General features: G+C 36.8%; 3 protein-coding genes across 8 annotated transcripts in view; 2 read left to right on the plus strand and 1 right to left on the minus strand.

Annotated features, from left to right (window-relative positions):
* Positions 1-11,779: 11,779 nt before the first annotated feature.
* LOC105033966 (protein ALTERED PHOSPHATE STARVATION RESPONSE 1-like) lies at positions 11,780-42,302 on the minus strand. The gene is made up of 4 exons (XM_010908958.4): positions 41,155-42,302; positions 23,613-23,788; positions 17,334-17,557; positions 11,780-12,775 (listed from the first exon to the last, which is right to left on the minus strand). The coding sequence occupies exons 1-4, from the start codon at positions 42,188-42,190 to the stop codon at positions 11,983-11,985; spliced, it is 2,229 nt and encodes a 742-aa protein (XP_010907260.3). The 5' UTR covers positions 42,191-42,302; the 3' UTR covers positions 11,780-11,982.
* A 3,933-nt stretch (positions 42,303-46,235) lies between these two features.
* Positions 46,236-57,965, plus strand: LOC105033957 (chloroplast stem-loop binding protein of 41 kDa a, chloroplastic). Its single transcript, XM_010908946.4, has 6 exons — positions 46,236-46,723; positions 46,839-46,960; positions 48,592-48,694; positions 54,294-54,435; positions 57,258-57,535; positions 57,621-57,965. The coding sequence occupies exons 1-6, from the start codon at positions 46,334-46,336 to the stop codon at positions 57,801-57,803; spliced, it is 1,218 nt and encodes a 405-aa protein (XP_010907248.1). The 5' UTR covers positions 46,236-46,333; the 3' UTR covers positions 57,804-57,965.
* Positions 57,966-66,747: 8,782 nt separating this feature from the next.
* LOC105033937 (formin-like protein 10) overlaps positions 66,748-72,089 on the plus strand; it is a 6,689-nt gene continuing 1,347 nt past the window's right edge. Inside the window, exons 1-7 of one of the 6 annotated variants that reach the window (XM_073258089.1) lie at positions 66,749-66,960; positions 67,034-67,123; positions 67,191-67,273; positions 68,963-69,698; positions 69,778-70,414; positions 70,511-70,713; positions 71,121-71,360. In XM_073258089.1, coding sequence (XP_073114190.1) covers positions 68,963-69,698; positions 69,778-70,414; positions 70,511-70,713; positions 71,121-71,360 — 1,816 coding nt within the window. In that variant the 5' untranslated portion in view covers positions 66,749-66,960; positions 67,034-67,123; positions 67,191-67,273. Of the gene's footprint in view, positions 66,961-67,033; positions 67,274-68,962; positions 69,699-69,777; positions 70,415-70,510; positions 70,714-71,120; positions 71,361-72,089 lie in introns of those variants that run through there. The other 5 variants (XM_073258091.1, XM_073258090.1, XM_073258087.1 and 2 more) reach the window with 5 other exon arrangements.

Here is a 72,089-nt window from a genome sequence, read left to right on the forward strand (position 1 = left end):
GAGTTAATTAGAAGATGAAAACTTATGATGAAAATATCAAAAATATATTTTATTTATTAATAAATCAATTACAATACAAAGTTGCTCAACCATCAATAGATTGATGATTGACTTTCAAGACATATTTTCCAACAGCATGGGGAGGAAGAGTCCAATCTTCTATGGACTCTTTTGTTTCCTTATTCGAATCCAAACTAAATCACATCTAATTTAGCCCAAATAAAATATATGAAATCCAATCTAATTAGGCTCATAAATTTTTAATCAAATTCTAATCAAATTAAGAATTGATTGAACCAAAGTCCTGATCAAATCAGAGATAATTCTTCTTTAGTGATTAGATCATCTCATAACCTAATCAGGTCAAACCTAATTGAATCTAATTCAATTAGATTTTATTTAATCCTCTTTGCTCAATCAAATTGAGTTTATCAATATTTTAATTACTAATTAATTTTTCATTAATTTACTAACACTTGGTGAATAAATTTATTGCTACTTTTGCATAAGATTAATCATCAATCGAATTGATGATTAAGCCCTTGAATGATTCTCAATCTTTGATCAGCTATATGATCAATCAGAAACTTCTTTTGAGTGTGACCCTATAGGTTCGAATCTAAGTCAGTAGCATAGAAATAAATTTTTAAACCAATCAATGTAACCATCTAGCAATGGTGACCCAACATCCGGATAGATTGAATGATGGCAAAGTAACATTCAAGAACCTATTGGCGTATGGTTATTGTATAATTCATCCCTTTGACCTTAATGCTTGAGGACGATATAGGATTTAACTATCAATCCTGGATAAGTCATCCATATTGTATTTCAATCTTTTAAATCCATCACATGGATTATTCGGACCCAGATTTTGCTAAATTGAAATACATTGATACATTAACTCCTACTACTTCGGAGGGGTCAATTCCATCTTGACTCATGCACCGACTTGACAAGTACTTGACTGCACTCAAAAATCTTTCGTCACTGAATTAGAAACTTAGTTAGTTCGGCATCAAAATACAATGATTTGCTTGCAAGTCATCGTGGTGATCTCAGATCGGAGAGACACTTATACTCATACCCTTTGTGAGCTACCTTTGATAGCAAAGTGCTCCGCAGTTGGTCACGTTCAATGACGATGTACTCCTACATCTCACCTGCATGCCATACCAGTGTTTTCATACTATTTAGTTATGAGGACAATCAATGCATATGGCACACAACGATCTATACTTGATATCGCTATCGTCCTAGTAATAGTGTATCATTTGATCACAAACTAATTTAAGAACTACGCAATAAATCCTCCTTTATCGATCAAAGTAGTCCTAAAGACTTCATCACAACATAGGAGTTCGTTAGAAGATGTCATCTTGTGATGAAAAAAGATCAAATAATTTTTATTATGGATTAATTTATATATTTTTATAATTAGCATAATCATCAAATGATTGGCTTTAGGACATATTTTCCAACAACTCTTATTTGGACTAAAGACAATCAGTATAGTATCATATACCCATCTTCAATTTATAATCTCAGAACTCCTAGATATCGAGGCTTTAGTAAATGGATTGGTCAGTTCTCTTTTCCATCAATTTTCTAAAGATTGATGTCACCTTAACAGATTTTTTAAATAAGGTGGTAGTGATACAAAATGCTTGACAAGCTGATGGGACTTCAGCTTCTTGGCCTGAGTTATGGCTCCGATGCTATACAATACAGTAGGACCATCATCGGAGGATGCCACTCCTAGCTTGTCAGTGAACCTGTACAATCACATAGCTTTCTTGCAAGCATCGAATGCTACAATGCATTTTGCCTTGCAATTTGAATTTGGCTATATTGCTCTGCTTGAAATCTTTCCAGCAGATTGCTCCATTATTTAAGATAAAGACGTATTCCGATATATTTTTACTATTATTATGTCCAACTAAAAACTGAAGTCATACTCTATAAGTTTTAAGTTAGATTCTCTATAACCGAATCATCGATCCTTAGTATTTCTCGAATACCTAAGGATGACCTTTCAGTGATTCTCATCCGAATCTTGTAGAAATCCACTCACTATCCTAGTGAGTTTACCATTTTTGATCTCATACATAGTGTACATGATAGAATAAATTCTACTCATAAACACCCTATGTATGCTGGACTGAGAAAATCCAAGCAGCCTCTTAGATCTATCTCTATAGATCTTCATCCCTAGGATGAGGGATGCTTTTTCCAAGTTCTTTGTGGAGAACAAAAATAACAATGAAACCATTTATTCTCTGTAATGTAAAGAATGTTATTTTTGATTAAGAAAATTTTATTCTCATACAAAACAAAAAATACACTCATAGAACTATTAACCTATTTGTATTTGCAGGATTCTTCTTCATTCTCAATGAAGCTATGCATTTTGATCACTTATCAAAATGCACGTTCTAACTCCGAAATATTTAGCATTGCCATAGGAGAAAATATCTCGCTATGATCAATACCATAATATTGATAATATCTTTAGGCAACCAAATGGACTTTGTAGGTCTCCACCTTCTCGTCTGTGCTCTCTGATTCTATTGAAATCCACTTACACCCATGGGCTTTACCTTTTCGAGTGAATCAATTAGTGTCCATACATTGTTGACCATTATGGACTTCCTTTCAGACTTTATGGCTCCAAGCCAGAGTTGGACCTCTGCATGGCATCTATGTAGGTGATCAGATCTTTGTTGTTCTCATCAAGTTTAACAGGATCACATCTCATATTAAGATACCGAAGTATCTATCTGACAGATGTGGTACTCTACAGAATCTCTTTAATGGTGCCTCTACAATAGGTTCTGGATTTGATCTAATCAAATCTGGTTCTATAGGTTTACGAGATTGTATTGATTCTTTTACCTATTGAACTTCATAAGTTTCACATTAGAGGCATTAGTTCCTTCACCAAGATACTCTTTTTTCAAAAAAGAATGCCGAACAACTCTTATTCTTTAGCATGGTAGAAGTTATATCCCCTAGATTCTTTGGGGTTACCCTACAAAATAATACATATAAAATCAGGATCCAAGCTAATCGATCTGTAAATGCTTAACATAAAATAAACACTCCCAAATCTTAAAGTAAGAAAGTATCGGCTTATACCTAGTCCATATGTCATATGAAGTCTTTGCAACTGATAAATTCAGAATCCAGCTCAGAACATAACAAGTAGTCTCAAGAACATAATCTTAAAAGGAGACTGACAGACTTATAAATTCCATCATGGATCAAACTATGTCTAACAAAGTCGATTCCAATAAGAAAAAAATTTATTCTCTTCTAGATATGTCAAAAACTTACCAAAAAGGTATTCTCCTCTTTAGTCTGATCGAAAAATTTTAATGCTCTTTCTGATTTATTTCTCTACCATATTAAAGAATTATTTGAATATTTTAAATAATTCAAATTTATGGCAAATATGTTCGTAGATCCAATACATCAATATGTATCAGATTCAGAATATTATTGGCTCGTTTACCTTTTCTAGCAAAAGGTGATTCGATCATCTTACTAAAAAGATAGGATTGACAGGTTGACAATGATTCACAATCATTGACTTCGAGAATTATCTCCTGTTGATCTTATTCTTGTTTATATGACTGAGCCTAAATTACCAAATATAGGCTTTCATGACATTATCTACTCTAAGGACTTTGTTTGATTGTTGTGTACGATACACTAACAGGCTGTGTAAATATCATTTCTTAGTTATCCACATGATTTTGATATCATTCATAATGATATTATAAAATCATTAGATAATAGTAACAATTACTAAAATGATATTGTTAGAATTGAAAATAGGCTTGACAATTTTTAAAACCAAAATTGGAACATAACTTCCATCTCTAATGTTCAGGAATCTTTTGCTTATTTCAAACTTTCTACTAATCTAAAGTCATTGCAATAATTTGCATAGACTTCTGATATCCAATATTCAGGTAGTAGTATCACAGATAAAGAAATCATAAGGTGTTATCATATAAGTACCTTGTCCAGTAACCTTTGCTGATTTCTCTTCTTTTGCTTGTTCGAATTAAGGGACTATGCCAGACTAGGTTAATCTTAGACTCTTTTCTCAATTCGAACTCCTCAGCCCAAGCATAACTCTTTAACACCTTCTTTTTCTTTCTCAAAAGACTGTTATCCAATTGAAGACACATCTTTAGAGGTGTAAAAGAACTCCTTCAACATTTGAAGGATTTCCTCCTACTGAGCATCATCAAATTTACAACTAAATTCGTGTTCTTCATTGCTCTCAAAAAACAGCACATGGTGATATGATCATTTGGCCACTTTTGATAAGTGGCTTTGATTGCATCATATATGTTGGATGTGAGAATTTCAGATGCTGGATCCATAATCATATTTAGAATCTATTCGTGCTCTAGAACTATTTGTAACTCTCGATACCATCTATCAAAGTTGAGTCCTATAAATAAGTCACTATCAAACAGTGAATGGAGTAACGGATATCTAGCCATAACTGAAAGAAAAATACAAAATCTCAATATTAATGAATTGATTAAGTCTAAAGACTTGAATTTTAGTGTAAAGATTCTCTCACTATTTTATACAAATTGATAGCCTCTGCCTCAAATTCAAGGAATTACTTTAATCGCTTAGCGAATATTAGAATCCACACAGACTGCATACAGGTCCGAGGATGGCTCGGTCAACCCATATGCACCTACGGGTAGATTTTCAATCAATTATTTCTCTAAATAATTTTTAATAGTTAATTTAGTCCTAGATTTCATTTCAGCAGGTGATGGGCCTCCACTGAAAGTTTTAGTTAGGTCAAACCATTAATATGAACATACTCAATGATTCTAACTAATGAATGATCAGGTCCGAAGATGGCTCAGTCAATCCAATCATCATCAAATAGTACAATAAAATTATCATATGATGAATGATAATTTTATCATTCAGAGAGAATACCAGACGAATGGCATCTGCAATGTCAATCAGAAATAATGGACCCATTATCATTCACCTTAATAGGAGCTATGATCTAGTTATACCCATAACTAGCTCATTTTATGAACCTAATAATTTAGAAGATTTAATTAATTTAGAGAAAAGAGAAGAAGAGATCAATCAGTAGATCACAATCCTCCTACAGACTTTATCAAGTCACTTAATCAGATTAGGATCATGTTGATCGAACTGGTACATAGATCAGTCACACTGATCAACTTTAATAGAATGGGTCAACGCGAATCACTTAGCGGTCTAACCAAGACATAATCCATCAAATTGATTAGATAAGTGAGATCAGTGGAAGGATCTACTAAGCTTACTTTAGACACGATCGAAATGGCCAGATAAATCACTTTCAATTAAAAATTATCGATCGAAATGCCAAACTTACCTTAAACACTAATTGATTAATTAGTTTTGATATGACCAACCTAATGATTTGGGTTCAACCACTGAGTCACAATCAAGATCCATTTGGTCTAATCAAAGACATAGACTTGACTATCTACAACAATTGTATTGGTTCTAGAGAAAACTTGATTTAATCTAATTCAATATTTAGTTAGATTTAATCAATTTCTCTATTTAGTTCATTAACTCTTTGATTCTAACCTTAGGTCTAATCTAATTAAGAGGATCTGATTTGAGCTAAACCATGCCCTCATATTTTATATGAATGATATTAGATCTTTAATTCATAATTCTAGATCTAATCGATTCTTCACTTAACTTTCAATTAAGTTTAGCATCAACATAGGTTTAGATTTAGGTTTGAAATAATTTTAATTTTTTATTTTGTAAATAATTTATAACAAATATTATGTAAAGATTTTTTATTTTAAAACTTGTCGACTTAATCAATATTGAGCTGGCTACACAAGGGGACTGGATCAACTTAGTGCAAAACTAGGTCAGCTCAGTAATTTGCGAGCACGTTTCAGATCTGAAAAATCTTGTATAATTTTAAAATAAAATCAATCATAAATATCTTTTTAGATCATATCTAAAATTTTTTATGATTCAAAATTTTATTTTTTTATGATTAAAATAATTTTAATCATATAGATTAGATATTTTATTTTTCATACAACTATATATCACATACAACAAACCTAGAATTTTAAGATCTATGATTTTGCAAAAATATAAGTTCTTTCTTTCGCATTCTTTTTCATGAGATCTAATCACATGGCACCCCTACAGGCTATAAGAACATCCCATCGAATGGGAAGAGAGAGCCTTTAAACCCTTCTTGCTTCTATGACCGGACGGCCTAATGATCAACCCAATCTAAGTACTTGCTAATCGATCATCTAATCTAATCACATATCATATATGTTTGAATTTAGATCTAATCTAAATTACATCAGATCTGATCACAACCTTAGATTGCATTTAAATCAGATCATAAACATCACATGCAACATAAAAAATCAGATTTTATCAAAGATCAGCACAAACTAGGACAACCTATTTACTATAAGGGATAAACTTTACAACAAGACAACCTTATATCAGTTTATGCGATCAATAATTAATTAAATTTAAATCTAAGATATCGTATATTAGATCTAAATAAAATTAATTTTTAGATTTATTAAGCACATATAACATGTCATAATGAACCTGGTTCTAATACCACTGTTGGAAAATGTAGACGATTTCATGTATGTATTTCAAAATTTTTTCGAATAAATTACAGTAGAAGATAATTAGATTAATTAAATTAATCTAACATGTATATAATCTAATCATCAAATCAATCTACTCGAGGATCCATGACATAATATGTTGCATATAAAATCTGAAATAATCCATGATAAAATCTGCATGCATGGATGCAAGCAGTAGATCACATCTACTTCTAATCTAAGTTTAGAACTCACTACCTGATCATAGGTCGATGATAGTCATTGCTGAGAGATATGATAGAGAGGGTCCTCACTAGTTGCTCACAACCGCACATATGTTCGACCTCTATGAAAAGTATAACTCGAAGTCCTGATCTGATCGGTCTTCTCGGGAGTGCTAGCTCAAGCGAAGACCTTTTTCTTGGCTGATCTGGATCCCTTCTTTAAATTTTTAAAATTTTTTCAGAGGTTGAAGATAGACTTTTGGAGGAGATGAAGAGGTAAAAGAAAGATGAAGAAGAAAATAATTTTCTTCTTTTCTTTTTCTCTCTCCCAAGCTCAAAGGAAGAAACCCTAGAAAATAGCCTTTGTGCTAACCCAAAGAGAGAGGACTCTCCTCCTCTTTTTCACACCATGGAACCACACCCCAGGACTTCTCACCATTCCTTTTCTCTAGCCTCTTACATGCACAAAAGAGAAGAACAAACCCCTTTTTATTGGCATGTAATAAGTTGGGTGAACAGTCCAAGAGATCTTGGACTCTTTCAAGAGATGTCGCACCCTCTCTCAATTTCATACCCAAACATACTCAAAAAAATATGGGATGCCCTTCTCAAAATTTTTCATGATAAATTAGTTCTTCAATTGATTTTTCATAAAAAATCTCCTCAAAATATCGCACACATAAGGAGAAAAAAATAAGTTGGCATGGAGAGGTTGTAGATAATGTCAAACATTATCTTTAAGATATCTAATTTCAAATCAAATTTGAACATACCATTTAAAACTAGATCCTATCCAAATTTGGGTGTGAGATAGAGAAGGAAAATGACTCTTTGGCATGAAAAAACTTATGCAAAAACTATTTCAGCATGGAGAAAAATGGTATCAAAGTGGGAGGCACATGGGGAGGAAGAGTCCAATCTTCTATGGACTCTTTTGTTTTCTTATTTGAATCCAAACCAAATCACATCTGATTTAGTCCAAATAAAATATATAAAATTTAATCTAATTATATTTATAAATTTTTAATCAAATTTTAATCAAATTAAAAATTGATTGAGCCAAAGTCCTGATCAAATTAGGGATAATTCTCCTTTAGCGATTAGGTCATTTCATAACCTAATCAGATCAAACCTAATTGAATCTAATTCAATTAGATTTTATTTAATCCTCTTTGCTCAATCAAATTAAGATAATTAATAATCTAATTATTAATTAATTTTTTATTAATTCACTAACACTTGATGAATAAATTTATTACAACTTTTACATAAGGTTAATTATCAATCGAATTGACGATTAAGCCTTTGAATGATTCTCAATCGTTGATCAGCCACATGATCAGTCAGAAACTTCTTTTGAGTATGATCCCATAGGTTCGAATCTAAGTCGGTAACATAGAAATAAATTTTTGAACCAATCGATGTAACCATCTAGCAATAGTGACCCAATATCCAGATAGATCGAATGATGGTGAAGCAACATTGAATCGTTCAAATCCATCACATGGATTATCTGGACCTAGATTTTGCTAAATTGAAATATATTGATACATTAACTCCTACTAATTCGAAGGAATCAATCCCATCTTGACTCATGCACCGACTTGATAAATACTTGACTGCACCTAGAAATCTTTCGTCAGTGAATTAGAAACTCAGTTAGTCCGACACCAAAGTACAATGAGTTGCTTGCAAGTCACCGTGGTAATCTCAGATCGAAGGGACACTTATACCCATACCCTTTGTGAGCTGCTTTTGACAGTAGAGTGCTCCACAGTGGTCACGTTCAGTGATAATGTACTCTTACATCTCACCTGCATGTCATACCAATATCTCCACACCGTTTGATTATGAGGACAATCAACGCATATGGCACACAATGACCTACACTTGATATCGCATCTTAGTAATAGCGTATCGTTTGGTCGTGAACCAATTTAAGAACTATGCGATAAATCCTCCTTTATCGATCAAAGTAGTCCTAAGGACTTCATCACAACATAGGAGTTCGTTAGAAGATATAACCTTGTGTTTATTACTCCGATAGGAGGTTGATCTCCAGAGGGCTCCCTTTGCCACTGTTTTGATGGGTGAGGTGACCTTCGTCGTTCTTCCGACTGCTCCTGTCGATGCCTGATGAACCGATCTAAGCGACTATGTTGAGTAAGCTCCTCAATTTCATCCCAAAGCTAAAGACACTCTTCGATGTTGTGGCCATGATCACGGTGATAGATGCAATACTTGTTGGGATTTCGGTGATCTGGATGGATCCACAACTTTCTTGCCTAAGAGATTCGATCCTTAATCTCCATCAACACTTTGGCTCGAGTAGCGTTCAGTGGCATGTAGTTTGTGAATATCTTAAATAGAGATACACGTCACTCTCCTCTGAAGGAATTCCTTTATTGGAGGTTCCATGGGGGAGTTTAGGACCTCGGATATTTGGGTGGAGAGCGGGAGTGCTACTGAATCCTTAGTGGAGACTTCGCCTCTTCTTCCTTCTTCTCTCCGGTAGGCACATCTATCAGGGGCTCATCTTTAAATGCTTCATCGGCCTACATGTACTTCTCTACTCAAGCCAACATATTGGCTAAGTCACGAGGATAGGTCTTCTCCAGAGAGTATCGAAGATCATTTTTCATAAGTCCACCCTTCAGGGCTATCATGGCGATGGATTGATCTAGATTGTGAACCTCCAATACATCCATATTAAAGCGACTGAGATAGGATCAAATTTTGACTCTCCCTCTTTCTACTTGATATTGACTAGAGAGTTAGATCCTTTCCACTGCCTCCTACTACTGACAAAGTGACCACAAACAAATAACTCATTTGGTCAAATGAGTGGATCGTCCATGACTTCAAACTTGAATACCAGTGCCAAGCTATACCCTTTAAGGTAGATGGGAAAGCTCGACAGAGGGCAGCATCGGTAGCCCCATGAAAGAGCATCAGGGTCTTGAAATTTTTCAGATGATCCATGGAATCAGTAATCCCATGGTAGCTTTCCAATTGCGACATTTTGAAGTTGCAAGAGAGCGATTCTTGCATGATCCGAATATTGAATGACAAGTCCATATGATATCCATCATCCCACATTGGAGCCTGATTGCAGAGTGCTTCACTCTGCTCGTTCATCTCTCAGAGCTTGTAGTTGATGTCCACATCTCGAGCAGTACAATCCTTCATACACTACGGAGGGAATCGCTGACTAGGAGTCGAGTCCTATCTAGAACAGAGACTCGAAGACTGCTGCATTCTTCACTCTGGGCTTTGCGGTCGACTATGGTGAGTTTGTTTCCCCTGCTCAGGGCTCCATAGGGAGATCTGTGATCACTTCTACGGTGGTAGCTTGGATTGCTTTACAGGATTGCTGGTTGCGGCTCTACCATCGATGCAGCATTGGTGGACTGTGTTGCTGCTGTCATCGCTACAGTATGAAACTGCTGCACCGCCACTGCTGTCGGTGCAGCATGGAGTTACTGCATTGCCTAGATGGTGGTGGTCAGGGTATGTACCTACTGAAATAGCAGGTTGAACTACTTCGCACTGATGACCACCACCAGTGACGGAGGTGGTGGAAGAACCTCTTGAAGTTGCACCTGGGCTGGGGGTTGGCCGTGTTCTCCACCACTTGGGAGGTAGCGGCATTGGATCGTCGGGAAGATGTTTTATATAGGGCCATGGTCTCGATCTCCTACTCCTTAAAATCAGATCATGGGCCCTTTTTCTAGCACAAATCATGGGCCCTTTTTCTAGCACCAATCTATTACCGTTGAAATTCAAATTTCGATCGGAGTTGCTAGAGTGGTGGCATGCCCTTCCTCGAAAGTAACTTGCAAAGCAAGTCCTGATCAGAGTTGACTCCGATGGGAATCCTCGAACGCTCAAATCAGATTTTAAAAAATAGAAGAAACAGAGCGTTTTAGAGAGATTGTGCATGCATACCTTTGGGATCCCTTGGAGGCCATTTTATAGGCGAGGGCTGAAAGGCCATTTTGAAAAGTTTGTTTGGCCGATTTGGATACGATACGGCAAAATTTTGGTCAGGATCTTCGAGATTGGGCAGTTACACCTACCTTATCTATTTCGAAGCCAACTGTGGTGCCACAGAAACTTTTGAATTTGAAATGAGAGCACAGATAGAATAGGACTGGCTTCGATTGAGAAGGCTTTGGAGCGGTCCAATGCGTTTAGGCACCGAATGAAGGTAGTCGAGATCAATTGTATTTGCTGGGATAAGGATAGGTAGAGTTTGAAAGTATATCTACCGCCGAAGTCTGAAATCCACCTGTTCAAATGTTAGCTTGCTGTGGAGGTGGGGATCGGTTGGTGGAGTCTTGATTACAGGCTGAAGTCAGGATCAGTCGGAGTTTGATGTTCTGCTTAGAAAGATCGCCAAAAATCAAGGATCGCCAAGGTTCGAAGTTAGAATCGGGAAGACCCAAAGTTATGTACTAAAAGATCTCCTTCGGACAACTCTCTCATGATTCAAGAGAGACATATCTATCTCCAAAATTGGGTACCTTCATCTCCAATAGTGCGGAGTATCGATCCTATACACTTCATCACATGCCTTCTCGCTGATTCATATCTTCAGCCTGGATGATAAATTACCCTCCAACAATGGGCATACAAAGAATAGAGAAACAGCTCAGCGTGGAGATTTCTCCAAAAAAGTGGGAAAGAAAATATTACAGCAGGATCCTTCTCTTTAGCAAAGTAAATTGGCCTCCGCTAATTGGGTTTTTGTTATCTCATGAACAGAATAAACAGTTTTTCTATATGAGAGACAGCTCAGGGAGGAGATTTCTCCGAAAAAGTGGGAAAGAAAAATTACAGCAGGGTCCTGCTCTTTTGCAAAGTAAATTGGCCTCCGCTAATTGGGGTTTTGTTATCTCATAAACAGAATAAACAAAGTTTTTTTTCTATATGAGTCATATTCAGCAATCCATACTTATTTTTTTACATAGAGAGATGGTGAAATCCCTTCTTCAGGTCATTCACAACAAGCAATAAACAACAAATATAAATCAAAGAACCTAAAAATAGGTAACACATACAAATTGAATAACTGTACAAGAAATTTCTTGAACTCGAGCTAGTTAAGCACCATTCTGTGACTGAGTGACAGATCTCAACTTCTTATACATCTCAGAACATGCTAGAGCAAAGTCTGATACAGCCCGAAAGAGCTCTGGCAGATGTGTCTGCAGACTCCCAAGCGACTTCTCTCTCACCTGCTGGCACAGCTTTCCATAGGCTTCCTCCTCATTCTTAAGCCTGCTCTCCAGAGTCTCTATTGCAAGCTTCCTTTCTGCCAGAGTGTCCTGATTAGATGCTCTGCCACCCTCAGGATTGGCCTCCTCACCTGATGCTGCCCTTCTCTCTAAATACTTATAGGACCAATCATCAAAAGCCCGTTTCTTTCGTATAAACTTTTTGCGGAGATCCTCACATTTCTCTTTTGTTTTCAGTTCATCCTGCTGATGCACCACAATTGTGCGTACAACTTCTGAAAAGCTATAAATAGCATTCCTAGCCAGCTCATCTGGGAGCTTCTCGAGCTGGTCGTTCCATGAATGCAGCAGGGCCTGGATAGGAGGTTGAGATGGTTGTGGTGGTGACGACACCTTCTCCTTCAAGCTGCTCTCAATTGGAATGAGGTTCAGCCTTAACCAGCTGTTGAGTGCTTTAATGTACTCTTTCTGACTTTTTGTTAGTTTTTCAAACTGTAAATGCCACTGTCTCACAATTTGCCAAAGCTGGACGGTACGTTCATGGTGCTGTTCACTAGTTTCCTTGGGAGCAAGCGAGATGTCAAATGCTCTGAGGTTCACAACAATCTCATGCTGGGTGCCATGATGTGCATGCACTGTTTCCCACATCTTTGCCATCCTGATCAAAATGCAACATTAAAAATTTAAGTAGATGAACCTCACTGTATTTGGGCACAATAAGGGAGAAAAATCATCAGGACTCGTATATTACACAACAATGATAAGGAGGTAGATGGCGACTTGCTTGCTTTCCATCTCATTAAAAGAGAACTACTGAGTAATACAAGCATTCAAGATATGGAACTCAAGAGACAAACAAATTATTAACATTTGTTCTGTCCTCTTAAGATTTTCCCCACATTCTCTCTCTTTTGTTTTCCGAGAAAAGCAAAAACAAGAAATTGAAAATGCGATGCAAGTTGTTATGGAAATACGAACTACATAATAAGCCCATTGCATGAGAATGCTACTTTCTCAGGGCTGGGGATTGATGTCCATATTATCCTTGAAATCAGAAGTTCGTAAGCTCATCCTCATTATGCCAAATTATGATTAAGACAAGAATTAATCTTGTAGATATGTTACTTGGGCGTGCGACAGAGTGTCAAGCGTTTAGGTATCCAGAAGAAGCTGACATAGGAATCCTTTAAAAATAGCATGTAGGGGCATGTTTCTTGTATTGAACATGGAAATATATCTATGTACATATGGACACACACACACACACACACATATATATATATATATATATGTACGTATGGATACACGCACATATATACATATATATTTATGTATGTATGGACACACACACACATATATAGGGGCAGACTTAGGTAAGATCGATCGAATTTGGACTCAGATCCAGTCAGGTCAAAACTGGACAATGGAGGCCCTACATCAATGATCCAAGCCGTTGGATATAATCTACTACCTCAAAACTACTAGCATACTAAAAATCATATGATTTGGAGACCCCTACCCTATGCATCAAGTGATCAAAAGATACATCTAATTCAATTTTATTTAGGCTGTCCAATTTTTGACTACTTGATGCATAGGCTAGGGGTCTCCAAATCATATGATTTTTTGTATGCAAATAGTTTTAAGGTAGTAGATCATATTCAACGGCTTGGATCATTGATGTAAGACCTCTATTATAGAGTTTTAACCTAACAGGATCTGAGTCCAAATTCGGTCAACTTGATTCTAGCCTGGCTCTATATATACATATAATGTGTGTACGTGGGAATTAATCAAGATTCAGATGCTGCATTATATTGTTCCAATTTGATTTCTCTCAAAAAAACATGACCAATAAAGTTGTTTTCCTCTCAAAATAAATTCCTATGACCATTATGGGCTAAGGAAGCACTAGCATGCAAAGAGTGCTTACATGGACGAATTTGCTTCTAAGTAGATGTTTCGGTATTAAGATTAGCTAGGATATAGGAAAAATTAAATCCGCTTGGATACAAGCCCTAAGGGCACAGGATGTCATGCATAGTAATAATTAATGAAGTCAATGGGAATGTGAAAATCCCACAAGGAAAGAAATCCTTGTATCAGGCTTTATTCTCTTTATGTTCTCAATATGCACCTCTTATCTCCTCCCCTTCCATTTCTTCATCTGCTTTCTCCTGGGGCATGACCACCCACCACTGTTTAACTTAAGCAACCACTGCCCTCCCCCCTCTCAACCACCAGCCATCCAAATACAATCTCACCCTCTCTCTCTCTATACATATATACAGAAACCTTGTTGTAGCTCCAACACGACCACCACCCACCTCAGTTTCACCTTCCCCTCTCCTTCCACCCAACTGCTGCTCCTCCACAATCTACTCTTCCTTTGCCATCTCCACCACCAACCTAGACTCCTACCTCTTTCCCCTTCTTACCACTGCCCCACAATACTTCCTCTTCCCCCGTACCAGATAGCCACCACCATCTAAAACCTCCTTGATCAAAGTAGGAGCTCAGACATGAACAGCCATGACATTTCAACCAAAATGGCAGTCTCCATGCAGCCTAGATGGCATTCAATCAAATGCTTAAGAGGAACCCCTCACATGTCATGCCATAGTCACTAGGCTAACCATATTAGAAACTAGGAAGTGTCATGAAGAGTGTCTTGCTCTTGTATCTGAAGATTCTGAACACTGTATAGAACTGAAATCTGGTAAATTTTCCTCCATGAGATATGAGGTGCAATCCCACAAGATGCAAATCTATATCCCACAAACATTTTATCCTATGGAGCAAAAGTCCTAAATAGATGAACAAGCCTTAATATTTCAAACAGAAGCATGGGCAACATGAATAATCACAACTAAAATTTCTATTAGTCTTAATGCCACCAGGATAAATTGACAAATTCGAAAGAAGATTCTTAAGATAATAAAATCATAGAGATTCCTCTTAGCTATTCAGACAAATAATAATAGAGATCTATAAACTCCTAATGAGCTGTGCAATAAAAAATGTGTCATTTGCTATTGAGATTCTAATGTTGAGCTTCGTGGTTTTACGTGTCAGCTGGAAAACTTTAACTTCAGTAGTTTTGAAAGTAGTTGTTTTCTTGACTACAATAATCATCCAAGAAATCCTAGCTAGCTCGATGTATAATTTCTTCATTTTCTATGCTTTTCTTGTGCATAAATTAATAATAACTGACCTCTCACCATGTAATATTTAGAAAATCCTTAGAAGATCCGACATCATGCGAGGACCATGCAAGCGTGTGCTTAATCCCACATTGGCTATATACTTGGGAGAAAATCCTGAGTTGCCACAAATGATATTAGAGCAAACCCAGCCCATGGCCCATCTAGACTAAGGAACACTGCAACACATGCCCTTTTAGTGCTGACCATAGGTCCTCCATGGTGTTGGTGATTGGATTTGAGCTGTTTAGATCCTTAGCCTAGCGAGGATACCAAGGCTTAAATGGAGTATGCGAGGACCCATGCAAGCACACGTTTGGTCTAATATCGGTTATGCACTAAGGAGATCTTGGATACTTATACAGACCAAGAAACACAAGTAACACCTTCTAACTGACCTTTTCGGATGAGGTCCTCAATTAGTACATATCATCTATAAGAAATAACAGTAAATACATTTTTTAGGACTAATAGAAATATATAAAAAAATGCAATAGGGTGTTAAAAATGTTACATAAGATCAAGCATATAGTTTATGGTAATCTCTATGTTAAGTTAGGTAGTAAAACAAAAATTCTATGTATAAGTTAAGATAAGAGGAAAATAAGAGATATAGATCAAGTTAGGTGGAGTCACCATAGTGAAAGAAAGACTAATTTGATTTTCATTAAAGATGCTAATATTATAGAACGAGGGTGAGCCTTGGTGCAGTGGTAAGGTTACTTCATTATGACCTAGAGGTCACAGGTTCAAAACATAGAAACAGTCTCTCTGCACAATGGGGTTAGGCTACATGCATCTAATCCCATCCAAACCCTGCAATAGTAGAAGCCTCATGCATCGGACTGCCCTCATGCTAAGATTATCAAAAGATGGAGAAAAACCCTCTAGCAAAGATATTTACTCCAACGAATTAAACCAGCATTTAATTAGGAAAATTGAAAAAATATAGGCATTGACAAGGTTGTAGAAGGTTCTGAAGTTGGTATGCAAAACCATGGAAAAGATTAGAAAACTCTGGTTGACTAGCTTATTCAATGGAAAACTACATCAAAGGAAATGCCAAAGAAAAAAAGAATATTATTATATCTACTGTGAAAATAAATGTAATATGAAAAATTGCAAAAACTAAAATCGAATTACACATATATAAGAAGATATGGGCGTCAGAGAAGATATAAAAATTACAAAAGCTACAATGATCTCTAAGAATCAATTTGCCAACATGCCAAGTGCTCAACAATGCAAGCTATACTACTTTAGACATCTAATGAAAAGATTTAGGATAGTGAATGAGAATTAATATATGGTCTTGATCAGCTATGACATAACAAATGTTGGAATAATAAATGTTTTGTAGGAAGGTTAGGCTAGGTGATGTAGGAATTCTAAAAAGGAGTAGTGACAACTGCTGAATAATAGTAACAAGAGAAGCAAGTCCTTGTCATGGGGAGCCTACACCAATGTTGGGCCAAAAGGATCTCTCATCATATCTTTCGTAGATGAATATTCAGAATAAGGTCTGGCATGCTCCATTGAAATTTATTTGTACATAATATTGTAAATTTATGACACAAGCATAGAAGTAAATGCTGAATTAGAACTATAAACAAATCACAAAATGTATCTTAAGTAAAATTATATATAAAGGACCTTGCAGTAAAAATGATAGTCAGTCAACACAAAGCAACTTAAGCAGATCTATTAGGGGCTTTTTGAATCCCTAATCAAGTTATCATGGGATAATTCTCCACATGAACTGAAGTTGTTGAGGTAAAACTCTTGCTTAGAAACTCTGATAAAGGCCAAGACACTGAAATAACTCCAAATGGTACGGTTAAGGCTTGTTAGTCATAATTAAGATTTTACAATTAAATTAGCAGCTGAATAACAGTCTAAAAGGTACAATGACAAAATAACAGAATGCAGTGATACTTTTAAAAAACATTCTACTGCCTAATATACAGTGTAATCAGCAAAAAAGCCCTTTCCTAGAATTACAGAACAACTTACCCATCAACAAGGTCCACCAATGTTGCATATAGCTTATCACCACGTAGACAGTTAATTTCTGAAACTGTAGAATCCACAGATTGCATATGGACTATGTATCTTGTATGCAAATGACTTACGGCTGATTTAGTTTTCTCCAGTGCTTCAGAATGGAGACCATGTTTCTTTTGCTTATTGAGTAAAGCAACCTTCCTTTGATACTCAATCTTTATACCTTCACCTGCCTGTCTCCAATAAATAAAGCCATCATTAGATTCAACATTTGAAGGAGAAGATGAATAAGAAGTTATGTTGCAAGGAAAACATAAGCACAACACGGACATCCAAAAGCATGTGCTCAGAACACTCTTAGATGTTACACCATATCTGTGGCAGTCATTTTTGTAGACTTTCTTTCCCTATATGTTCAAAAATACTCCTACACACATAGACATGTGCAAACACACAAGTCTGGATAACTCAACAAGTAAGATTTGCAATGTGGAATGGCTTTCATGCAACCAAATCAAAAATTTCACAAATAAAAAGCCAGGAAAATCATTTCCGTACCCCATGCAATTAAGCTTGCATGTGTAAACACCAACACAAAAGTCTAATCAACTGCAGGAGAAACATTCGGAATTTAAAATGATGTTCAATGCATCCAAAAGCATATAATTAGAAATTGAAATTCAAGCTAATCACCTCCAAGATCTATCCAAATAAGCACATGGAAATAAGATTACTGAAATTTGAGAATCCACCAAAGCAATTGCATATAAAAAAAGCCACAGCAAAAATATTGTAAACATGACGGGAACCACAGTAATATTGACCATTTTCATCTAGCAAGCACATATCAATCATGCATACAGATCAAAAGTTTATATTAACATAATCCACAAAGCATATATCATGGTTTGATCAGTATCTATACATGTATCAGCACCCTAGAAGTGTCTGTCTGCTTTGGATATCAGGTGCCAAATGGAAGAATGCACCCTGAAAGAGATTAAAAAGGCTCACATGGAAACGAGAAACAACTCAAGTTAATTTAATTCAAAAGAGAACTCCGAATTTTCTTCCCTTTTCTTTTAATGTATGGAGAACATATGCACTAGCATTGTACAAATTCTATAAAAATTACAATTTATACACAGTCAATAACATATTTTAAATGCAATGTTAATTGCCCTTGGGGAACTTAACTAAGATATTGAAAGAACCGTAAAATACAGTTAGAAGTAGTCTATCATACCAACCCAACCACCTAGTGCAGGGTGTACTGAACCGTACCACCCCCAAACAGTGATTCAGCATTTTGGCACAGAACAAGGCCCAAGGTCCCAAACCATGCAATTCCAACCTAAAGCAACTAGAACCAGGCAGTTCTGCTCAGTTCAAGGTGGTTCGGGTCCTGTTCCATCTTAAATGATTGGGAGGGGGGCAAAGAAGGCCATTGTGCCTTCTCTATCTCTATCTATTTTTTCTCCACTCAAAAACAATGAAACAAGAGGTTTTTTTTTTTTTTTTGTGGATTTTCCAACCCAAAATCAGGTAAACAGCCCTCTCCCTTCCCTTTCCTCCCGTTTTTTCTTTTTCGTGCCAAAAATCAGACAAAAAAGAGGAAAATGACGGAAGATCACGGGAAAATTTTGGATTTTGTATGCTGCAGATCTACTTCTACATAAAATCTACATAATGCATAAAAATCATAATTTTTCATTAAATAATTTTTAGATTAAAATTATATTTTTGAATTAAAAAATAATAATAAATTAAATAATGATAAAAAATTGTCTGAAAAATTGGTAGAATGTTTGGGGATGATCACCCCTGATAGGGTTATTTGTTTAAACTTGTTTAAACAAATTTGATAGCAATTTGTTTAAATTTGGGGATGATTACATTGGTAGCAATTTAAGCCCAAACACAAATAAATTTGAAAAATAAGTGATGATTAGTGCTTCCCTATATGTTGAGAAAAATATATGTAACATTCCTGATAGGATGCTTCACTAATCCGAAGAAAATTAATGTTTCATAATTAAATATTGATTTTTAATTAAAAATAAATTAAAATATTTAAATAATTATAAAAATTATAAAACTAGTATTATGTATAAATAATGTCGAAGTATTTCTAAAGTAATAATCTATTTTTTAGTTTTATAAAAAAACTTCACTAATTTTTTAAATAAATAATTAAATAATTATCAATTGAATAAAAACATATGTAGCATCCCCAGTAGGATTCTACATTAACATGATTAATTAATCCTCTAAATATTTATATAAAATTAATTAAAAAATATTTAATCCATATAAAATTATAAAAAATTAGTATTATTTATAGATAACGTAGAATATATCCTAACATAATTTGATGATTTTTTGCATTAAAATATAAATTCACTAATTTTTAAATAATTAGTCAAGAAATTATCAATTGATGACATAACATACTTATTAAACTTGCAAAATTGAATCCAAGAAGGGAAAATAAGAAGCCGAAGTGAATAGAGCTGATCATGAATAACAGACTAGGTATAACATAACAAAAAATAAGACTGACGGAGAGATTCTGATGATTAGGAGGTTGCATATTTTTTGGATCTCATGTACAGCACATTCGATAGATTTGATATTAATGGACATCAAAAATATTCATAGAGTTAAATAGACAGTCGAAACAACACAATCCATTACTAGATTCGTATAGAACCACACAATGACTATATCTTTGATGAGGAAATATATGGTGGATAAGATATTAAGGCCAATAGTCACCCACTTTGCCACAATTTACATTCCACAAATTACATTGTATCATATGTTTGTGAGTGCCAAGTGGAAGGAGAGTAGATTTGCTCAAGCTGACATGGAAGGCAGGCACATGGAGGGATTAGTCATGAGCTAGCAATTTTAACAGCAGAATGAGAGAATTGTTAAGACTATCTCACTATTATATTGAGTGCTGAGAGCTGTAGACAATGAGAGATACCCTTAAATAGGCTTCTTTTATCACATGATGATGGTTGCTAAGGCCGAAATCAGGTAGGCAGATCTAAAGCATACCCAAGAGTACATTGACATCATCGAGGAAAGAGGAGATTATTAGATTGGTAAGGAGTACATTTAGCAGGTAATAATTTATTCATTCTTGTAATTGTTTATTCTTACACAACAAAATCCAATGTGCAATCATTTGATCGTTAACTAAATAATTGCAAAATATTGGCAGCCTATCACCTTAACAAGATGTTCCTATATAGTATCCCAGGAATGGACATGGACGATGAACTTCTGATCGCCTTACACTATGTGATCTATAAGATGAGCCTGATCCGATCGTTGTTGCCCGATGTCTGAAAGAGGTAAGTTATTTTAATGGCATACATGATCATTACTTTGTCAATTAAGCAAATTATTGTCATAATATAATGTGTCTTTCATAGAATAAAGTGTTTAGGGAGGCTCCCATAGCTTTGGTTCGAAGCCGCTATGGCAAGCAAAGAAAGCATGAATCTAGGAATTTTTGGACACCGGCTAGTCTAATTTTTTATGATAAGTTGTGTTTGATATGTGATTTGCTTGATTGTATTTGCAGCTGAACTATAGTTCCATTTTGGACAATCATCAAAAATCCTACAAAGGTTGGCCATCCGGGTCCTCTCAGACAATCTCTAGTGGCAAACAAAGGAACCACCTCATATAGAAGCACTTGAATGAATTGGTATATTATTCATTAAATTTAAGGCTCAGATTGAAGTGTATTGAAGAGGAAATAGAGTTGAAGTATGATTATCCACCACAATCATTTCGTATATGATGAGCAGGATCCGATGATTAGTTGACTTGGGGGCAACAGCCTATGCTTGATAAGCCAGGATCAGCTCCTTGACTGGCTAGTTTCATAGCAAGAAAGGATAGGGTGAATGCGAAACAACCAGCAGAATGATACATACAACGCTTATTGAGTTGAGCAACTATAAGGGTCGAAGGGAGCTGAAAATCATCGTAAGGTTCCATGTCCAAGATATCCTCCAAGAGATTTAAGAGAGAGATGTTAAGATGAGGCCACTAAAGTAGTTGGTCTAGTTAGGCAACTAGGGCCAGTCAGGGTGGTGTGTGCAATCGAACCACCTAGCAAAGCCAGGTTGATATTAGGAGCATCCAGGAAAAGAAAGCAGTCCTTATATCACTAAGAAAGGAAAAAGAAAGGGAACTGCAATTCCATTGGAGAGAGTGGATGAGAAGTCTATTCACTTTGATTTAGAAACTTGTCAGCCCTCATATGACCGGTTGTGAAATCATCTTGCAATAATAGCAATGATGGCAATGACAATTTGAGTGATGATATATCTGGCGGCCAAGGAGGACACAGTGGGCATAACATGGCAAAATATCACTCCGAGGATCGTTGATTCAAATGTGAATCTCAATTCAATCATGCCATACAAGATATGGACCATGGTGGATGACTTGAGAGAGCCCGTGAGGATAGCATTGCATACATGAGATAAGCCTCTCAAGATCTTTTGGGACATGGCACTGCCGGTGCAAATGACCTTGCATATGGAGTAGGATCCCTAGACATACTAGATTGGAGTCATACATTGAATCCTTTCCCACATAGCCAAGCTAGAACCTATGTGGATATTTTTCACCTGAAGCATCATATTCAAGAAGCTACCACCCTCCATAGCCTCAGGCAGCTTATGAATCAGATTTTCATTGCTGCAATCTTCAGATGGCTAGTCCAGTATCAGATAGAGAGATTAGCATTAGGGTGACCATCCAATAGGTGCAGGTTATGGAATGCAAGGATATGGAGAAGATTATTTGAAAAGTTGAACTACTATCCCGGGCTTGAACTATGACCGTAATCCCGACATCTATAAAGGACATAAATATTCCATGAAATTTTAGAGATCAGTACACGTTTTGTACTTTAAGTTCATTTGATATATTTATATGTATATTCAATTATATATACTTATGCATTTACCTATATTACCATTGTATTAATTGTACTTTAAGTCCATTTGATGACAAAATAGGATATGAAAACAACATCAAAATCCTAAATGAAACAGCCATAATGATTAAAACAGTAACTGAAAAAATTAGAAAAGAAATGAAAAATAATAAAAAAATTCCACACTAGTTAGATGATAGATATGCCATACAGTACCATGTGTCAGTACAGTACCAAACCAGTACCATACTGTACCAATCACTAACTGGTTGAAATCAGTATCTATTTGGCACCCGGTACCTGTTTGGCATAACTTGGTTATAGTTGGTGTAAAATAAAATAGCTAGATATGGGGTTAGCCAATACGTTCTCCAAACTGAAATCTTAAACCATGACAAAGCCATGCACACCAGCAAACCCATAGTGTCAGATTTGCAGCATGTTGTGTAAATTATTTTTTCAGCCAAAAATTACAAGTTTTTCCTAGATGTTATAATTAGGTTTTAATGTTCCAAAAGCATTGAGTAGTTGTCGCATGCTAGAAGACTTGATAACAATTTATAGAAAACAACAATAAAGGAAACAACAATCTACATATCTTAAGTCAGGTAAGAAGTTGCAAGAATAGAGTATGAACTCTTAAAAGATGAGGTGGGTGTATGATATAACTAAAAATTTAAAACTATTTAAATTGGTAAAACATGGAGTTGCATAAATCAAAGATGAAGTGATGATTTAATTAATTGACACAGTATTGATATTTTGCAACGAAAATCAAATGAGGCAACCATTAGAAAGGATTCAAATTTGTATGAGAGTTTGGGGAATATTAAAAAGAAACCATGGGTAAATCTACATACAAGTTACAACAATAACCTAAGGAGTTTGTGCTTTGATGGGGATAAAGAAAAATATAAACAACTCATAATGCAATGAAAAATAATGAGGACAAAGCATGTTATCATGGTTATGGCTATACCATGTTAGCTCACTAGATGATTTTGCAGTAAAAATGGTTTCTTTTGGTAATAATAAAACTATGAAATGTTACTAAAGAAAAGCAACAAAAAATAATAAAAAGAAAATGTCCCCTGCTATTACTTGATGCTTTCAAACCTGAAGGAATTTATCTTGGATGCCTTGAGATAGTAAAGTAAGACATCTAAGGACAACCACAGGGAAGGGCTAAGGCTTGTTGCTTATGTCGAAAATCACCAAGTTGGAACCAGTAGAACAAAATCAAAAAAAAAAGAAAAGAAAAGAAAATATGATTAAAGAGCATAAACATTAAACTAAATCAAATATCAAATGCAATGTACCTTCACTTCATCATGTAGTTTCTTTTCCCATGCTAGCATCTTATCTAAAATGGTCGCATGCGTTTCCCATTCATCATTATCAAAATCATCCTTCCCATCATCCGGGTTAGGTATGCCTTTAATTGAGCGATTCCATGTGATAACTCGCATAACTCTTGCAGAATGATCAATGTGTCCTACAAGGAACATATAAAGCATCATCAAGATATTTTTTTTGGAAGAGATGATTCAGTGCCAACTCAAAGAAAACATTGAATCACAATAAATGAAATGGATTATATTAAATGATTAAAGAATGAAGAATAGGTATTTTACACAACACAACATGTTAGCAATTTATCACTATCACATGCTGTTCCATGCTTTCCATATCAAAAGAAGTCATGCATTCTATTTCTTGCTCTACAAGCAAATTAGGAAAGTAAGAGAGGCTAATGAAATATAGGATTATATCATGATGAATGCCTATGTTATGTTTTACTAGGCTACATGGTATAAATAGTATGACCATCCAAATATTTGTTATGATCATAGATCTCAAAATCAAAGAGCATATAAAGTAGAGATCACAAAAGTACCATAATTATTATGATACGAAAATAAAAAAAGATAGAATGCAGTATGATGTGCTTGTGCTAACTAAGGGCCAGAATGGTGCACATATCTTGCTACATCATGTTGTATGGTAGGTACATACGTACATGCAGACATATCTACATATGTAAACACATACATACATATGTATGTACCTATACATACATACATACATACATACATACAAATGTACTTATGTATATAATAACATATTTTTTAACTAAAATAAATTTAAAAATTTCATACTTAAAATCAAAGAGCATGAAAATAAAAAGAATAAAAGACACCACAATTATCATCATATGCATATTGTGCCCTTGCAAGTTAAGGGCTAGAATGGTACACATATCATGCCGCAATGTGTTGTATGAGCAGTATATGTATACATGCATACTTTTTAATTTAAATCGCTTGAAGAATTTTATTCATTTTAACTTACATCCAACAACATGAAAAGAGTAAAAGACTCCACATTTTGCCTAGCCAAAATAGTCTAAAAATCCAAAAAATTGAATGCAGCATATCGTGCCCAACCAAAATGATAATCATCAAGATCTGCAACATTGATACTAGCTACTTAATGGCCAGGAACCATGTTGGTAGCACCAGACTGTACCAACACATAATACAATAACACCATGCAGGTACTTACAGTCTCACCCAAAAGAGAAGCGGGAGGGAGGGAGGAGCATACCTCAATTGGAGGTGGATAGGGATGCAAGGCCCAACCTCCACAACGAGCTTAAGGGCATGGAGGGAGGTGGAATTAGGATTTAGATTGAGGGTCAAGGTTTTGCAATCTAGGGTTTGGATGAAGATTGGCTTTAAAGTGGAGGCAACGATCAACCGGGGCAATCAGCAAGGGCGATGTTTGTCAGCAGGGGCAAACAGCAAAGGGCCATAAGAGGTTGAGGGAGGTCAAAGAGAGATACACGCGAGTCAGTGAGGTTGATCAGGATTGAGCGGAAGAAGGGTGTGTAGGTTATTTATATGAGTCCATTGATTCAACCAAGTGATGGGCTGGTACTGCTCAAAAGATGGAACTTGTAATTTTGGCTAGTTCACCTTCTATCTATTTCAAAACATTGAACCATCCTAGTTCCTTACTGAAACAATACGTATGCCTCGAACTAGGGCTGGCAAAAAAAGACCTCATCCATATCCGACCTGCAATAAATAGGTTTGGGATTAGGCTAAACAAAATCAGATCATAAACAAATCACCTGTCTTGACTTGTTTGTTAAATGAGCCAGGTTCAGGTTTCAATAACATAACCTAATTAAGCTATTTAATGTTAATCAGGTTGGGTTGGGCTTAAACCCATTGTATCCACTCATGCCCGAACCCGACTAGGTAACTGCCTTGCCTAGCCAGGTGCTGTCCATTTATTTAAGGCATTTTGGAGAGTTCTCCCCCTGTTCCTCTTTTTGAGTTTTTGAGGTTAGGGTTTCTCCAACAGCACTGGCATCATCCTCTCCCATTACTTGAGCTTGTGATCTCCCACTCTGACCTCTCACCACAATATCTCCTCCATCTATCATTTTTTAAGCCAAATCTCTCTGATCTCCGATCCTTCTCTTGCCATTGATGCGGAGTAGTGCTCCATCTCCCCCATGGTGATGGTGGATACCACATCGAGCTCGAAGCTTGCAAGAAGGCAGTGAGCTGGTGAGCCTTGTCCCCTTCTTGTCTTTTATGTTAAATCTATCATCTGTGAAATTTGTGGGTTAGGGTTCCAATCGAAAAGGAGCAAGAGTGCCATCACGTCGCTCTATACTCTGATCTCCAATCTCCAATCAATGGTACTATGTGGCTGAAGGATTGGGTTGCGCACCGGATCGGTTCAGATCAAAGGCAGTGAATTTTAAAAATTTTTCCACCGATCCTGCATGCAAGGCATAGATCTAAATCAGAAAAATATAAAGAAATCAGCATGCAAACATTAAGTGAAAGGGTGATCACATCACCTTGCGTGGAGATAGACAATCTCCGCAATCTAATGATCTTGATTTTGTTGAGGTCCGCTATTGAGCGGCACACGTGCCCGACCTCTATAGGTATCCACTCGGACCTGATCTGGGATGCTTTCTCCAAAACTAATCCACCTTCTCCAAGGCGGACCCGAGGGCTCTTGATCAGCAACCGATCTGATCTCCGGGGCTGTTGGAACAACTCTTGCCGCAGCCTTTTCTTCCTTCATGAGATGATGCTTGAACACCTTCAAGCACTTTGAGGATCCGTCCAACACCTTTGGGCATGGGATATGGCAGCCTACTCTAGGCATGTGAGAGGGAATTGGAGGTGGAGGAGAGACTGAGTTTTGGGTCTATTAATGATGAGATCCCGAACCCTTTGGAAGGAGTCCATTTATAGACATGAAACCCTAATCCTCTCCAACCAACATGGAACGGCTCCCATTTGAAATCAAATTTCAGATGGGGCATCCCTTAATCGCTCCACCGCATTTTCTTCATAAGAAAACTTCGAAGAAACCAAGAGGACATGCATCTCGTTCAAGTGATCTCTTCTTTAGGACATGCATAACAACCCATTTAAATTCAAGTGGATCCTATCCAACAACCCAAGTTCAAATTTGAACACTTCAAATTTAATCTTCAAATTTAAATGGTAACCTCCTTAATCTCTCATCCTTATCCATATGGGGCACACACCTCTGGATCTCATCCAGAAGGGGCGTGCATCCCTCTTCTCTCGAGAACGCACGGGGAAAAAAAAGGGGGCGTCAACACTTGGTGCCCCTCCATCCTTATCCATTATGGGCATGCACCTCATTTGAAATCAAATTTCAAATGGGGCGTACGCCCTTTTTGTGCGTGGAGAAGCACGAACAAAAGAGGAGGGTGCGCTCCTCTCTTCTCCCATTCCTCGTATGCTCATCTGACTTTCAAATGGGCGTAGGTCCGATGCAATTTGAATCAAATTCAAATTTGACTGAAGAAGATTAAATACAACCAACTCTTGGTGCCAAATTAAGAGCCCAAATAGATTAGGTTGAACCCTATCTGATAAAGAATCCAATCTTGAAGAAATCTGGGTTTAATCATGTGCTAGCATGATTGTCTTAGACCCAATTGAACCAATTGAGTCCAATTAAGCAATCCTAGATCAATGTCCTTTATTGTGTGACCCCATAGGTTCAATTCTACATGATAATGGGACATGTTGTGATCTCTATCAGCAACATCATCGAACTTTTTTCGATGGATCGGAACTCTTTTCCATTCAATCAATTAGAATTATTGATCATCGAAATAATTTCAATTGATCCCACAATCCATCAGTGACACCTAGCAGTATGTAGTGGCAATCTATCAGAATTGAAAAAGAACCTCTAGGTGCAATTATCATGTGATCCAGTTCTTCTATCGTGAGTTCCGACAGGACCGAGATCAAGATAAACTCATCAAACCTCATCATTGTCATATGATAGAATCATTCGATTCGAATCCAATGTGAAATCCGATAGTACTTTTCTATCTTTCACACTACCATGATCATGGACTTTTAGACTCAATCTCATGATTTACATAGGACTACTCCTCTACCAAGGTCGATAGATCCCATCTTAGTGCAACTCAATTCTTACAATGAACATACTACAGCCAACATACACCTCATGACCCCAAATGACTAGAAGACCGAGTTATGGTGTAGTTAAACTACAGCACTCTCAAGATGAATGGCCGATGTATCTCAGGTCAAAGAACTAAACACACAACAACAGCTATGAGCATGTCACTAATGAGAAGATAGATATCTTTGTGACTGCTCGTAAATGATCACGCTCAGTATCTTTGTTCTTAACAAGCACCTGTACTTTCGCTCCGGTGTCTCCACACTGTAGATTTAAAACTCATCTATCCGAAGGAAACGATCATATATCAATCTTTTGGATCGATCATCGTCTCCATGATAATCCTACGATCGGAAGTAATTTATAAGTTAACTATAATAACACATATCTCAAATTTTCAACTCTTGAGAATATATGTTATCATACCTATTAACCCAATAGACGATTCACAGACACTATTAAACACAATGTGAATGAAAATAATTCAATTTTATTAATATCAAAGTCAATATATAAATATGCCCTAAGAGTGTTTTACAAATGTCAGTCAATCTGATTTTTAGAGCATACATTCAACAAACTCTCACTTGCCTTAAAGCCAATTAACTACAAATCTAATTCTCATCTTCTCAAAGTGGGCTTCAGTCTTTTGCTGGCTCAATTGCTTCGTCAGTGGGTCAGTCACGTTGTCCGCAGTATCAACTCTCTTCACTTCGATGTATCCTTTCTCGAGCTTATGGATGAGGTGGAACTGTCGCTCGATATATTTGGATTTCTGATGAGACGTCGACTCCTTAGCTAGGGCTATGGCGTCATTGTTGTCGCAGTAGAGTAGGACAGTATTTAATGGCATCACACCTAGCTTTGCAATAAATTTTTTGAAAAAATACCTCCTTCGTAGACTTTGATGCGGCGATGTATTCTGCTTCCATGGTGGAGTCTGCAATCACAGTCTGTTTGGAACTCATCCAGCTGACAGCGCCACTATTGCATAAGAAGATGTTTCCTGATGTCGACTTTCGATCATCAGTATCAGACATGAAGTCTGAATTAGTATACCCCTGCACTTTAAGTTCTTCATTCCCAAAGATCAGAAACATATTCTTAGTCCTTCTCAAGTACTTAAGGATGTATTTCACAGAAGTCCAATGCTCTTTATCTGGATTCGATTGATATCTGCTTGTGACACTCGCAGCATGAACGATATCAGGTCGCATATAAAGTATGGCATATATGAGGCTCCCTATAGCCAAAGCATAAGGGATCTTGCTCATGCGTTCAATCTCTTTCGATGTGTTGGAGCACATTTTCTTAGAAAGATGAATGCCATGTCTGAAGGGTATCAGACCCCTCTTGGAGTTCTCCATGCTGAACCTCTTCAGCACCTCCTCAATATATATCTTCTGTGACAATCCTAGCATCCTCCTAGATCTATCTCTATAGACCTTAATCCTCAAAATGAAGGATGCCTCTCCTAGGTCTTTCATAAAAAATTTTTTGAACAACCAAACTTTGACCGAGGTCAACATGAGAATGTCATTTCCAATCAGAAGGATGTCATTCACATACAATATGAAAAAAGTGACAATGCTCCCACTGATCTTTTTGAAGGCACATGGTTCCTCCTCGTTCTTAATGAAACCAAATGATTTGATTATATCGTTGAAACGAGCATTCTAACTCCGAGATGCTTGCTTTAGTCCATAAATGGATCTTTGCAGTTTGCAAACTTTATGATCACTATCATTGAAAGTGAAATCAAGCAGCTGTTCCATATAGATATCTTCCTCAAGATATCCATTTAAGAACGCCGTTTTCATATCCATTTGCCATATTTTGTAGTCAAAATATGCTGCAATGGCAAGCAATGTGCGGATGGACTTAAACATGACTACAGACGAGAAGGTATCCTGATAGTCAATGCCTTCGTGCTGACTATATCCTTTCGCCACGAGCCTAGCTTTAAAGATTTCTACCTTTCCATCTGCACCTATCTTTCTCTTGAAGATCTATTTACACCCAATAGGTACAATACCTTCAGGTGAATCTACCAAAGTCCAGACTTGATTTGAGTGCATCGAGTCAATTTCTGACTTCATTGCCTCTAACCATTTCTAGGAATCGATATCTGATATCGTCTCATTATAAGTTTCGGGGTCATCTCCATGTACCCCATTTTCTGTGAAGAATATTTTCTCTACATCCTCTGAAATAATACTTAAGTACCTCTCAGGAAGACAAAAAATCCTACTAGACTTATGAGATGGAGGAAATGTGTGGATCGGCTCAGACTGAATTGGTTCCTCAAGTTTCAAGGCTCGCTGCTTTTCAGAGACTTTCTCCTCGAGCCTAATTTGTCTTTCCATGCCTCCATCTTGAATAAACTATTTTTCAAAAAAGACTGCATACCGACTCACAATCATATTGTAGTCTTCTGGAAGATAGAAGTAATATCCTAAAGACTCCTTAGGATATCCAACAAAACGAGCTCTAAGGGAATTGATTTCTAATTTATCCACCTGTTGTCGTTTGACATGGGTTGGACAACTCCAAATGTTGAGATGACTCAAACTCTATTTCTTATCATGCCATATCTCATATGGTGTGGTAGGAATAATTTTAGATGAAACTCTATTCAACACATAAATGACAGTCAAAAGGCTATGTCCCCAAAGAAAAATAAGGTCTGTGAAGCTCATCATAAATCGAACCATATCTAATAAGATCCGATTTCTCCATTCTGAAATTCCATTGAGTTGAGGCATTCCAGATAGAGTCCACTATGAGACTATGTCATGTTCCTTGAGATAATTCAGAAATTCTCTACTAAGGTATTCACCTCCTCGATCCGATCGAAGAATCTTAAGAGATTTTCTGATTTATTTCTCCACTTCATATCTGAACTTTTTAAACTTTTCAAAAGCCTCAGACTTGTGACGCATAAGATACACATACCCATACTATGAAAAATCATCGATAAAGGTAATAAAGTAGAGAAAATCTCCTCTAACCAGCACATCGAATGGGCCACAGACATCAGAATGCACCAGAACAAGTATCTCTGTAGTCCTTTCCCTATATCCTACAAAGAGCAGCTTGGTTATTTTTTTCTGAAGGCATACTTAACAGACCGGATATGACTCAAAAATCAACGGATCCAACAGTCCGATTTTCTTCAATCTGTTAATCCTGTCTTCTTCAATGTGACCTAGTCTTAGGTGCCACAAATATTTTTTCATTTATGTTATCTTTAAGACATTTAGAACCTATGGCATTCACATTTTGCTCGACATAATTCACAGAAACATCTATATGTAATTGAAAGAGACCATTGATAAGGAAACCACTTTCAAGTTTATTATTTTTAAAATAAATACTATAGTGATCTTTAAAGAAACTAATTACATAATCTTCTTACGTTAAGCAAGAGATAGAAATTAGATTCCTGCTCACAGCATGTACAAAGTAACGATCTCTTAATAATAAAATATTCTCCGATGGTAGTCACAAAGGGTACGTTCCTACGGCCACAGCAGCAACTTTTGCTCCGTTCCCGATGTGTAGGATCATTTCACCATCCCTCTGCCTCCTGCTATCCTCAAGACCCTACAAAGAAGTGCATAAGTGAGCACTAAATCCAGAGTTAAGCACCCAACTAGATGTAGAAAAAATCATTAAGTTTGTTTCTATGACGAACATACCTTCAGAAGGTCCACCTTCCTTCTTATTCTTCAGAGTCGCTAGGTAAGCAGGGCAGTTCCGCTTTCAATGGCCGTCAATATTACAATGAAAATAACTTTCTTTATCAGCGGCCTTTTTTCTTGAAACTGCCTTCTCCTTTTTGCCCTCCACTTTCTGTTTCTTCACAGATTTTTTCTTCCTCCTAGTAGACTTTCTCTTAGAAAAAATCCGCTCCATAGCAAGTACAGAGCCTCTTGAACTCTTCAAGATTCTCTCAATAGTGACCAGCATATTCATAAGCTCGGCCAAGGTGTACTAGATCTTATTCATATGGAAATTTACAATAAACTGCCCATATGAATTAGTCAAGGACCGCAGAATGAGGTCAATCTGTAAGTCCTTATCCATGGACATCCCGAGCTTCTCAAGCTCCTCAACGTCCTTGATCATTATCAAACAATGATCGTGGGCCGACTGTCCATCACGTATCTTCGCTTTGAAGAGTCACTTGGATACTTCATAGTGAGCTGCGTAGCTCTGCTCACCATACAACTCTCACATGTGAGCCAGTATTTGTCTGACAGTCCTCATGTCCTGGTGTTGGCGCTGCAATTAGTTAGACATTGACGTCAACACATAGCACCTAACCTTGTTATCATCATCCAACTACTTCTCATGAGATGCTCTCTGATCAACAGTCAGACGGACTGGAAGAGGAAAAAGGTCCTGATCAAGGACATAGGCCAATTTCTTAGAACTCAAAATAATTTTCAAGTTTCGGAGCCAATCTTTAAAATTCGGTCCGGTCAACTTATTGGTCTCAAGGATTCTAGCCAGGAGATTGAAAGCAGACATTGTTCCTGTAGAGAGTCAAAGTTTCTAGTTAGATTTTATAATTAACTTAACCAATTTATTTTAAAAATTTTATTTTAAAATAAATTTGGGCTCCCACTATTTTTCTCGGATCCCCGCACTCCCTGGGTAGAGAAATGAAAACATCCACGATCAAAGGTTTCTAATGGGTGCTGCGGTCTCACCGATGTTTCACCAAACATATTGCAGCCATCTCCGATCTCTAATTCGTGAAGCCTCACCGTACCCAAAATATTGGCCCACTCTTTAGTTAAGTCAAACCCACCATTTGCATGAAATGGAGCCGTCATTGGGACTCTCACCATATCTGAAATATTGAGCCCAACTCCATCTCCATCCCGCAGTATCTCATGCCTAATAGCATGGTTGTGTCTTTCCGGTGTAACTAAACCACTGTGTCCAACCGAGAACAGTCAACCTCGGAAAGGATCCGCATAACTACAACGGTGAAAGACTACTAAACTTAATATTTTATTAGAGAGATTTGATTTAGGTCTCTTCCTCAATTAGTCATAACGGTTATGACTAACCTAGTGGCATGGGCTAGCTCGAGTCAACAAATAACCTAATACAAAATATAATCTTCCAAAATGACAAGATAAGTTAAGATGTGTGGGGGTCCCTCCATTGTTTTTCTTAGACATCAATGAATTGATCAAGTCAGACAACGGAATCAATTAATGAACCACCATTTATGTACTTATTTTAAATACTAAATTGGTTGATTAGAATCGATCAGATTAGCCTATTGACCCGAGCTCGAACCACTGAGCCGAATTAAATCTTAAGTTAATCGATAATATGTGGCTGTTAATCGATCTAACCAAACTACAACTACTTGGTTTGGTCATGAGCACAATTGATCCCATCCTAACCAACATTTGATTCGGTTTAATCAACCGCTCAAACTAGACCTAATTGAGCTACCCACACCCTGAACCCATGTATTATGAATATTGACTTAGATCTCCAATTCTCAATTTTAGATCTATTTAATTTCATATCTTAATTCTTAATTAAGTTCATGGGTCAAATCATATGTCTAAATAATTTAAATCAACATTGCATCGCATACTAAATTTTTTGCTCACCCTCAAGTCAACTCGCCCTGAACTTGAGTCGACTCATCATAGCAAGTCGGCTTGAGTCTAAACCGAGCCGGCTCCCTATGACAAACAGAGAACCCATTTGCCGCAGTCCGCTGAACCGAGTCGGCTCGTCTGCAAACCAAGCCAACTCCATAGGATCTCGAGTCAACTCCGATGAAAAGGAGTTGACTCGAAGAAGAATCGAGTTGACTCGATGGGCGTACCAGCAATGAGTTTCACAATTTTAATGATCCATGCATAATAAAAAGCTTCAATTTAGAAATTAAAATAATTTTAAAATCTAAACAACTAAATTATGCATCAAAATCTATGATTTTTGGATCTAGGATTTTGCAGAAATTAAGTTTTTCCCTTCGCTGTTTTTCTTCATGGGATGTAATCACACGGCATCCCTACACACGTCATAAGAAAACCCTTTGATTGAGCAAGAGAGGAACTTTAATCCATGCTTCCTCTTATGATCGGATGGTTTGGTGATAAACTCAATTAATTGGAGTACTTGACTACTCAGACTTTAAACTAGATCTACACATATATCTCATATATCAAAATAGATCTAGTCAAAAAGCATGCTTGCGATCAAATCTAAACTACTTTTAGATCTATCTAAACATGCTGAAAATTAGATCTAATCTAATATTTTCAGATCTGATTACTACTTTAGATCACATCTGAATTAGATCTGATCCGATTTAGATCTATGATCCGTATAACCTGGCTCTGACACCAATTGAATGGTTGGATTGTGCATCGGATCGGTTCGGATCAGAGGCAGTGGATTTCAAAAATTTTTCCACCGATCTGACACGTAAGGCATAGATCTAAATCAAAAAAACAAAAAGAAACCAGCATACAAACATTAAGTGAAAGGGTGATCACATCACCTTGCGTGGATAGACAATCTCTGCAATCCGATGATCCTGATTTCGTTGAGATCTGCTGTTGAGCACCGCACATGTCCGACCTCTACAGGTATCCACTCGGACCTGATCTGGGATGCTTTCTCCAGAACTAATCCACCTTCTCCAAGGCGGACCTGAGGGCTCTTGATCAGCAACCGATCTGCTCTCCGGGACTGTTGGAACAACTCTTGTTGCAACCCTTTCTTCCTTCAGTGGGATGATACCTGAACACCTTCAAGCACTTCGAGGATCAGCTCAACACCTTGGGCGTGGGATATGACAGCCTACTCTAGGCGTGTGAGAGAAAATTGGACGTGGAGTAGAGGCAGAGTTTTGGGTCTATTAATGATGAGATCCCGAACCCCTTGGAAGGGGTCCATTTATAGACATGAAATCCTAATCCTCCCCAACCAACATGGAACGACTCCCATTCGAAATCAAATTTCAGATGGGGCGTCCCTTAATCTCTCCACTGAATTTTCTTCATAAGAAAACTCCAAAGAAACCAAGAGGACGTGTATCTCATTCAAGTGATCTCTTCTTTAGGATATGCATAACAACCCATTTAAATTCAAGTGGATCCTATCCAACAACCCAAGTTCAAATTTGAACACTTCAAATTTAATCTTCAAATTTAAATGGTAACCTCCTTAACCTCTCATCTTTATCCATATGGGGCGCACACCTCTGGATCTTATCCAAAAGGGGCATGTGTCCCTTTTCTCTTGAAAATGCACGAGAAAAAGAAAGAGGGGCGTCAACACTTGGCGCCCCTCCATCCTTGTCCATTATGGGCGTGCACCTCATTTGAAATCAAATTTCAAATGGGGCGTACGCCCTTTTTGTGTGTGGAGAAGCACGAACAAAAGAGGAGCATGTGCTCCTCTCTTCTCCCATTCCTCGTATGCTCATCTGACTTTCAAATGGGCATAGGTCCAATGAAATTTGAATCAAATTCAAATTTGGCTAAAGAAGATTAAATGCAACCAACTCTTGGCGCAAATTAACAGCTCAAATAGATTAGATTGAACCCTATATGATAGGGAACCCAATCCTGAAGAAATCTGGATCTAATCATGTGCTAACATGATTGCCTTAGACCTAATTGGACCAATTGAGTCCAATTAAGCAATCCTAGACCAAAGTCCTTTATTGTGTGACCCTATAGGTTCAATTCTGCATGATAATAGGATATGTTGTGATCTCTATCAACAACATCATCAAAACTCTTTTCGATGGATTAAAACTCTTTTCAATTCAGCCAATTAGAATTATTGATCATCGAAATAATTTCAATTGATCCCACAATCCATCAGTGACACCTAGCAGTATGTAGTGGCAATCCATCAGAATTAAAAAAGAACCTCTAGGTGCAATTATCATGTGATCCGGTTCTTCTATCATGAGTCTCGACAGGATCGAGATCAAGGTAAACTCGTCAAACCTCATCACTATCATATGATAGAATCATTCGATTCGAGTCCGATGTGAAATCCAATAGAAACACCTTTCTATCTTTCACACTGCCATGGCCATGGATTTTTGGACTCAATCTCATGATTTACATAGGACTACTCCTCTATCGAGGTCGATAGATCCCATCTTGATGCAATCCAATTCTTACAATGAATATACTGTAGTCAACATACACCTCAAGACCCCAAATGGCTAGGAGATCGAGTTAGTATAGTCAAACTACAGCACCCTCAAGGTGAATGGCCGATGCACCTCAGGTCAAAGAACTAAACACACAACCACAACTATGAGCATGTCACTGACGAGAAGGTAGATATCCTTGTGACTGCTCATAAATGATCACGCTCAGTATCTTTGTTCTTAACAAGCACCAGTACTTTCGCTCTGATATCTCCATACCGTAGATTCAAGACTCATCTACCCGAAAGAAGCGATCATTCACCAATTTTTCGAATCAATCACCATCTCCGTGATGATCCTATGATCGGAAGCAATTTATGAGTTAACTATAATAACACATCTCAAATTCTCAACTCTTGAGAATATGTGTCATCATACCCATTAACCTAATGGACGGTTCACATACACTATTAAACATAATGTGAATAAAAATAATCTAATTTTATTAATATCAAAATCAATATACAAATTATACCTTAAGAGTGTTTTACAAGTGTCAGCCAATCTGACTTCTAGGGCATATATCCAACGGTGGCTCCCATCACTAAGTCCTCCAGCCTCAATTTCTCTGCCGCTTATCTCACTAGTTGCTTCATCACCTTCAATTGCTCAATGGAGCTCTCCCACAAGATGTTCACCAACATGCAGCCCAAAGCCTTCCACCTAATCGGCCACTCATTCAACAAGAAGCTCTTCGGCAAGCGCAATCTCATCTACATGTTCGACCAGTAGCACAAGGGCCTCTACCGCTGCATAGGGCCCAACTTCACCCCATGCACTCTCTCCACCTTCCTTACCATCCAATAGATCATTATTCTTTCCTACTTCCATAGCATCAGCCCCAACTTCCAAGCCATCTCCAGTATCTCATCTTCACATCTCTCTTCTTTCCTTTCTTAATCTTGATCTGTAGGCACTTACCATCTCTAAGACTAGTGGTTACTCTTTTGTTAAAAAAATATATATTTTTTGTTATTTTTGGAAATTTATAGATGGCTTGGATTGCTTTGTTTCTCTTTTGAATTATTAATTAGTATCAAAAAGAGGAATGATAAATAATTTACTCTATCAATTTTTTTCTAGAAATTAATTTTTCCATTATTATGTGACTTAAAATAACATTATTACAAGCAAGATTAAGATTATGCTGGTTAAGACCTTGTTGATTTCTTTAATTATTGATCCACAAATGTCCTAGATCATTTATGAAATTATCAGAAGTGCTGATGGATTTTTTTTGATACTTTTATATTGTTTAAAGCACAATCAGTAGAAATCAATAGAAATCTCTTAAGAGAGAGATAAAGAGAAGATATAACCTGTTTATCCAATAGGTTAAGCAAGTCAGTGTAGGTACCTGCTCATTAAACATAACAGGTTCAGATTTTAAATCTTGACCTATTTAACAAACAAGTCGAGGTTTGGAATTTTCTAACTTGACTTACATGTGACCGGACCTGTATATGACCCGACCCAATATGATTGCCACCCCTACCTTGAATCGTGCATTTTGGGATTGTTCAACGAACCTTGGTACACATTGTGTCACACCATGTTGTATGGTAGGTGTGTATGTATATACATAAGTAAATTTATAAATGCTCATATATACATACATACATAAGTGCATCTTCTTTAACTTAAATCAATTTAAAAGTCTAATACGGTACAAGGACAAGTTTAGATCAACAAAATGTAGTTCTAAGATATATATAGAAATTTTACATCAAGAGCTATTGTAGATATGTGTTGAATGTTGGTTAAGACATGATTTTTGCAATTCTAAGCAATCCAATATACAAATAACATAATAGTTGACAAATATGTTACATGCAAGCAATACATAGAAGTTCAAAACTCATGGAAGGAAAAAGTACATTCTCCAATTATCACGTGAATCACATGGAAACCTTTAATTGCCTTGGATCCTATAGTTTGTCACCTAAAGAAGCTGGACCTATGATGCCTCTGATGGCATTCCTTTCCTAAGCTCCAAATCTACTCTCTATATTTTAAGCAAGAAAAAGGGTGATCTATTCTTCTAACATAATCAAAGATTACAAAAAATTCTTTAATTTGAATGACAATATCATATCATTTTACATTTGATCAATGATCAAGTTTCTAGTCCTCAAAAATAAAGTCAAAATAAATGACAAGATTTTTGGATAGGCCTCGGAAGAAACCAAGATGGAAGAAATAATATGATAGAGGCAGAGAAGGGAAAGTAGTACACAATCATTTATCACCATGTATCAACCTGATTATGCTTATCGCAATTGTATATACACAAATAGGATAATAAGCAATGCAGAGGCCAGCATGGATTGTAAAGCATTATGTGTGTTGACAACCTAGAGGAAAAGTACATGCCGTTAATACAATATGATTAGAAATGAAACTTTAACCTTTAATGCATACAATAGACCAAGGTTTGCAAAATCGATATCAAGAATCATACTAGTATGTTACCAGTTTGATAGAGTATGGTATGCACCCCATATCAAGACAAGCTCCCAGCACATATTTTCTCACTCTTTATCATGGTATAAGGCAATTCCACTCATTTTGGACTAGTATGGACTAGTTCAACTCATATACCAAACTGAAACTCGGTACCATATCGGGACCTCACCAATAGGGTACCATCAGTTTGGAGAGGTATGATAGACCTTGGTGGAGGCTCTTTTCATTTTATCATGCTTTAAAGTTACTAAGTAGTATGATGATAAGCAATTAAGAAACTAAGTGTACCGATTTCAAATTGGCATCTTAACTAAAAATATGCCATTACTACTTCAAAATGGTCCTACAACTAAGACCTAACAAAATAATATCCCCAAGCCCGTCTAGCAAAATCTAAACCACTTAAATTTCAAGAGCATGAGTGTACTACTTAAGTATTGCACCACAACATCCCAGAAAGAAGGAATTCCGACACCAATCATGATGTAGACACATGAAAATCTGATACTTAATATACCTTTTGCAGTTTTGCTATTTTGAAGAAAATTGATCCAGGATTGAATTAACCTCGGTGACTATAGATCACCATAAATATTTAAGCATCAAAATGGCAAAAAAAATCATAGACCACAAAATGAATAATATGAAAATGTTAGTAGCAAAAGATACTTAATAAATAAAAGTAATATTTAAAAATTTTAGTTTTTATAAATCAGATGCTAACTATGGAAGAAATCTAATGAAACTAAATCACAATGTCTAACATAAGGTATGAGGAATAGAGGAGGTTTAGCTTTAGAAAGGAGATCAAATTGCATTTCAGGGTCAAGACAGATGAAAAAGAACACAAATAAACTAGCTGGGAAGTGTAAAAGTATCTAAAAAAAGTTTCACTTGATAATGGAGGTAGGCCTTAGTAAGAGTGAATGTAGCATGCTATTGTTTAGGCTAGCTGGTTGCTGAATATGGTCTTAAATATTTGAAAGAAAAAAAAACTACTGGATATAATTCAATGGCAATAGCCAGTTGAAGTAATGTGCCATCTATCTTAGAGACTTAATAGTCAAATATGGTCCTAAATTTTATCTCAATTTAAAACTCAAAATAAAAAGGAAATTATGACAACAATTCCCCCCATAACAATCACACTTATGCCACCAATCCTTAAGTTTACTTGCCCATCTTGCTGTTTTTGTTTAACCATCAATACCTCTGCCTAATCGATTACCTTGTTGATATCACCCATTTTCCTCCTACTCCTGTGACATCCTCTTTGCTCACTTCCATCTTTATCTTATAATTCCTCCGTTATCTCTTATCCGCATAACTGATACCTTGCTCCATCCTCGCCAACTCCTTCCTTCCAACAAAGGAAAGAGTGGTACAAAAAGTAGGCAGCAATTTAAAGTAGAGGGGGAAATGGTAACTAGAACATAGATGAACACAGATGAACACAGATTAATGTATAGAAGCTGAACATAGATGAGAAGGGAAAGAACAATAAGTGTTCGGCAATATTATTTATACTATTATGTATTATTTCGAAATTTGAACTTGGCATGCTACATAGAAGATCCAAGTTCAATTCACAAAAATCCACAAAGCTCGTATTTGTGAAACCACAGTTCGGCAGGACATACCACTCACATACGCTTCTTCTCTGGCCCTCAAAATCCCCAATAAATTCTTAAAAACCTGCAACAAGTTCACCTCCTCTTGACATGAATGCAACCAAACACTCAAATGCTTCCACTTTTCTCCAAGCATGTAAGTTTGAAGTTTTATATTGAACAAAAATGATCTTTAAAATATAAAATGAATATATGACGAACAAATGACACAAATTGCCATGTATAATATGGCCTTGCAGGTCATTTTCAGCCTAAACTCTAAAATCGAACCTTGATTCTGGACTGGCTCGGAGTGAAACCAAGAATTCTTCGTTTTGGTTTTGAAGTTCTAGCTGAAACTCTGCAGGTACATAAAGAGAAAAAAAATTGAGCAACTAAAAGGAACTGAGGATTATATTTACTAAAAAAAAAAGTGCTCTCCCTTGATGGGACTGTTACATCATATCACCCTAATTAGTTTAAGCTTCTTCCACATATACCCTTGTCTCCTTCTCCTTCCCCTTTGATTTGCACTTTCTCGTTTTTCCTTTGCTTTTTCCTTCTCTATCAACATACTAATGACTAACCCTTTTATCCTTCTATTCAGCATAACTTAATCATGGAATTCAAAAGGTAAAAGGTCCACAATCACCAAATGTACGTCAGGTTGTGATACCAATACTATTTATCTACAAGCATCTCAACCTTGATAAGAGACACATCATCACGCTAACCTAAAGAGGATAATTTACCAAGAGCAACTGCCAGAGATAAGACCCTGATACCGAAAATCTAAAAAATCTATTGGATTTTTCAGAATCTTTCCATAATTAATGCTTCCTCTTATTCAACTTTTGGTATTGATGAAATTCATGGTGGGATAGTGGAGGTCATGAAGTCAAATAAATCTACTCACAGAATTACAAGCCTGTAAATTTTGGTTTGAAACAATTGGAGATATCCAAAAATTTTATCAAAAAATGTGGCAGAAGAAAGAGAAAAACCTCCACAAGCAGCTGGACATAAGAAGCAAGATGGAAGTAAAAGGTGGCTTACCTCGATTGTCAGCAAAATTTGAGTGGTAGTGCATCCGAGTAGCCTCAAGCATTTTCAACACCTCGTGAGCACTCTCTGATGCCTTGAGGAAATGATCATCCAGCTCGATCAAAACCCGTAGTATATTTACAGGAGGAACAGTAGCCGCAACCATCGTGCCCCTCTTGGACTCCGATGGTGACACAGCATGCTGGTGGTGCACCGAATCGCCCCGCTTGGATTTCTTTACCAGCTTTGGCGGCAGAGGCTCTGCGACCACATTCTCCGGTGGCGTCACCGGGGGTTCATCGCGACGGATGTCATTGCTCGCTGCCGGTGGCGGAGGGGGGATGGCAGGAGATTTGATCTTCTCCTCCTCAATTTCCATTCTTTCCTGCGGCGGCCAGGTCTCCTCGGGCTGGCTGAGGGTGGGCGGCGGCATATTCTCCTCGGCGCCAAAGATGAAGTAGTCCCACACCTTGGACTCCGGCATCGGGGGCGGGGGCGGGGGCGGGGGCGGGGGCGGGGGCTGGGACGGAGGTGGTGGCGGTGGGGCGGTGGAGGAGTCGGCGGCGGTGGTGGATGGGAGATCATCGTCAGGGACGGTGGCGGTGGCGGAGGCGGAGTCCTCGTCGTCGTCCTCCTCGCGGATAGAGGCGTCGGCGGGGGGTTTCTTCTTGGGCTTGGAGATGGGGAGGTCGGGCATGCTGGCGGAGCGCTGGAGCGGGGTGGAAGAGAAGTCGGGGAGCGGCGGGGGAGGGGGCGGGAGTTTCTCCATGGGGAGCTGGATTGCGGCGGAAGTGGAGGCGGAGACGGAGGCCTGGGCGGAGGAGGAGGAAGCGGAGGCGCCTGCGGCGGAGGTGTGACCGGAAGGGGGAACTTCGCCCTGGGCGTAGTCGCTGAGGGCGGCTCCGGTGTTCTTGAGGGCGACGGAGTAGGCGGAGTGGGCGGCAGCGAAGGCGTTGCGGGAGGAAACGGCTACTTTCATCCACTGTTTCCGCTCTTTGCATCGCGCCACCGCCTCCTCGTTCTCGATCTTCGATTGTGTGCAACCCATCACGATCTCTCTTTAGCTACTTTGCTCTCGCGTCTTTCTCTCGCTCTCTATTTGGCTGTCGGCAGGAGGAATTTTGGAGCCCAGGCGGTGTCGCGGGGCTTCGAGGTGGTTAAAAAAGGAAAAAACAAAAATAATATAGGGCGCGCAGTGGGGAAGAAAATATGTAGCGGCCTTCCTATTTTGCCCGGTGTCCCTCTCAAAGTAGAAGACCAGAAGCTAGGGAACTTCCTCAACTAACCCAACTACCTGTACTATAATTAAAAGATAAAAAAATAAAATTATTTAAAATAATATATATATATATATATATGTATGTATGTATGTATGTATGTACGTACGTACATACATACATACATACATACATACATACATACATACATACATATATATATATATATATATATATATATATATATGTATATATATATGTATATATATATATATATGTATATATATATATATATATATATATATATATATATATGTATGTATGTATGTATGTATGTATATATACATATATATGTATATACATATGTATGTATATATACACATATATTTATATATATATTGATATATAATTTTTAAATATTATTTTTATCAAGATACAAGATCAGATAATATATGCTTAACGAATTAATCATCTAATAATTTAATACATATTTTCAAATAAATTAATATATAATTTTTGAAATATAATATTTATCAGTACTGCTATATGACTAACTAATATATTCTTGTTGACTTTCTTGCATATACCATAAATTTTTTTAACACGTATCGAATATTGATTCAATACATAGATAAATTGATATATAATTTTGAGAACATATTTTTTATCTGCAGATATATATTTGGATCACTATTAAGTATGTATGAAAGAAATTTGTAATATACATTAGAAAGTTGATAAGTATATATTATTTGATCATGTAATATATATTGATTAATATAATATTTTAAAAATTATATATCAATTTATTTGAAAATATATATTGAATTGCTAGATCATCATTTTGCTAAATATATATCGCATAATCATGTATCATATACCTGTGAGTTTATCTAGAGATATATATTGACTTATTTGATAGTTAATTTGCTTAATATGTATCACCTGTTAATATATTGTATATTGATAAAAAATATATTTTAAAAATTAAAAAAAAATATCATTTTTTTTAAATATGGGACTGACAACTTCATCGGTAGTAGTTTTTTGACTTTTTTATTTTTTTTTAAGATAAATATTAGAGAAAATATAAAGAAAATCAGAAGCTTGCTCCATTCTTCTTTCTGTGCACACGCCCCATATGATTTTTGTTCAAAAAAAAATTAAAAAAAAAGAAAGACTGTAGAATGCATCTTTAGATTGGATGATCCGAAGTGAGGATTGGGTAGAGTTTGGATCATGGGAGTGGTGTTGGATGGGTTTTTTTTTTTTGTTTTTCGTGGTGTTCACAGGGGAATTGATTAGCTGATCACGAGACGGTACATTGACATATAATTGGTTAGTGTTGTGAATTGCTGGATTTTTGTTACCTAATTGGTTAACCATTATTTGGGTATGATTCCAAAATTACGGGCAAATAGGAAATTTGCAACTTTGGCCGACATTAAACCATGAGAGGCTACTATATTTATTTTATAATGATTAGAGCTGATTATGTGCCGGACTTGAGCGCAGAAATACCAAAAAAAAAATATATATATATATATATATATATATATATATATATATATATATATATATATATATATATATATATATATATATATATATATATATATATGCATTTGGTGTCAATGATTAGTTCTATTAGTAATTGGGTAATTCTTTATCCACCATGTCTGGTGGAGAAAAAAAAATATTGTCTTATCGGATTGAACCATATAGCACAATTAATAAGGAGATAAACATTTAATGCAACTTAGTTTTTTCTCAAAATTTTTCTGATCAAAATGTTCTTTCCTATTGAATGTTATGACATCCTAAATAATATTTGTGACATTCTGTTATTTTTTCATAAGATACAACAAGATGTCATAAGATGCAACAGGATATCATGTCATTATTATGACATCTTGTTATTTTTTATAATATTTTGATTATTATATATGATGCAATATAATATCATAGGATGTAACAGGATATTATATCATTATTATGTCATCTTGTTTATTATCTATTACATCCTGTCCAAACATGAGAAAAATAGAATAAAAAGAAGAAAATGATATTTTGATCAAAAAAAAATTTTTTAAAAAAAAAATTGAGCTGTATTAAATATCCATCTCTTATTAATTATGCTATGTAACTCAATTCAATGAAGTATCGAGACCGTGAGCAAAAATTTTCTCATTAGTAACAGGGGACAACTCATCGGAGTAGTTGCTCAAAGATTTGGATTTGGGCACCCGATGGGCCTTGTCGTCACGCATCTACTGTGCACATGAATATCCTTTTTATAAGAAAAGAATCTATTAAATTACTTTAGAGCAAATGCATCTTGGAACATCCTTCTAAAATAAATTTTGAAGATGAATAGAAATGTTACTAAAATATGAAATTACATTTCCAACTCATTCAAAGGACAATCTTGCTCAATGGAGGGAGTGAACGAGGATCCCCAGTCGAGTAAAAGGGTTTGATAGGTATTTTTGAAGAAGGGGGGAACCCTATGGCCTAAAGAAATTTTTTTTTATATATTTTTGGTAGATCCTATTTGAGTTGAACCAATCAAAAGTAGCATAAGCTTCAGATGGGTCCATCCCTAAAGATTCAACTGGCATGAGGATATAAGTCTTACTGAAAAATAATTTCCTGAACCATATTAAGCATAGGTTCATGATTTTTCCTGGAATTTAGAGGATTACATTTTCATAATACAACAACATTTTATGATCCCATCAATCAAGGTTATTGGAAAAGTTTTAATTTATATAATACTTACAATTTCATATGGTTCTCTTCTTTCTCTTAATCATTTAAAAATATGAGGACAAGTTTTTTTTTTCATTAGTAGGTTTTATTTGTCTTGAAATATACAAAAAAAAAAAAAAGAAAGCAGGAAAAGTAATACCTATTAGGTGGTTATGCCATAAGTTATATCGTGTCTATTTAGATGCTATTTATGGAATAGATTTTGACCTAAAGTATTTTTATGTTTTTAAAAAAGGCACAAAAAAATATTTAATGTCAAGAATATATGACAATAATTTGCTCTTGCAAAAATTATGTCTGTCACTAGCAAATTCTAGCCATGTTTTTTAATACTATTAAGAAAGTATAAGGTTTATACAAAGTATTTTGCCAGTTTTGCTCTCAATCAAACATTGTCATGGACTGGAAAGCAATGATAATAATCTATTTTAAAAATGGGGATAGAAGTTCAGGTTTAGATGAAGATATGTGGCTCCACACTAGAGATAAAAGAAGAGGTGCGTGGCCATGCAATTCAAAAACATGATCTTAAAATCTGAATTAATCTAATTTTAGTTGAACCAATTTGCAGTCGAAAAAGAAAAGTTCAATAATTTCTTGGGAAAATAAAATTTATTTTATAATTTATTGGAAAATCTTATTATACAATATTGAGAGAAAAAATACTGTTGTTAGTTAATTCTGATCATGATTCCTCTTGATTGAAGAAAGAACAGCCTGCCAAAGATAAAAAGTTTAGACTCATACGCAAAGCTATCCACCAAAAGAATAGCCAGACTTAAATCCATGGAAGAGTGAAAAAGTTTAGCCAAATCCTATGCGATTCAAGAAGACATAGAAATATCAAAAATGGCTATAACTTAAGAAACCACATATAATAATTTTTAATATATTTTTTACTAAAAATATCTTACTTTGAGTTATAACACTATAAAAATTGGATGTTGCGATGATTAATTTTATTTTTTACTACCTTGTATATATATAAAAAAAATCGAGGCTGGAATTAGTTCCTATGTTTTTGATGGATGTTCCCATTTGGCGGGTACTAAACCGTTATAACGGTGCGACGGTTATCAGACACGAGGAGAAGGGACGGTAGCAAGCAGCAACGTTATCCTGAATTAATTTCGCTCACTTGCTCTTCTTGGACCCTCCTCACATCTCTGCACTCTTCGATCACATCATCATCTTTCCCACCCATGGCTACCGCCGCCGCCTCCTCTCTTCTTCCCCTCCACTCTTCTCGTAGAACACCTCCAATCGCCGGCGCTCTCCCTTCCTCTCTTGCCCGCCGCTCTTCTTCCCGCCTCCCAGTCTCCTCCCCCTTCCTCTCCACCCTATTCACCTCACCCTCATTCTATCCCACCTCCAAACGCTTCTCTTCCCCTTCTTCCAACTTCTATGTGAAAGCCGGCGCCCAGGAGGAGAAGAAGAAGGTCCTTGTTGTCAACACCAACAGCGGCGGACACGCCATTATCGGCTTCTACTTCGCCCGCGAGCTCCTCGGCTCAGGCCATGAGGTCACCGTGCTTACCGTCGGCGAGGAGAGCTCCGATAAGATGAAGAAGCCCCCCTTCACCAGATTCTCGGTAAATTCGCCCCTCTTGTCCCCTGCGGCCGTGCCCATTAATTTTGATTTGGCTTCTGGCTTGTTTGCTAGCTATTTGGTTGTTCTCTTAGCCATGGATTTGATTGACCTTGTAGGAGTTGGTGAGTGCCGGGGGGCGGACGGTCTGGGGAGATCCAGGAGAGGTGGGGAAAATTGTCGGCACGGCTGCGTTTGATGTGGTGTTGGACAATAATGGCAAGGATTTGGATGCAGTGAAGTAAGTGAGCCATCAACATTTTTTCCTTTTTTATATTTTGATGTTTTTGCCTTTTGTTTTTCTTCTCAAGATGTCAGACGCATTACTTTGGCCATGTCTTCGCCTAATGAAACTCTGATTCTTGGTGAAAGCTCATCCTTAGGGTAAAGTTTTTCTGGAAATTTGAAATCTTGCTTGGGCAACCTCTAGATGGAAACTATAGATGCTATAAGGAAGGCAATTAATAGAAGAATATGGACATTCGTATTTTCTGATAAGTTGTGAAGGTTGATTAGGATTCGCTCTATAGTTTGAGCTTCCTTTTACAACTGGCTATTCCTAGCCATCAACCTCGAGAAAAAAGAGATGGCATCCATGCAAGCCGGAGATGGTTATTGTGGATCGCTGAGCCTGGTCTCTGCAGGATTTAAAATAAAAAAACACATGTCAAGAGGTATTTTTTATCCCATAGGGATCGCACCCCACAACACCATGATAAACCTCTCCAAGGGCCATGTCTTTGTTCTCCAAGCTCCCCATCCCGAACTGATCCTGTTGGATCTGGTGGGGGCTTCTCCAGAACAGGCCCTAAAGATGATGGCAACATTATGTACTAGAAAGAAAGATGATCACCACATGCTCACATAACCAAACCTGGTCTGCTTTTGCCCAACATGATTAGTGAGGGATGTCATCTTCTTGCTTATGCAATTGACAAAAATATTTCTAGAAAATTAAAGGAATTTTCAGATGTGATCTTTATCAACTCAAAGAAAGCATATGATGGTGTATAAAGAGGGGTATTTGAACAGGTATAAAGGAAGAATGTTGTGCATATGTGATTAATTGTTTTGAGGACATATGCTTGGACAATGACAAAGGATGGAGAGTATTTCTGGTGGGATAAGTAAACTTGCACCAAGACCACATTAGCTATGCTCAAGCAATTGCAAGTATCAGGAGTAGTTCTTTTAAGACAAGCAAGGATATACACAAAGCTCATAAGATCTTTTTAACTGCTAATACTTAATTAAAACATATATAGTGTTTATCAAGAGTGAATTATATTTTATTGTGGTATTGCAAAACTTAGTTCTGCAGGATAAGACTCATAAGAGCCTACAAACAAGAGGATATGAAGACATGGAGTGCTATCTAAATGAAAAAAGAATCGAACATGAAGACACAGCAAAAATTAGTGACCACGAGACAACATAGTTTGATGTTTTTGTGATATTGGGTTCACAGATATTGAAAATGAACTTAATAGAATTAGATATCAGTGCATTATGTGGAGCGGTCTTTCCTGTGTGCATTGTATAGACACATGCCTTAGCTAGTTAAATTAAGGAAAGAAAACCCATAGCATTTTATGATACAAAATGTTGAGCTAATAAACAGAGCTTAAGAAACTAGGATTGACATGGAAAAGTAGGAGTTCTAACAGATTGTAGGCAAGTACGAGCCTGAGTTTCACCATTGAACTTGAAAATTGAAGAGCACATTGTAGAATGTAGCTTGTGGAGTATATTTTGATTGAACTTTTCATTAAGATATTTACCCATATATATACATGTCATGGAAGTCACACTAAAATGTGTTTCAGAACATACAATGAATATAGTTGTCATAATACTCATTATGAAATGCAGACCTGTGGCAGACTGGGCCAAATCTGCTGGCATCAAACAATTTCTCTACATCAGCAGTGCTGGGATATACAAGACCGGTGATGAGTTTCCTCATCTTGAAGGGGTATGCAGTTCAAGTTAAACTTCCTAATGTTTCTGGGTGCATTTTTGCTAGAGACCTACATATTTTTTTGCTTTTCTGGTAGCAAGAAAATGCAAGCATTGGTTAATGCAATTGTGCATGTGCATAGTATACAAGTTATCAGTGTGAACTTAACCTTGCCATCTTCTGTAATGGTACATACATTACATAAATACATACACACATACTTATGGGCACATGCATAGAAGCATGAACACGCACCCACACGCATAAACACATACACAATAGATAGTTCTGCATCCATACATGTTGTAAATAGCTCTTCTCCTCTCTCTCTCTCTCTCTCTCTCTCTCTCTCTCTCTCTTCTTTCTTTTTCTTTTTTTCTTTTTTGTGAGAATAGAGGGGCTAATCCTCATCTTTTCTGCCCTATATCCACCCCTCCTTTTAAGGTAAACTGGAAGTGAACCCTTGACCTCTTGCCCAAGTAGCAAGAGTTGCTACCATCCAAGCAAGCACTTGGTGGTATGTTGTGAACAAATAATAATAGTTTACATAATTAAAAAGATTGTCATGACTCATGATCATATAAATAAATAGTACCATAGCAACCTAGTTTATTAAGCTCTTTGAGTCAAGTACCATGACAAAAAGCCCCATCCCATCTAGTAGAGCCATTTTCTCAGCCATAGAATGAATTTTATTATCTCTGGTCTCTATCCAAGTCTTTGTTTTCTCTCCTCTGAAACCTTTCAAATGAAACATCATCCCTATCCCATCTCTTAAAAGTCAGATCCTATCAAGTTTTTTTTCCCCCTTTTTCTTATCCATCTTCTTCACATTATTATCATCATAAGCTATGAAGTCCTTGGTTATATAATCAAATATAATAAAAACTAAGGGCATTTGGTATTGCTTTCATATTCTGATTTAGTTTTCAAAAGCCCAAGAAGAAAAAATGTACCATACGAGCAACCCATATGATGAAAAAACCTTTTGCATTTTCAAGTTGTTCAGTGAAAATCTTCAGAGGCTTTGCAAGAAAATGGGCTAAAATAGAATCAACGAATAGCAGAAGTTTTGTGCAAATTGCTGTCTTCAATGTCAAGCTCCAGGTGGTATTTCACTAGTTTATAAAGAAACAAAAACAGAAATGGTGCCAAGCAGGCCGTAAATATTCTAAGTTGCTTAGACTTACATGATTGGTCTACTTTTTTTGAAGGTTACTATGTTGTGAAAGCAAAATGAGTTTGCTGTGACATAAATGATAGACATGGTGATCTATCCTAGGTGTTTAAAGCAGAATTTAGGACCTTGTTCGTGATACATTAATGCATAAAAATATGCTTGGAGGGTGTTAAAGAATGTTTCCAACCCATGATATGATTCTGGAGTTGTTTTTGTTGTCCGAGGAGTTTGTTCATATTGTGAAAACACACAACCCTCCAAGCTTTGCCATTCTCATCTGCATTGGTTCATGTGCACCATCAAAGATAGCCTTTTTTGGACTCTAAACTCTAGAATAGTGAGCTAAGGAGATGCTTCACCCAATGGAATAATTTTGTTGTTTTAGATGTAAGCATTCTTCCTCTCCTATTTTCTCTTCTTCTTGGAGCAGTACCTATGTGGTTTCTTACAATTTTGTTCACTTCCTTATGCCCCCCAAGGCCCCCAATAAAAGGGAGAAGCCCTATATTTTGGTGGCTGGACACAACTAGGAAACCTCTTTGGCATCCTAGTTGGACTCAAATACTCGAAGAAGGGGGAGCAACCCATGCTACAGTGTCTCTCCCTTTGTGCATCGAGCTCCCCTAGAGGATTTCACATTCTACTGCACAAAGGAGAGGAGGGAGGGTGGCATACTAAGAAAGGTGACTGCCCACTCTTCTGAACCTGGACTAGGTTGGATTTGGTCCAAACCTATACCTTTCTTGACTAGGCTTGACCCAATCTAGTTAGACTCTTCTAGGCCCAATTTGAGCTCAATTAATTCTCAATCAGATCTTACTTGATCCAATAAAATAATAATTGATAGAGTAATTAATTATAATCCATTTCTAATAATAGTTGGTGATAGGTTGCATGTGCTAGACATGTTACTAGTGTAGGTCAACTCAGCTCCTCGTATCAACAATAACCTGCCCCTTAAGGTCTGCTATGTCATACATTAGTGGTGTGGTTGGACATAGGATATAATCCTCATATCACATTACTAAATCCCTGGTAGGATGAAGCTAGTAATTCCTTACTCTTCCACAAGCTTTATAATTGCATTAGCCCCACCATTCTAGTGTTCTTAAATGATTATTGAGAACATAAGCACCATCAAACCCTTTGTCATGCAATGTCATGGTCTATCCAGGATCCCTATTCATGTTGGTCACATTTTAGGTGAAATTGTTCATACATACCCTTTTCCAAATAATTAACTACTAAGTCAATAGATTTATAAATTAATTAATTATTTTCTATGATCTAGGATTATCACCATACTTGAAGTGGACTATTCTGGCTACTGTACATGGATCTAGATGATATCCTAGTGCAAGAACTACCATATCAAGAGTCAAACTATGCTCAAAACTTTTAGAGGCCATTACTTGCCCATATGATATCCGTTTGAGTTGCTTTTTTTTCGAAATTAGGTAACTTTTCTAGATCTATGATGCACTAACTATTAGGAGCAAATTCTTTTGTTTCACTCAGGGATTGCAGAATCATCCTGAACTGCCTAGTTCAGGACATACCAAACTATACCAGTGGTGGACCAGGATAGTTCTAGTATTTAAAATGAGAAAACAATGGAGGAGGAGATGGAGATGATTCTCATTTGGACAAGGCAAGAGTTGCAGGCGGAGAGGATTTTCATCGAGGGCGACTTTGCCACAATCATTGATTGGATCTGGAATGAGGCGAAGCATCCAGAAGCTCATTCACTCCTCCGCGACATCTGGAGGTCCTTTCATCATTCCATCATGACATCTATTTGACGCATCTTCTGGGAGACGAACAGTGTAGCGATTGGGTTGCATCCTTTGTTGATGAACACACTAAAGATTGGACCTGATGTGAGGGCGATGCTTGTCCACAAATCCTACAGGATATTTTGTATTCTGATTTCTTGGATTGTGCTCATACTATAATGGTGTGAGTACCTGCTGGTACCAAACAAAAAAAAGAGGAGATGGAGAAGGAAAGAGAGGAAAAGAGAGAGGGAGAAGGGAAGGAGAGAGATATGAAAGAAGGCCGATGGAGGCTGTTGGAGGGCCATTAAGGCATCATCCCTGTTTCATTCAGTCAGGAGGAGGGTGGAGCCTCTCCTCTGACCTTCCAATGTTTCTGCTGCTCTTTGACGGCCTTAGGGCATCCTCCACTAGCCTCTATCTTTTCCTCTCCCTCCTTTTCACTCCCTTGCTCCCCCTTTCTCTCTTCCATTCTCTCTCCCCCCCCCCCATTCTCTCTATTATGTCAGTTTAGGCTCGGTATGGAATGGCATAAGGATGTACTGATCCACACCGCTGGCTGACTAATCCAAGCCCTGGTATCAGCATAGTGAGCCTTGGTTTCAATCTTTAAATGAGTCGGTCAAAGTTCAAAAAAAATCTTTTTTGGAATAGTTTTAACAAGTCTATCTTTACAAACCAGAAAGGTCCAAAGCGGCCAAAGACATAGTTGATGTAGAAATTGAGATCTATCTTCTATAGAATTTTATTTTTTTAAAATTTTTTACGCTAGTCATCTTTATTTGTGAAAAGCTATAACCTTTTACAACTAGAAGATGAACTATTTAATGGTGGACCGTACTAGTATAAATAGAGGACTTATAACTCAATTTTAGGAATCGTTAATGAAACAAAAGAGGATCTGAAGCCTACTTTCATAAATTTTATAAGTCAATGATTGCTGTGCCAATACTAAGTCTCAAACTAGTTGCCTGGCAGTAGTTTTGTATGCCTTCATACCATTCCATGTCGAGCCTGTACTAATACAACTGAGAGGGCAGGGAAGAGGGAAAATAGAGAGAGGAAGAGAGGGGAAGAAAGGGAGAGGGGGAAAGAGAAAGAGCAAGGGAGGGAGAGAGGAGGTCAGCGGATGGCCGACAGAGGCTAACAGAGGGCCATGGAGCAGCACGAAAGGCTGAAGAAGGGGCTGCACCTCCAGTTCCCCTATTTGGTTCAAAATTTGGGTCCCAAAGGGGTACCCTTTTTTTTATTTGAAAAAGTTAAGTGAAGTTCACAAACCCCTTGCACTTTTAGGGGTTGATGACTTAATTTTTTTGAAATTAAAAAGGGGCCTCCTCTGGACCCGTGTTTCTAACAAAATAGGAAAATCAGGGGTGGAGCCCCTCCTCCCCCTTCATGCTACACACTCCCCCTTCGAGGCCCTCCACTGGCTTCCATCTGCCGTCCGCCACCCTTCCTCTCTCTTCCTCCCCCTCCCTCCACCCCTCTCTTTTCCATTCTTTCCTTCTTTGTCTCCCCTTCTGCCGCTAGTTTCTCATTTTGCTTGTCGAAATATCCTGGTTTGCTACTGGTATGGCTTGATATGCCCTGAATTGGGTGGTTCGGGATGGTTTCATCGTCCTTGCTATAAATAAATCTAGACTTGATATCTCTACATCTTTAGGCAGTATAGCTCTCATAAAGTAGAATGGAGGAAAAGGATTCATGTAGCTAACCCCAACTAACTTGCGATGAAGGCTTAGTTAAGTATTTTATTCCAAACATTCGAGTTAAGTAGGTTGAAGGAATTGTTACTTTCACTTATCGGGTTATTTCGAAACATAGATAATGGTTTAGGCCCAAGCACTCCCATGTGTGATCATATCTCTACCTTGATGTGGACACCATGATATATGATGGTTCCCTCATCAGATAGCCTGACCCTTATAATTGGACCTAGCAGTTCGGTGTGCTTCCATCAAGCATATAATCCAATAAACCATGATCGATACATGAGTGTGACCCTCATTTGACTAATCACCGGAATGTAGTATGTCCTATGCTTCAAGTCAAGGATCCACTTGCAAGCTATGCACCTGGTTCGCTTCTCAACCCTTGAAAATGATTTTGAGATGGATTGCTTTTGGTTATATTTACTATTTAATGCGATGGCACAATCCAAGTATTTGTGTGAGGTCATCCTGGTGGACAAGAAACTTTGCATGGTTACCATACACTCAGCAGCCATATAGGTGTGATGCCCAATCCTCCCTATGATTAACATTTCAATCACGGATAATTCACCTGAAGCACTTACACTTTTTTTTGGCTCTAAGGCCAATGTTTGATGCATAATCAATACTATTTAGTGACATGCATATCAAATATTCATGTATTATTCCAATATTCAAAATTACATGCAAATGGCTTTTAGGGTATACCTTACTCTAACAATAAGTGAGTTCAATTTAGTGATTTCAAAACAAAACTGCTGAATTTGCAGAGTTACAATATATTACAAAGCATGGTTATTTAAGTTTATTTGCAATTATGGATTATGACTCTTAGAGGAAGTAGCTTTCAAACGACTAATGTTAATGCTTCTTCATGAACTAGTAACCCTGCAAGGAGACTTTAGCTTTTGTTTAGTCATATCAAAATGAACTCTCCAAATATGCAGGACCCCATCAAAGATGATGCCGGTCATGTATTCGTGGAGAAATACATTGCAGATCTATCCTTTAGTAGCTGGGCAATATTTCGTCCACAGTATATGATTGGATCTGGAAATAACAAGGACTGTGAGGAATGGTTCTTTGATCGTAAGACCTCCAGCACTTGCCTCATGTTTATACTTTCCTTTTCAATTTATTTATTATCTTTAATGGAATTACCTGTGATTTCACAATTTCATGAAGCAGAACGTTTAGTTAAATTATTTTATATGGTTCTAATTACCAGAAACAAGCTGCATTCTCGTATACATACATATACATATGCGCGCGCGCACACACACACACACAGAGATATATATGTATGTGTATATGTGTGCATAATATATATGTATATGTGCATGTCTGTATATACATAATGTATTTTCATGCTTGCATTATTGTAACTTGAAAGCAATGAGGGCAAAAAATTCCTATTTATAGTCATGATAAATGGCTAAAAACATAATGTAGTGTTTTAGATGATAAAGAAGGTTACAGTCTAATAACCTGGATCTTTTAATAATTACAAGAGTTAAGATCATACAGCAAATGATGAGATTGCTTACAAGATATCATGAGAGATATTTATCAATGAATTACAGCCTATGCAAGGGAGAAGAAAGCAGAAACCATGTGAAGATATGTACAAAGTGATGTAAGGTGGTGTACTCAATATCTGTTGAAGGATGTACAAAGTGGATGGGAAGACCTAAAATAACATGTATGGAACTTGTGGAAAAGAATGTGGAAAATGTGAAATAAAACCAGAGACAGCCCTATACAGGTATGCTTGGATACTGAGTTTTCATGAAGCCAACCATGAATAATTGGGATTAGGCTTGATGGTTATGGCTTTATGTGAATCTCAAATTGATCTCGTTAATATCTGTATTTTGATGAGAGAGATTTTTCTGATGACTATGAAATTTTGTATTCGGCTAATTCTTATCTTATTGTGCAAATGAAACTTATTTTGGAAACCCATGAATGTTTGTGCTGGCATTTTATTGTGATGTGGGGTCTAAAGTACTGGGTTAGTTAATCTTAAATGAAGTTGTAAAACTAACATCTTCTCTTCTCTCTTTCCTTTCTATTTTTGGTTTCTCTCTCTCTCTTTTTAGGTAGCAAAAGAACCTTAAGGCATGTTGTATAATAGTGCTTTCTTAAAAATTGAAGTCACCCTCACCATGCAGTGGTTCAGATAAACTAGTTCCCAGGATACAACAACTCTGAAAAATCCATTTCTAGTTGCCGCTCTATCTTAGCTCTCCATTATGCGTCAAAAGATCATTTCAAAAAAATTTTCATGTGGGTTCAATTTTGTAGGGACAATCGGATTTGCTCCCCCCGATTCTATATCGGCTCTCATATTTGAGATCGGCCTTTGTTCTATATTTATATAAGAAGAGCCAAGAGATCCCAAAAGGGGAGGGTCTAGAAGGTAAGAAACTTTCAGAATTCAACTCTCATGAGAGTCATCTGGCCGAAGCAGAGTCATCTGGCTGAAGCAGAGTTATTATGGCTGAACTAGAATCATCTGATCAAAGCAGAGTCATCATGACTGAACTTGAGTCATCATGGCTGAGCAACATCTTTATGGCCGACTGATCATCTTCATGTCATGACCGACCGACCATCTTCATGTCATGGCCGACAGACTATCTTCATGGCCGACTGACCGTCTTCATGGCCGACTCACTATCTTTATGTCATGGTCGATTGACCATCTTCATGATCAACTCACCATCTTCATGTCATGGCCGACTGACCATCTTCATGGCCGACTGACCATTTTCATGTCATGACTGACTGACTATCTTCATAGTCGACTGACCATCTTCATGTCATAGCCGACTGACCGTCTTCATGGCCGACTGACTATCTTCATGATTGACTGTCAAATGGCCGACTGCCAAATATATAAACGCGATGCTATAATCGTGGGTAATAACTACATGCCACGATCATTAGTGGGCATAAACTACCCACTAACTCCATGATTATGGTCCAATAATCGGGGAAACTATCCCTTAGTTTCATAAAAAGTGGGACCACGTACTCGACGGTTACACCTGAATCACTTATAAAAGGGAGATAAATGAACAACATTGGTAAGGCAATTCTGGGATCATACTCTGTCACTTTAAATATTCTATCTGCTGTTCACCACTTTTCACTGACTTAAGCATCGAAGGGTCCCCATCGGATACAATTCCGATCAGTGTGGACTTTTTTTGCAGGTTCTCTTCTCCGACGATGGGCGCAATAGGGGATTGGCCGCAACAAATTTAATTAGATCTTTCCCTAATTATTCATTTTGCAACATTTAGAGACCTTGTTGCATCCTCCATAAGCTGCTGCTCCAAAGTTTGTGCTTTACCCTGGCACACCAAGCACAAATTCAATATTGGACACAGCATCTTGGTTTAAAAATCATCATAGATGGGAATCCTGGATTCAACAAAAAGAAATTTGGGTAGGATATTAGATTATATTTTTGAGCTTTCAAGGTAACATAATAGAGTCCACCAGACTCAAACGAATGAACAGAAGTTTGAACAAGCATCAAGAAGTGTTCCAATCTCAATGAAATCTTATGAAAGGTAAGACCCGATAAAAGAGAATAAGAAGATCTGGTTAGAGCTAAGCTGGATGGAGAAGGTTCTCTCTCAAGGTTTGAAGTATTGATTTTAGTCAGTTTCAGCTAAACTGATGAAACTTCTGTTTTTTATTTATATTATATTTATTTATTTGTTTGTTTGTTAATATGTTGTTCCCTATATTGACTTGATATGTTTGTAGTAAAAATACAGTATTTGATTGCAAATTCTAGTTTTGGCACTTCATGATAATAATTTTTCCATGCATTTTATAAGAATCTGCATTCTGAGAGATCATTTCTCATGGTGAAATAATTCTTTATTTTGCAGGAATTGTTCGCAATAGACCAGTTCCGATCCCTGGATCAGGAATGCAACTGACTAACATTTCACATGTGAGGGACTTATCCAGCATGCTGTCTCTTGCTGTTGAGAAACCCCTTGCCGCAAATGGCAAAATATTTAACTGTGTGTGTGATCGTGCTGCGACTTTGGATGGAATGGCCAGACTCTGTGCTAAAGCTGCAGGACGGGAACTCAAAATTGTGCACTATGATCCAAAGGCTCTCGGAATTGATTCGAGGAAGGCATTTCCTTTTCGTAATATGGTAATTGTCTCTCACGATCATACTACATAATGAAATCCAAGAAGCTATTAACCAAAAGTAATTTATATTATTCTTTGTGGTGCAGCACTTCTATGCAGAACCAAGAGCTGCAAAAGAGATGTTGGGATGGACTAGCTCTACCAACCTTCCAGAAGATTTGAAGGAGCGATTTGATGAGTACGTTAGTATTGGTAGAGACAAGAAGCAAATGCAATTTGATATTGATGATAAGATACTGGAGTCTCTTAAAGTTATGGTCACTGTATAATAACGTCATTAACATGAAATTCTTTCAGAAGGTATGTGGTGACTTGAGGAGTTTCTTAACTGTATCAATATTTTGTGTCAACCACTTTCTGCCATTATAGATGTATGAACTATCAGTCTGAAATGAAAATAAAATTTTAAGGCCTTTGCCATTTTACAAGCATATCCTGAAGACATTCAGCCTTTTGTTCATCATACTCGCTATGTGTGTCCCTTGTTGATCATATGAGGACCTGGGAAAAACTTGAAAGTTCAAGTGCTTTGCTCATCTCTTATTCTAAGAGGAGGGAATAAGCTGCTGATTGCCTAGTAAATTCTGTGCCAATCCCCAAGTGAGTTAGTTATCTAGTCTATTTGTGGGATTTTCTTCCCTCGTAGGGCCTGTTTGGATGTCCAAGTCCAAACTTGTGAAACCCGACCTATTTGTCTCAGCCCATCACAGAACCAGCCTAAGAAAGCAACGGAAAGGAAGGAAAGACATTCCTTTCCTCTTTCCTTCCTTTCCCCTATTGAGTTGGAGGAGTCCAACTCCAGCTTTTTCTCAATTTCCTCGGAGGCTAGGAAATCCTTGCCTCTGCAGTCTATAAATCGCCACACCCTGGTTTATGCAATCCAATGTCTGGCACCGCTTTGGATTTTAAGTGTTCAAAGATATGTTGGTTAATTGATGTTGAATTAATTGGACTTGTTATGTATGCTTGTGGGCTGGTAAATATTGTATCTAAGTTTGTTGTCAATAAAGATAAAAATTTTCGGACATTGATCATCTATTTATATAAAAATTATTTTTATGCTTTAGTGATTTTGCTCGATGAGGTTTTTGATAGATGCATAATATATACTTATTTATTAAGTGTATATATATGGCTATATATGAAGTCATGTATAGTATGTTACTGATCCTGGTTTGGATGGACCTGGTATTTGTGTATATCGAATTTTGTAAAAGAGTGGGATTGAATTATAATTCCTTGACAATTATAAATTTGAATTATATGACTGAATGATGTGTTATGGTGCTCTGGGCTAACCGCTGTATTGGTTCTCTGCCATGGACTGGAAATATAGTTATGATAGTTTAGAGTGGAGCACTTGTGGTCCTCCAGATTAGTCACTGTTAGTACTCCACCATAGCCTGAAAATGTGGTCGTGATAGTTAGAGTTGAGTATTTGTGATCCTTTGGACTCGCTACTGTTGGTGCCCTGCCATAGGTTGGAAATATGATTGTGGTAGTCCACAGGACTAGCCACTGTGTTGATGCCCCACCATGGATTGAAAATATGATTGTGGTAATCTAGAGCCGAGCATTTCAATATTATCAGATCCGATATACAATAATTTTAGATAATGATTTGATATGATTTATTGCACAAAAATATGTATTTGCTATCCACATTTTATGACTATAGGATTTTGTGCAATGGAATTTATATGAATAACAATCATTATTAGTTTTTTATTTATTATTATTATATTGATGTTGGTGTATGGAAATTCTTATTAGGGTGTAAAGCTTACAATCCCTTTTTTCCTTTCCTTGTTCAGTTATAGGATGCATGTTCTTTGCTATCATTTGGATTAGAGAAAAGATTGAATAGATAGAGCTTCGATGGAATTGGTCGGGTGATTGAGTTTTATAATTATATAAATTTTGTTATTTATTTTGATTGAGATTATTATTGTTCATTGAAACTTTGAATTGTAACGGATTTTAAGGCCTTGCATATCTTTTATGGCCTTGCCCTAAGGAGTATGCCACTATGTTGCGACTTGAGTGCTGGGTTCAAGACGTGATGAAAATTTCATTGGATTCATAATTTTGAATTACTGTAATTAGAAAAAAAAAATCTGAACTAGACTTATATGTCCAATCCCCAGAGGCTTGTGGAGTGGTTTGAGGTTATTTTTTTCTTCTTATGAGATTCAGACCGGTTCATATAAAAGATAGTCTTGGATGGTTGTAAATATAGTCTTAGCCTAGTCTCTAATTCAATATTTTTGGATGGTTGTTGTCACGCCCCCGGCCCGAGATCGCGAGCAGGAGGTCGCGGCAACCACCGCATACTCATGAAGAACTCTCTCCATAAGCATGCAAGGCATCTCATCACGATATCAATGCATCACAGCGGAATAAATTTAAATAATTATTATTCAACTTTAATTCAAGTAATTAAAATAAATATCTTACATCCAATAAAATTTTTACTACCAATAAAACAATAGATCTAAGTTCAATGAAGTTGACAATGCTAAATCTCGCCTCTAAAAGCTCTGTCCCAATATTTCTTCCCACGCTCGTAATTAATTATCTGAATCTGAAAAATAGAAAGAAAAGTAATGAGCTAGACAGCCCAGTAAGTAACAATTATCTCAACTAGATATTTCAGATATTATATAATTTTCAAGAACAATATTGCAAATAAACATAAAAATATATTTCATGCTGATTTAATATAAATTCAATATTTTCAAATATCACATATAATATAATCATAAATCCGATTCGATTCAAAACACTCGTAACTCAACAGCCTCGACTATGACCAACGTTTAATCCCCATTGGCGGGGTCCACAGAATACCAGCGCACAACCCCCACTGGCAGGGTCTACAAACACCAGTGCACAACCCCCACTGACAGGATCCACTGAGTACCAACGTATAATCCCCATTGACGGGGCCCACTGAAACATAGTTAGGCTGAGAGCATAAATCCGATTCTGTATCAAACACTTTGTATCATAATATATCATAATTTTTCTTTTTTTCACTGAACATGTGCATAATCGACTTACCATAATATTTCAAAAGCACTTTTCTTTCAAAACATAATTTCATAAATCATGCATAATTTCAGAGAATAATTATATATTTTTAGAATAAATATGAAATATCTCGAGAAGATGGTTCATTATTTATCTTTCACGGAGCACTGAATAAATAGATCGACTAACTTCTAGGAGATTCTTCCGTGCCTATTATCCAAAATTATATTTTTACATTAATTTTAATTCAAAATTAAATCTAAACAAGTCCCAAATCAAAACCTCACTTAAAATCAGACTCTTCCTTAAACTCGATCAAAATCATCAAATGAAGCCTTACATTATGCTAATCCTAGAGGAATAACTTTAGAGAGAGAGAAATCTATCAAGAGAGAGAAAATAATCTAGAGAGAGAAAATTCTAGAGAGAGAAGGTAGAGAGAGAAAATAAGGGTTCGGACTGAAAGAAGAGAGAGAAGAGAGAGAAACTCTCTCTCTCATTCATTTTATTTATTTATTTATTTATCTATATATATATATTATATATATATATATATATTTTTTTTTTCTTTTCTTTTCCCTTTTTCTTCTTTTTCTTTTCTTTTTCTTTTCTTTTCTCTTTTTCTTCTTTTTCTTCTTTTTCTTTTCTTTTTCTCTTTTTCTTCTTTTTCTTTTCTTTTTCTCTTTTTCTTCTTTTTCTTCCTTTTCTTTTCTTTTTCTCTTTTTCTTCTTTTTTTCTTCTTCTTCTCTTGGCTCCTTCCAGGCCGAACAGGGGATCGGCGGTCCCCTCCTTTTGCCGGGCCATTCAGGCCGCGGCCGCCACGACGGAGGCCGACGGCAGAGGGGGCCACTACCCCGATCACAGAGAGGCATGGCCGACGGTCGATTGCGATCGCCGGCGCTCAATCGACCGCCGGCGCCGGAAAATCCAAGAGAAAAGAGACCAAAACAGGGGTCTCTTTTCCGACCGGAAATCGGCGACTTCTGTCGCCGGCAGCCGTGCACAAGGAGACGGGAGGAAGGGGAAGGAAGAGAGGAAGAGAAAGGGAACTCACCTCGACCTCCGGTGACCTCGTCGGTGAGCAGTCACGGTGAGAACAAGGCGGGTGTCCGCGGCTCTAATTCGAGAAAATCGGAGAGGAAGAGAGGGGAAAGGGCCGATGATCGGCTTCTAGGGAAAGGGGAGGTCTTCTTATAGCGGGCCCTAGGACTTCGAGAGGTCCTAGGACTCCCAATTTGCCCGGGTCTCGCCGGAGAAGAAGACTCCCATCTTCTTCTCGATTTTTTCCTCTGTTTTTTTTTTTTTTTAAATGGGCTTGGGCTTGGGCTATGACAGTTGTACTTAAGGCTGTTCATAATTCGGTTTTAGGCCGAAAATTGGTTCAAACCGAACCAAAAAATCGAACCAAAATCAAATCAAATATAGTTCGATTCGGTTTTTAGTTTTTATTTTTAAGAATTTTGATTTTCGATTAGGTTCGATTCAGTTAAAAATCGAAAAACTCTAAAATCGAACCAAAAATTGAAATCATAATTTAAATTTACGTTGTTTACTATATTGAGAACTTGTTGGTTATATGGATGGATGATTGGATATTTAGATTTGGTCTATTATTATAATTTGTTATGATGCTTGATTGCTTATTTGTATTGTAGATGATGTAATTTTTGATATGTTATATTTTATTTATTATTAATTTATCATTTATCAAATATCAATATACCATTACTTATCAATTGTTGATTTTTAACGTAAGAAATTATCAATCAACAAATTCAATAGATCCTGAATTTAATTATATAATGTAACAAACTAACAATAAATCAACAATAATTATTTGAATATGTTGTATCAAAAATGAATAATTGAAAATAAAAAAAATTATAAAAAAATCAAAAAATTGAACCGAACCGAACCAAAATTCTCGGTTCGGTTTCGGTTTGATTCGTCTCTTATTCGGGTCGGTTTTCGATTTTTTTTTTTACTATACGATTTTTGGATCGGATCGGTTAAAACTGAATGAACAGCCTTAATTGTAATGGTCCAACCCACGAATCCTATGATATTTTGGGTCCAATTATCCAAACAGGCTCTTGGGGCCTCTTTGGATTCATGGGCCCAAAATTCTATAGGATTTATGATTTAAGCCTATACAATTGGGAAAAATGAGATTTGGGCCGGCTCACTATACAAACTCCTAGGTATTTCTGAATACAAGTCTAATCTAACCTTATTGTTTCCAATTATATAGGCCTAAGTTATCAATTCTATGGGATTTTAGACCCAGGAATCCAAACAGGCCTTTATTCTATCAAATATTTTGGAAAAGGATACTCAAGATTCTGTTGAGTCAAATTGTGTTAGTCTCTAGCTAAACCAAGAAGTCCCGGTTTGGGTTTTTAAGTTCTAGCTGAATTGTGCTGGTTCTGATCTCAACAACACAACTATATTTGGTCTCGTATAAGGGATTGGATTCTCAAGGATGAGTATATAATCACTAAGTGGACGGACTAATTACAGGAAGAATTTCAACCAGCATTATGCTTATGCTTTATTAATGGATATTTTTTTCTCTAAATTTTTTTAACTGTCACGAAATAATAGGCCGATTGTCACTAAATAATAGACCGATAGCCGAAAACTTAGCATGGCACTCACCTTCCTTGGGTAGGGGTTCCAAGTTTGCTCTATATGGCAGCACTTTCCATAATGTTTCTCAAAGGGCAAAATTTTATCAAACTACTGGAAGTCTTATAACGCGAGCTATCAAATTTTCTCCATTACCTGTTGAGTGGTACAAATGTATCAATTTATTCATGATATATGTAAGTAAAAAGTTATGTTGATTACAAAATGTTTCACGTAAGAGTTCAAGAGGACTGCCTTGCAGCTCAAAAGGGCTCATGGATAGAATGATCGGGCATGATTTGCATGCTCATGGTTATGGTTATAGCTGCAAGTGGATTGGGTCAACCCATTCTAGATCTAGAGCTGACCCGAAAAATAATCCAATCCAATATCAATCAAAGTTATTTCAATTTGACTTAGGTCAAATGACACGACCCGTTTGATCTAAACCTAAACCAACTACAAGTTAACACACTATATATTTCATGACCCTCCTTGCATTTAAGAAATCCATTTACTTTTAACAATAAGTTCTATGCAGTTAAATATTAATTTGTCTTATTAATTATAATTTAAATGTGGGTGTCAATTCAATTTTATGCAACATGGCTTGTTAATAATGTTTACATATTATTTAACTATTATTTAATCAGCTTCTACATGTTCCCTGTGTTGTTCCGATTTTCTTGATCCAATTCAATATGCAAGACAATAGGCCAATAAAAAAATCTTAAATTCTCTCCAATTAGATACAGGTGGAAATGGATTAGGCTTAGATGCAATGTTTTACCTAAGTCAAATATAGACCGAATTTGGGGTGTGTCAAAATCCCCGTTCCAGTCAAACCTGGACATGCCAATATCCCTACTTCTCTTTCCCATTGATCCAATTAGATTAAAATAGAAATGAGTTAGGCTTGGATGCATTTTAACCAAAGTCAAAATATAGATTAGGTTTGGGATGCGTTTGTCCCCAGCCCAACCTAACCCACTTGCAGCCAGCCTGCATGCTCTTATCCTTGCTTCTCGTTCCCACCGTCTCAAAGCGGCTGCGAGGTTTCTTTCTATTGTTGATTTGAGCATTCATTGTGTGTGAGAGGCGTTCGGTTGTTTTCCATGACTTCAAATCTATTGATAGATTCGGCTTCTTTTGGATTGATTTATTGATGCTTGATGCTTACAGGGCTCTCTCTCGTAGGAGGCAAGTTCCTTATGTCATTAAGCAAATGAAGGCAAAAAGTATAGGTAGTGGCTAGGCTAAGAACACGAGGCACTGCCCAAACAGAAACGAGCATAATAAATGATGTTGCGGGCTCCAATTATGAGCGTGGATCTTTTGCTGTGCACTACACGTATCGTCTATTGTATGATGGATGGCTGCAAATAAATGTGAGACTGTGCAATGCACGTTCTGTACGGATATGTGCAGCCATCTATCGTACGATAGACGGTATATACAATGCACCATATATTACAGCGCAGAAAATCTGCATCCTTTAATTATATGCACATGAACAATTCTCTTGCTCTATGGCATAAGATAATTAGTACAATTTATGGTTTACTAGAAAAAAAAATAGTGCAACTTATGCGATGGTTTACTAGAAAAAAAAATAGTCAAATCAGCATTATGGGCCAAACGAACTTTCTTGTGCACATAATGGGCACCCCAAAGCTTTTGCTGGAGATAGTAGGATTACAGTTGGGGTGAGAGGTTGGTAAGAAAGTAAAAAGGAAGCTTTGGCTTTAGGAGTAACTGCTTCGTCGTTCTATGTTCAGATCTTTTTCATCAATTCAGATACCATCTTGGTGTAGTTTTGCACATTAAGATACATGCAATGTGCAAGTGTTGTAATAGGTTATAGATCAATGGCACCAATTGACTGCTACGAAGCGTCCGCGTGTAGCATACTTCATTTTGTCCATCTCTAGATTATCAAAGCATCTTCGTTCTTTTTTTAGTTTGGAGGATTGTTGAACGAGTAAACTATTCTTGATTAACTTATGTTTAGCTCCAAGTTAAGCTCATTATTGGCTTTCTCGATTAGTAAATATGTCAACCGGAAGTTAGAAATTTGAAATAAAGAAATAAATGCGGCAAACAAGAGCTATGTCTAACTGATATAGATTTGACATAAAATAATTGAGTATTAAAAATTAAATTACGTAATATTATTCATTAATATTTCTTACATATAAATTTTTTTATTTATGTTGGACATTGATAAATGTTATATGAATTTACCTTGAGGATTTGTTCAACTTAACACCACAGCCAATTTGAAAGCTGAGCTTGCTCAAAATTTAGGGATGAAAGTAGATTAAATAATATCCATCTAAATTGATTTTCTAGACTTATGTACAAATTTATTATTTAACTAATATCGATGTTCATATTCGTATCGATTGGAACTAAGTGGATATGCATCTCGAGATACAAATATCTGATCCATGTACAAATAGATGATTCGGATTTCATTGCCATTGAACCTCATATCATCATCATAAATTTGCATTTATACTCCCTTTATCTTCTATACAATGACATCTTTGAATTGGTTCATAAAATTTAATCATCCACCAAATATCCACATTCATATTCATCTTTTTATTTATTTATTTTTTTGCATGCACATCTATCGAAAACAAATATACAAAAAATGTAGCGATAAAAACAAATATAATATAAATAGGATAAACTAATAAAAACTCTCCATTTGAGTTTCAAATTAGAAACAGCTCCCCATTTGAGTTTCAATTAAAAGTAGCTCCCTATTCAAAACATAAATTAAAAGTAATTTCCCAAATGGTATAAAATAATCGGAATGTCCTTACATTTATAAAGCAACACTAAAATAATACTGCAATATTATAAAACAGTACTGTCTTATTGTAATGTAGTGCTGTCTTCTTATAAAAGAATACTCCTTATTCTAATGTAAAAATATTAAAAGACAGCATTGTTTTATTGTAATTTAAAAATTTTATAAAACAATACTATCTTATTGTAATATAAAGTTGTTATAAAATAGTATCGTCTTATTATAAAATAGTACTATCTTATTATAAAAAAATACTATCTTATTATATAAGGATGTAAAGATAATTTCAATCAAAAATAAAAAATTATTTTTAATTTATGTTTAAAATAAAAAACTAGATTGAAACTCAATTGGCAGTTGCTTTTATTTTGAAACCAGAACTAAGAATTTATCTTTGGTTCTCCGACGTAAATATACCCTCCAATTAATATTTAAATTGCATTCATACTTTATCAAATAAAAGTAAATGCAGATAGAGACAATACTAAATCCCATCCGTAATTTTCCTCCAGCCAGGTTAAGTGATTTGAGCTTGAGCCAAATATTTCCAGTTCTGGTCGGGTTACAACCGGTCATGTTTTTTGTTGTAAACCGAGCCATTGGGCTCGTCCGCACACACTTCGTGGTTCCACCGTGAATACCCCGTCCGCGGCTTCTCCTCGTCTCCCTCTTCGAACACCGACCGGTAATAATAAACACGTAAAACAATTTTGGAAGATTCCCTCACTTTTTGACCTCCTCAGTCCTTATCCTCGTCGCCACTCGGAGAACGCAACTTCAGATCTGCTCTCCATCCGCTGTTCTCGACCCACCTTCGAGATAGCTCGTTTTCGAAATTTTTAGCTCATTTTCGTGGATCCTGGCACGGGATCGGTTCCGGTTCCCGACAAGGTGGAGAATTTTTTTATCGATTTCTGGGGATGTTTCGGTGGTTTCGTCGCACGGTATAAGAAATTTTGGGTTTTTCGCATGAGAGAGATTCTCCAGTGCTGTAATTATTAGTTTTTTTTTTTTCAGCTATGAGCGGATTTTGATGTCGAGATTGAGCAATAGATGAGATGAAAAGGATAGCTTGTGGCTGGAAGATCGTTCCGAGAAACGATGGATGTGAGAAAGTTCGGATTTTTATTCGTTTGTCTCATTGCGTTGTCTGTTCTGATGAGGGGATGCTCAGGAGGGAGGCAACGGGCAGAAGGTCTCTTCTTGGGCTTTAGAGATACTGCGATTGTGGCTTCTCCAGAGCTAAATGAAGACCTGGTACGTGGGATTCTACTATCTTTTGTCTCTGTTTCAAATTCCGATGAATTAATAATAACCTCTCTTATCTGATGTCAGAGTGTGCAAATTATAATTAGCATAGTGCTACATCTAGGGGTCATAGCTTAACAAGTTAGCAGTCCATTATCACAAGAATTTATGAAAAAAAATGTTGAGAAAAAAAGAAAGTTGCATCATATCAGCAGTTGATTATGTTTGTATTTCTTATGTGCATGCGTCCACGCATGTAGGGCAGCTCCATGGGAAAAATGCTTGAGGGTGTAGCAAGGTACTATTAGTAACCCAGGCTTGCAAGGTTCATATAGTATACCAACTTGAATCCCCCAAAAGACTGAAGCAGGATACAAAAATTCTTAGCTTTGATGGCTTCTTCCCTAAATCATCCACACATCTGTGGCATGAACTAAATTTTGGAAATCATAGAAGTGGGTTGAATGCTGTTACTGCTCAAATCTTAAAATGACCCAGCTAGGTCAATGCCATTTACTCTGCTTGCATAGTTTGCTTTATTGGAATTAAACAAATATGTATAAAGCATCACGTGGCCTTGAGTACAAGAGGATAAGCAAATTAACAATCGAGGGCTTGTTCAGATGCATTGGAAATCCCATATTGATCACGTGAATTCACCAGAATTTAATCTCTCTTTCCTTTTTCGATTTTATGCAAGCTATTGTGTTTCCAAGCTCATAAGTTCTCTATATCATTCATTTCAAAGTTCGAACTTGGTTTGGTTTCCGTTTGGGGCTATGAAGTTTTTGTCTCGATGGTGGTTTCAGCCTGGGTTTCCAAGTGTCATCTAAAAGTTAAGAAAAAAATAGAATTTTTTTAATAAAAGGGAAATATGCCAGGAGAACATATATCACATAATTTTAGAGTATGACACTATGCTGCTTATCATCTTCAGATCTCTGGCTTTGATGTTCTTAGGCTGAAGGCTTGACACTATACAAAAAAAGGTTAAAATCTTTACAAAAACAATGGAATGTTAAAAACCATATTGCATTCATTTTTTTTGATAATGATATAGTTTTAGACATTTAAGAGCGTGGACTACTCTGCTTCCATAGAATTAAGGCTTCAATCCTACCAGTGCAAAGTCAATGATGAGCAGATTAACCTATGCACCACACAGTTGATCATAATATTCATGTAAAATACCTACACATTGAAATATGATGAATGGAGATCACAGATGAATGTTAGTTAACTCATTATATTTCAGCAACCTTCAAAGACTTGCTTACTGTAAATGAAGTGTTTTTGAGATGTATATATTTCTTTGTTCTTTTTTTATGGCCCGTTCTTTTATAAATTTAAATTCATTGTCCTAAGAGCCACATGTTGGAGACTTCCTAATGATGTCAAAAATGCAGTTGTTAGTCGCAGATCTTTTGTCAAATCTTTCTGCTGTGCAGTAATAGTAGAATCCATGCTGGTCAGCTACTTGAATCTTCATGCTTTCCTCCATAGCTCTTATAAATGACCATGCACAGCCTATCAATGAAATTGAATGATGTTTAGAGTTAATTGTGGATTCTGTCTGCAGTGCATGCTGCAAAGGAGTGAATTATTTTTCCTTTGAACTGCCACAGATAGCATACTTCATCTTAATTTTGTCGTAGTGAAATAGTGAAACTGATTAATGATGAGATCTTGTGATTTCAGATGGAGCGAATATGGCTATATTGTGGGCTAGATTTTATGGACATGAAAGAAGTTTTAAGAATCTCAGGATTTTCTAATGTGGAGAATTTAATTTGTGATTCTACTGAGACTAATCTGAACTCTAGGTTTTTTCTGAAAAGTGGCGAATTGGAAACTATGACTTTTCTCTCACCACAAATTAAGCATGAACTTCTTAGTTGTTTGAGTAGGCAAAACTTCCATTTTAATGTTCCTGGAGATGATGATAGACTGATAAATATGTATATGAAGTATTTGGAGTCATTACTTGGATGCAATCTTGTTTTGAGAAGGCATTTAGCAGATCAACCTCTTCATGCCATGTCCCCTGCCTCAGCTCCAGCGCCGGGTCCATCTCCTGCATCAGCTCCATCCCTTGGTCCAGGAGTTGAAACGCCTAGTTTTGGTCCAGCACCATCTTCTGATCTTGCTCCTGCAAGTGCTCCAGTGCCTGATAATCAATCCTCAGGTGGCAAAATACTTCCACCAAATTCCTATAATCAAACCCCAGCTGCTGCTCCAGTTTTACCATCAAAGAAGCCAAACAACAGCAAAAGATCTGTTATGATTGCTGTGGTTCTTACTGCTGCTGGGACATGTCTTGTTGCTGCATGTATATTCTGTTGCTATTATAAATGTTGTAGAGAAGGTAATGACTCAACATATTGGCAAAGAGAGGAGAGGCCTCTTATGACTTTAAGCTTAAGCGACTTCTCTGGTATGGAAATGTTTCACAGGTGATTCATATAAGCATATTTTGAAATTGTAGATGCTAATTTGTGAGTATTCTTTTTCAGGCTTGTCACCCAACTCTTTTGGGCAAGGTACTTCAATTCACAAGGACAAGATTGGAGGTTTGTCTTTCAAAACTGACCCAGGCCAAAGTGATCATGTTTTATCCTTTGATATTAGCTCAGATGGAACTCGACTATCTGACATACCTTCAGGAAATTCCGTTTCTTCAACTGAGATGTCTAATATCTCTAGCAATGCTTTTGAGCCAAAACCACCTCCTCCTCCACCTGTTATGCTCCCTTCTATTAAGAAAGTTGCTCCATCACCTCCTGCTCCACCCCCTCCTGCTCCACCACCTCCCCCACCTGTTATGCCTCCTGTTAAAAAGGTTGGTCCAGCACCTCCCGCCCCACCCCCACCTTTGCACAACTCAAAGCCTGGTCCTCAGCCTCCACCACCACCAAAGGGTGCTCTCCCTCCTCATCTGCCACAAAGAGGCTTGGTTTCAAGACTTACTCAGCCATCACCCCTTGGGCCAAATCATTCAGGAGATGCAGTCTCTGCCCAGCATGTTGGTGCAGAAGATGATGCCAATGCTCCCAAAGAAAAAACCAAGCTGAAGCCATTCTTTTGGGATAAAGTCCTTGCAAACCCTGATCAATCCATGGTCTGGCATCAGATTAAATCGGGTTCTTTCCAGTAAGCTTCTTTATTCAAAAGTGCTTGATGTTGTCAGTGTTTATACTGTCATATCGCATACCATGGAACCTTATATTTCTAAACATCAATTTACAGGTTCAATGAAGAGATGATAGAAATGTTATTTGGTTACAATTCTGCTAATAGAAACAAGTGTGAGGGTAAGAAGGAATCATCATCTAATGATCCCTCAACTCAATATGTTCAGCTGATCAATCCCAAGAAGTCGCAGAATTTGGCAATTTCTTTAAAAGCATTGAATGTGAAAACAGAGGAAGTCTGTGATGCACTTATGGAAGGTAAATTTTCATTTTGTCTTTTGGTGATTTTAGAGACTATTCCGTACAATATGTTCTTTTACATCAATAAATAAAGAAAACATTTAGCATATTTCTTATATGTGGAACAAGACTTAAGGCTTTAGTAATCTAGGAACAGCATGATTTGCTTTTCTATATGTCACTAGTCTATGCATGTTGCTTACCCTGTTTTCTGATTATCACATGTGGTTGACCACTGATAGAACCTTTTCCCGTGCACTTGTTCTTGCAAAAGTACTTTAGTATATGTTGTTCTACTGTAATCACATATTTTCTTATCTTTTCCAACTAAGGGGCTTCCCATGGAGATAGCCAGTTGACTATATTAATGATCAAAATATATTATTTTGATTCATCAATTCTTCTGCTTATCTTCTTCCAACCAGGTAACAAGCTCCCCACGGAGCTACTTAAAACATTGTTGAGAATGTCACCCACCACTGATGAAGAGCTGAAGCTTAGGATTTACAGTGGCAACATGTCCCTACTTGGACCTGCAGAACAGTTCCTAAAGGTTGTGGTGGATATACCATTTGCATTTAAACGGATAGATGCATTGCTATTCATGGCTTCTCTACAAGAGGATGCATTGGTCATAAAGGAATCACTTGCAACTCTAGAGGCAAGTCTTGAGATCTAGAATTTTGTTAGATATATTTCTAATGATTATTGATGCTTCCATAACCATAACCAACAAAAATATTTACATCTTGTCACCAGCCAACTGCCCTTCAATGTTTATTGGCATATTTTTCTTTTGCCCAGCAGTTGCCTTTGCCATGCATTAGGCACTAATCCATCGGAGGTTGATGTTTGGTTGAGAAAAGTTTGAAAACTTTGAATATAACATTCTTCAATTTGTTAAGCCATCCCATGTAGATTGGACAAGGCTTTCTAGTTAAGGTTAAGTTACCTTTTAATTTCTTATCCTAGAAGTGTAATCTCACTTTCTTTGCAAGATTAAAAGAAATATTTAGAATTGCCTAGGAAAAGATCAAAATATACAGATAAGCAGCAAGGGCTTACTCTTTCTTTTAACTAGCATATGTATTACCTTATGAAGGCCAAATCATTTCAAATAGAAAGTAACATTGAATTGCTTTTCACTGAATCCATCCAACTCTTATTTTGTCAACTCTTTCACCTAATATAAATATAAACAAGCCAACAGCACTTAGCTGAAAAAAAAATAATTACAAAAGTTAGTTTTCTTCTCAACTTCCTGATTATGGGCATTCAATTTAAATTATAATAGTTAGCCAGGGTAAAGAATTCCTTTTCAAATGTAGATGGTGCAATGATCAACAGAATATTTCATGTTAGATGGAAAATATCTGAAATATCTGGTCTATTAT

The sequence above is a fragment of the Elaeis guineensis genome, chromosome 5 (genome assembly GCF_000442705.2).
Source record: "Elaeis guineensis isolate ETL-2024a chromosome 5, EG11, whole genome shotgun sequence".
Lineage (NCBI taxonomy): Eukaryota > Viridiplantae > Streptophyta > Magnoliopsida > Arecales > Arecaceae > Elaeis > Elaeis guineensis.

Coding starts and splice junctions, on each gene's coding strand:
- LOC105033966 (XM_010908958.4), bottom strand. CDS start 42,190: ATGGGTTGCACACAATCGAAGATCGAGAACGAGGAGGCGGTGGCGCGA. Junction 23,789..41,154: donor AAATTTTGCTGACAATCGAG/GTAAGCCACCTT, acceptor TGTTCCTTGTAG/GACACATTGATCATTCTGCA. Junction 17,558..23,612: donor AACTACATGATGAAGTGAAG/GTACATTGCATT, acceptor TATTGGAGACAG/GCAGGTGAAGGTATAAAGAT.
- LOC105033957 (XM_010908946.4), top strand. CDS start 46,334: ATGGCTACCGCCGCCGCCTCCTCTCTTCTTCCCCTCCACTCTTCTCGT. Junction 46,724..46,838: donor CCCCCTTCACCAGATTCTCG/GTAAATTCGCCC, acceptor TTGACCTTGTAG/GAGTTGGTGAGTGCCGGGGG. Junction 54,436..57,257: donor TGAGGAATGGTTCTTTGATC/GTAAGACCTCCA, acceptor TTTATTTTGCAG/GAATTGTTCGCAATAGACCA.